Source organism: Magnolia sinica, chromosome 13 (assembly GCF_029962835.1).
Source record: "Magnolia sinica isolate HGM2019 chromosome 13, MsV1, whole genome shotgun sequence".
Lineage (NCBI taxonomy): Eukaryota > Viridiplantae > Streptophyta > Magnoliopsida > Magnoliales > Magnoliaceae > Magnolia > Magnolia sinica.
This window is the reverse complement of record NC_080585.1, coordinates 6638649-6699596: the sequence shown is the minus strand read 5'-3', so window position 1 is coordinate 6699596 and position 60948 is coordinate 6638649. Positions and strand designations below refer to the sequence as shown.

The 60948-nt window shown below is 39.1% G+C and overlaps 1 protein-coding gene across 2 annotated transcripts; it reads right to left on the bottom strand.

Moving 5' to 3' along the window:
• Positions 1 to 5958: 5958 nt before the first annotated feature.
• On the bottom strand, positions 5959 to 22399 carry LOC131222592 (protein AUXIN RESPONSE 4). 2 transcript variants are annotated; one of them, XM_058217728.1, is made up of 4 exons: positions 21012 to 22399; positions 15850 to 15990; positions 7882 to 8169; positions 5959 to 6201 (listed from the first exon to the last, which is right to left on the bottom strand). In XM_058217728.1, exons 1-3 carry the CDS (start codon positions 22176 to 22178, stop codon positions 7924 to 7926), a joined length of 1554 nt encoding a protein of 517 aa, XP_058073711.1. In that variant the 5' UTR covers positions 22179 to 22399; the 3' UTR covers positions 5959 to 6201; positions 7882 to 7923. The 2 variants fall into 2 exon arrangements, with proteins under 2 accessions (XP_058073711.1, XP_058073712.1); XM_058217729.1 differs by lacking the exon at positions 15850 to 15990 and having other exon boundaries at positions 21012 to 22349.
• Positions 22400 to 60948: the final 38549 nt, after the last annotated feature.

Here is a 60948-nt window from a genome sequence, read left to right as displayed (position 1 = left end):
GGAAATGACCGTGAAGTGAAGGGAATTGACCGTGAAATGCATGGAAATGACCGTGAATCAACACGGAATCGTCGGGAATGACCGTGAAATGCATGGAAATGACCGTGAAGTGAAGCGAATTGACCGTGAAGTGAAGGGAATTGACCGTGAAATGCATGGAAATGACCATGAAGTGAAGCGAATTGACCGTGAAATGCGTGGAAATGACCGTGAAGTGAAGGGAGTTGGCCAGTGAAATGTATGAAAATGACCGTGAATCAACACAGAATCGCCGGGAATGACCGTGAAATGCATGGAAATGACCGTGAAGTGAAGTGAATTGACCGTGAAGTGAAGGGAATTGACCGTGAATTGCATGGTATTGACTGTGAAGTGAAGGGAATTGACCGTGAAATGAATGGAATTAATTGTGGAGTGAAGCGAATTGACCGTGAAAGTGAAGGGAATTGACCGTGAAATAAAATGAATGAAATTGACCATGAACTGATTTAAATTGGCTACGAAGTAAATGAAATGAATTTTCGACCATTGACCTGATGGAATCTTGGAAAATAAGTAGGTTGGTTAGCTAAAGTAGCATGTCCTACCCCCAAATCCTATATGGTACGTCAAGTAACTCACTCTGGTTTAAGAGATATGTTTATTAAATGAATAAAGAACGAAATGAATAAAAAGAGAGATTTTTTTTTTATATGCTTATATATGCATATTTATATAAATATGTATTACAGAAAAATGTAGGAGAGAAAAGGTTTTCCTTGTAATAAAAATAAAAAATAAAAATTTAAAAAGTACAAAGGTGGAACAGCGAGTTGGGGTCGATCGGAACTCGTAGTCTATCCTTTTGTGATTGGCAGATTATGGCTACGGTTATGGCTACGGCTATAGCTACGGTTATAATCCGTAGCCAAAGGTTCCCAGCATAAAAAACTTGAGAAGGCAGGGGCATTTTTGACCTGAGAAATGGGGCCCTACATCTGGGGCTTAATCTTGGGGCTAAAAAGTGAGTGGGCTACAAAAGGTTGATGGGCCATATATGGGTCGTACAGTTGGAAATTTCTCGTTATATAAATGGTGTGGTACACCAGCCAATCCCCTTCTGACAGGGATCGAACCCTGGTAATGCACACACGTGGCACCGTCTCAGCGGAAGCGGATTGGCTGGTGTACCACACATCAGCTATATAGCTGGCGTAGGTACGTGTCGTGCGAAGACCTCAAGCTCCGAATTGTACGAACCGTTCAAAGGCGCCCAAAGTTATATGGGCCCACAGGCATGTATTTATTATATCTACTCCGTTTATTTATTTTTAAATATTATTTTAGAGCATTATTCAAAAAAAAAATAATCATATACAAAGATCATCTAAACCATACCATAAATAGCAGCGGAGATAATGATTTTCATTGTTAAACAATTCGTAGGGCCCACCCTAATGTTTATTTTCCATTCATAAGGTCATGAGGACCTAATTAAAAGGAAAAACAAATTTCATTGATCCAAAACTTCTATGACCCCAAAAAGGGTTTCAATGGTAGGCCCCTACTGCTTTTTGCATTATGGTCTACTTGATAGTTAGATCTATCTTAATTTTCTTCTCAAGCCTAAAGACAAGCTCGCCGAATGGATGGATGGTTTGGAAATAACACATACCTTGTGATCATACCCACAAAACTTGCTGACGTCAATACAACAGCTACATAACTGGTGTGAGGTACACCAGCCAATCTGCTTCCCGTCTCAATCGGCCGGCAACTAACGAGCCGGGACGTGATTGTGATGTGATGTGCTTCAGTTAGGTGTGTACATTGAGTTGAACTGAGTCGAGCTGGCCTCGGCTCGAACACTGGCTAACCTCAGCTCGAACTCGGCTCGGCTCGGTCCTCGAGCCTAACTGGCCAGCTCGGCTCGGTTCGGTCAGCAGCTTAAGTTAAGTTCGAGCCGAGTTTCCATTGAGGCATTTCCACAAGCACCTGAACTGCAACTTCAAAATACCATTGTTTTACAAACAAATGCAATGTTTTTATAGGTATTTTATCAAACGCTTTTCAAGTAACATTTAAATAAATAAATAAATAAATAAATAAGAGAAAAAAGGTATTTGTTTAATGTACATACCTTACTTGCACCAGCCAAACCTTCCTTGCTACCAGCCACATTTGTTGAGTCATTTTATCAAACAGTTGGTGAGCAACATCAATGGCAAAGTAACCGAGTCACCAAACTAGTTCAATCAGAGTTCGAATGAGGTACACTAGCCAATTTGCTTCCAAAAAACAAACAGAGCATCAAACCAATAAACAAGAAGACTTGTTCAGTAGAAATAAAACGCGTGCCATTAGCCCTTGGTCTGGTGTCCAAAAACAAGACTGAAACAATACCATGGTTTAGGAAAAGCAAATTAAAGCTGTTTATATATCAAAGATGTGTAACTCTTTATTTCCAACCAAAGACATCAGAAGCTGCGGTTAAGCTGGAGATCGAGTTGGATTCAATCCAAGTCGAGTCGAGTTGGGCCTGCTCGAACTCGGCTTGAACTCATTTTCGAGCTCAAAAAATTAGCTTGACTCGGCTCGAACTTAGCTTCAAATTGAGTCGAATCAAGCTTTTTCGAGTTGAGTCGAGCAAGCTAACCGAGCTAGCTCGGATCGTGTACACCCCTAGCTTTAGTGCTTGGGTTCTTTCATCGGGGAAGTTTAGGGGTCGTTTGGTACCGTGGATTGGAGGGGATTGGAGGGGGTTTCAATCCCCTGGTTGTTTGGCAGCATAAAGTAACTGGGGGTTTCAAATCCAGGGGGTTTCCAATCCCCTCTTTGATGGGGTTTGCAATCCACGTTGAGAGCTTGGATTACACCTAAAATCATTTCAATAATTGCAGGTATAACATATGTGTCACTATACACTATCATTCTATTGGGCACATGGCCCACTAATGATGATCAACACCATCCAAACATTGTCCATGTAAATCAGCGCCATCTAAACATTGTCCAGCACCGTCCAAACATTGTCCATGTAAATCAACGATTAAAATTATTGGTTAGTCACTCAGATATGATCTTGTGCTTGTGGCCCATCTGAGACTTGGAATTTCATCGTTTTCGGGCAAAGCATATATTTCAGCGGGCTTATCACAACCATTGTATCAAAAATTACATATCTCACTAATTAGAGATATTAAAGTTAATTTAGTAATTAAATTCAAATCCCTGTAAATATACTATAGATGGCTACTTTTGGATTAAAGTTGATTCACACTCTAGGGTGCCAAACACACTGGGAGGATTGCAAATACAGGGGGTTTCTAATCCTGGGGTTCCAAATCCAGGGGTTGCACCCAGACAGGCCCTTATTCTCTCATATCTCGAGTTGGATGATACTCTGGCAGAGTACGACGATTGATACGCAGGCGCTCTTGAATTATACACTTGAAAACATTAACTCAAATAAAACCAGATTGGTTGATCAATCCTAACCTCTGTGAACTGATTCACAGACACTTATTTGTTGAAGTAAGAGCGTCGTATATTTTGCATTTTTTTAACCGTCCAATAAGCGTCTCACAGTATTTGTGAACTAGGACCCGTAATCTAGACAGCTTAATTTGAACGGCTTGTATGCCATTATGGAATTCTTAAGGGACTCGGATTCGGTGGGCCCTCCATGATATATGTGTATTATCCAGGCTGTCCATCCATTTTGTCCTCTCATGTTAGGGCATGAGCCAAAAATCCCGACAGATCCAAATCTCAAGTAGACCATACCATTCGAAACAATGGTGATTAAACACCAACCATTAATAACTTTCACACCCTAAGAACTAACAGTGATTTAACACCTACTATTAAAAACTTTTTGGAGGCCTAATCACCAGGTTGGACGCAATAAACATTAGAAAGTTTTTAATGGCCGGCTCTCTCCATAGATCCATTGTGTCATGTTTATACTATCCTAAACATCAAGTTAGTCCCACTATGATGATGGAGGCCCCAAAAATCAGGTCTATATAACCATTAGGTGGGTGACTCCATGGAAAATAAATCCAAAAACTTTCAAATTTATGTGGTGGGCCATATGATGGTTACATTGGTCTTATTTATGGGACATCCAACTTTTTTAGTGGGTGACCTTTATGGACGGATTGGATTCCATGCGCAAATCACAGTGGCTCCAACAAACAGTGTTGATGGACTTTTTCTACAAATGTTGATGGAGATCCAGCGACCGGCCTTTATATTCTGTTAGCTTGTTTTGGATTGGCGTCCAAGTCATGTCAGGTCAGCTAGCCCAGCCCATTCTAACCCATATGGTCAGGTTGGGTTGGGTAGGGTTCAACCAAGACGAACCCATTTAGTGCATGCATTTTAAAGCTCAATGCCAACTATTACCCGTTTGCTTAGCCCGAAACCGACCCAGAAGTGGATCAGGCCAGTTGACCCATCGCCTACCCCAGTTCCCAATTCGATTTACCAGGCCAATTATATTTTCTGATGGAGGGTCGAGGTGCTGTTGGGAGGGTCACAAATGGCTAAGCGGGACCTGTCTCAAGCTCAGCCTGCTTTCAAATAAATAAGCTCAGCCCACTTGGTATCGAGCCCTAGTAGGGGTGGCTAACAGTGAAGTGTCAACTGACAGTGGGGTGTTCTAACAAGCTAACAAATAAATAAATAAATAAAGCTCGGCCTGCTTTCTGGAGGGCTTGGGTTGAACCTCAACGCCTGTGTGAGATAGATGTATGATTGTACGGATTGCGTGTAGCTAGGCATTTTTAACACTGTTAAATCCGCCCTTTGATAGATCTGATCACCTAAAGCGAGGGCACCACAACCTGTGGTACGGCACTGGCTTTCCCCACTATTGCAGGACACACCGATACCACGAAAAATGCGAGCCCCACCATGGAAGTATGCAGCATACATAACTAATGGGCCCCCTTTTTTGGCCCACGGCTCAAGATTCGATGACTGAACGATCCTGATGAACTTATCAACAGACTTTTTGCCGTCAACTGAGACTGTTTCTTATATAATTTTTAAGCATCCCCCTCTGCCGATTATTGTTTGAACGACTAGGATCACCTTATCAACCAACTCTTGAAGTTTAAATCAATGATCAATATGATCAGACGGTCCCTGTGGCACCACCATGATATATGACGCAACGGCCACTGCATTGTACACTATAAAGAGACCCGAAAGCACATTAGACTAACATAATTCTTCTATCTATATCCTTATTACTGTTACCAACCAAACTTCACTAATGTATTTCCATCATTTCTCAAAACCAAGACGTTGAGGTGTTTGGATGCCGCCCATTTTACGTTTTCCATTAACTCTCCAACGGTCGTGCATTTGTTCAGAAACCTTAACAAATGCAGCTTACTAGCATGGCATTGATAGACTGCCTCTGTTGCGCATGATCACACATGAATCATGCCACATGTTTGAAAATCCAAGCCAAAGCCGTACCACATGTTCTAAAACACCTACCAAACTCTCCATCACAAAAACAAACCTCAATGAAATTTCAATCTCGTTGGATCCCAAAGTGGTTTTGGCTCCCAAGAAATGTTCAAACTACCAAGTAACATCAAAAGATCCCCTTAAAAGGAAAGGCTGTAAACAAATTTGAGGTTTGCTGAATCCACAGGCACCCCTAGACAGGTCACACTCACCAATGCGGCACATGAATGGCACATCTGATCTGTAAATCAGGTGGGCACCACAGAGTAGACGCCTGGCTGTAAAATCAGGTTTGTCAACTCATCAGGTGGGTCACACAACAGAAACAATGGGCAGCTTAAAAAAAGATTGCTGGCCGCTCTGATTGGAAGTACAAGATCTGCCTGATGAGAAGACAGCCAAAACATTTTCATGTTGGGGTAGACCTAATACACAGCTCAAGAGTCCCAGGCACATGTGGTTGCATGCAGAAGTACATGGACCCAGCAAACATATCTAATGTAGCGAATCTTTTGGAATGGAGGCATGTGCGACAATAAAACACAAATTAGAACAATCGAGCCTGAAAGATGGCTCTAATATGGAATTAGTCAGATGCAGTTAAAGCCATTCTCTTAATACAAGCTGCTAACAGAGATTGTTGTACAAGGAAAGACAGAAGCCTCACCAAGCAATTTTTTACACCAAATGGCATATGATCATGGAGTCGTATCCGTGGCCCACTCGCAAAAGAGGCTGCACATGAATGGTAAAAGGAAGCAATAAGCTCAAGTGAGTATATTTAGTTATTTACCACAAAAAATAAATGATGGGGGATACCCCCATAGCATCCTTGGCTTTCCAGTTTGTACAAGCTGGTCCCAGGGTCAGGTGATCCAGACCATTGATCTGATGGGGGCCAACATGGATGGTCCATGCCCCAAAAGAGGAGCTATAGGATCCTTCACCCATAGTATATCAACTTTTCAATTCTGATAGGTAGCGGCCCTGGTTCCGCAATCCAAATAGTTTATCCGATGATATGACAGGGGATGGGCCATGCCACAAAAATCTCCTTGACACGACAATTGCAACCCTAGAATTTGAGGATTAGAAATAATGGTCAAGAAGAGAAATATAACAGCAGTACACATTCAAGAAAGAAAAGTCCCAAGATTGGTGGCTACGATCATCCACATGTTGGGAGCTTTTGGAAGTCCATGCATAGTGGCACACAACAGGCCAATGGTCTGGATTACTTAACAGCATAGCTCACTTGTCAGAACTGAAATTTTGAGTATGCTGTGTGAAGTCTGCTTAGCACCCTGTATTCCTCACCTCCAAAGTGCTCCAGATTGGATGATCAAAGCCATTCAATCTTTGTCACCGCGCCTATATATCTCTAATGTCAATTTGACAGGCCAGCTAACAGAGTTAGGATTTGCCCTATCAAGGAGAATTTTGGGGCATGCACAAACTGACCTGATGGCACAAACACATCCTCTGTTTGAGGATCATACAAATCCTCTTACCCAATGTTGTCAAAATTGTTATCGTATCGCAAATCATAATAGGGGTTGAATCATATTGAATAGTAAATCATAACATTTTTTTACAATTTTCTTAAAAATATGAAAAATATAAATAAATCAGATAAAAAAAAATTAAAAAACTTAGCATTCATCCTTTTGACATCAATATGCACCAAGTAATAATACCATGTTATGATAATGTTAAAGGATTCTTTTCTTTCCTTCTTTTTTTTTTCTTTATTCTTTATTTTTTATTTTTTATTTTTTATTTTTTTTCCGTATTTCAAGAATTTTTCCTTTAAAAAAAATGAAAGGATCCTTTAATAATTTATGTTCTTGTTACCTTTCTTGAATGTAAGTGGCATTAGAAAAACGGCATTTGATTTTGTAGACCGACGAAAAAAGATAATTTGATTTCTAACCTTCATTCCACAATACATGTAAGTCAATATGATCATAACCATCCATAAAAACATTTCAGATAAGTCTTACACTAATTTGGTGCTTCGACCAGTTAAGAAGTAAGAAATCATTAATAATATAAAAAAAAGGCTTCATGATTTAACATAGAAGAGAAGATATATCATTTAATCTCTTATAAAGAATAAAATAAAATAATTTACCTTTTCCAAATGATTCTTTTTCTTCTTCTTAGTTAAAGGTTTTTCCTAAATGATTTTTAAAACCTCCACCAATTCAAAAACATAAAATGAAGCCAAAGTGAAGCTTAAAATAGAAGAAAACAAATGCAATTTGAATTGTAAATCGTAGGATTCATATAAAAGGGGATTCAAATCGTTTTGCTTAAGATTCGACTCAAATCATAAATCGTAAATCATAGGATTTTGACAACATTGCTCTTACCATAATGACACACGAAAAACGAAATCCTGTTACAACATACCCTCACTTGTAAAGGAAGCAACCGAGTCACATAGAAATGAAATCAAGTCCCCCAGCCATGACCAAGGCCATATGCATCCATGTAGCCAGCTGCGTGAACATGTTCATGACCGCCATGGGGGTCATGGCCCCCATGACCATGATGATGATGATGATGTCCGGCATTTGCTTCATTGAACATTTTCTGAATATGCTCCGGCATAGGCTCCTCCTCAATCTGTCTGACAGATTTTGGCAATGACGATACAAACTGTGCAATCTTCTCAGCTACTTCATCTGCTGCATCTTCCTGATACCATCAGCCAAAATGGAATTGCTGAATCGTGAGCATTGATATAAAAACCTTATTGTATGTAATATTATAAAGACTAAAAAGTCAAAAGCGTGTTTTCTCAAAGAGACTTTTGTTTTGTTTTATTTTTTACTGAACATTATTACCAGACGAGTATCCACAGGTTTGATTATGATAAAATATAGTTTCAGCCTCAAAAGTTAAATCCTTAAAATTGCCACACAACTAGATGCATGTGAGAATTTTAATATTATCACATGCATCTAGTTGTGTTGGCAATTTTAAGGATATATCAATGAAGGCGGTCTGAATGCATGAAACTAGGGTTGAAAAGCTGGGCTGGCACATGCACTGACCGGGTACAGCCCACATTGGGCCAGGTTAGAGCTAAGCTCCAAGACCAGTGGGTCAAACCCAGGAGTGACTTTTAGACACAATAACAAATTGGCTGGACCTGAGCTAGCATCTGAGACCCGAGTCACCTGACACATAAGACTCACCCTGCTGGTCATTTACATTGGTAGCCAGAGTATCTGGCTGTTGGGCTCATCCCAGTCAGCTTGATTCATTAGCTCACAGGCTGGGATGGGCTTGGACTTGGGCCCTTCGCTCATTGGCTGAACCTGGGCATGCTTTGGCCCAGTGGAACCCAGTTGCAACCCCACAAGAAACAGTTATTTCAACATGACTTGCTGCAATAATGGAAATGACAAAATTGCCCATGATTGGAACTGACCGTAGATCCCTGATTTTCAAAAACTAATTGAGATTTCCCAGAATTCCAATCAAAATCCAATGTGAACCGTCTATACACTTCTTTGTCAGAAAGCAACAGTTAAACATAATTAGCCAAAACCTTCTACACATCCTAATCAAGGACTTGATCCATCATCATCATATGACCATGATGATATTGCCAGTTAAGAACCAACCAACAAACTATTTCATGTTATGCGTTTATAAGAAAAATAAATTTCAAAAATAAAATGTTTATTTTTAGAAAGTAAACAATATATATATATATATATATATATATATAATGGAAACTTTCTTCTTGATTGGATTAGTGGCATAAGGAGGGGTACTTGCCACAGGAACCTAGATCCAAATCTCCACAAGGATGGTGCATGCGCGTGGCATGGGCTGTACGGCTGCTTGGGAACTTTTTGGCATTTTATTAGGTGCACTTTGCAAGTTCGCATTGCCACAAGAACCTAAAGAGCCTAATCTTTCTGGCACGTGGTTTGGACCCAATCTGAGCCATGGTGCACTTAGTAGGGGTACACATTGAACCGGTAAAACCGTGGAACCGGACCGGAACCATTGGATTGGTCCAGTTTGGTCCAATTCTAGACAGCACCGGTTCCGGTTCCGGTTCCAAAATTGCAAGAACCGTTGGATACTGTTTGGTTCTGGTTTAGGGGCATGTAGAACCGAACCGAACCGTGGAACTGATCCGTTGAACTGTGGCCCAGAACCGTGGAACTGAACCTTGGATCCGAACCGTTGATCCCAACTTAATGATTAAAACAAAAAAAAAAAAAAAACCCTATCTCTTTATCATTCTCTCACCGTCTCCCTCTCTCTTGCCGTCTCTCACCCTGCAACTGCGTGTGGCTCTCTCTCACTCGCCGTCACTTCACTCGCCCCTGCCTAATCTCTTCACTCGCCATCTCTCTCTCTCTCTCTCTCTCTCTCTCTCTCTCACTGTCTCCTTCTCTCTCGCCGTCTGTGTGGTGCGGTGCGTGCAGTCGCCCAGGCCCCTGCCTTCTCTCTCTCTCTCGTCGTTCGGTTGCCGGCTGCCCAGGCCCCTATGTGCGATTGCTTGGCCTTTGAACAGGTTGCCATCCATCTTCTCCCTCTGTGTTTGTTGTTGTTAGCCTGTTAACACTTTATTTGCATTCCAAGAAAGAATGCCTAATGCTGGAAATCTCTACTCAAGTTGAAGTGCACTCCTGGAAAGAGGAGCAGATTGCAATTGGGCTGGATTTTAAAAAACCCAGAACCATGGAACCGAACCGGTTTTCACGGTTCAGTTCTGGTTCGGTTCTAGTGTGCTAACGGTCTAGTTCCGGTTCCGAAAATCCCAGAACCGTTAGGAACGGTTCGGTTCCGGTTTCACCCTAGAGCCGGACCGAACCGACCTGTGTGCACCCCTAGCACTTAGGGAGTGAACCAAAGTCTAGCCAGAGATTTAATCCATGGGTGTCTAAGGTTCTAGCAATGGTGTTAGTCAAGTGTGCTTGAAACATGGCTATACCATACATGTGGTGGTAGTTAGGCTGGTTAGTATTTGGGGGGCAGTTACATCTGTTGCCATGTAGCAATAATTTTTGTTGTTGTTGTTTAACTATCTGTCCAAAAGAGAGAACTAACTGCCACAAGCAAAAGTCATGTCCATTCATGGAACAATGACTGTTTGCAATAAATGGGTGTGTGCTTATTCTAAAGAGGCACAAGAGTGTCTCTTGAAGAAGGACACCATGTCCCTTTAAGTCCTATATATCCTAGACATCATAGTCCAGATATTCCCAAATCAAGCCATCCATAGCCCTATGCATTCATCTTTGCCTTCTCTCGAATGTTTCAAATAACTATGCTATGTAGTGTGTAGCTTACGCTACGTAGCATAGCTTAACCTTAACACTATATAGCTCATGAAAATACCTTAAGTCACATATAGCCTACAATACATGATAAATTTGCATATGCTACACACTACATGGACTACGCTACACACTATAGCTCACATTACTTGTTACTCACTACAACATTAAAATCAACTAATGTTTTCAATGATTTGTTATATTTTTCTATTTTCAAATAAAATTAGATGATCTTTTCAATGCTTTTAGTAAAATAAAGTAATAGTCTTATATAAATTTCGTTGCTCTTTTTTTTTTTTTTTTTTTTTTGAAAGATAACTTGCATTTAAGAGGAAAAAGAAAAAGAAAAGACAAAAGAGAAGGTCCTGCTGAGATAGCAGAAACAATCACGCCTTTAGAAAGGCAAGATCTACATTAAACTCATCCATATGGGAGGCCCATTTAGCAATCAAACATTTAACGAAGGAAGCCACTAAATGGGAAGGCTTCAATTCATTCCGGAAGCAGCAGTTGTTTCTTTCAGTCCAGACGGTCCACCAAGTCGCCAAAATAGCCATGCGCCAGACCCGAGTTTTTGGCTTGTCGAATCTAACATCGTGCCATGCCTTTAGAAGCATGTCCACATCTCTAGGAAAGCACCAGTTAATCTTGAAGCAGGAAAGAATCACAAACCATATAGAGTGAGCAAACGGACAATGGATCAGCAAATGATTTGTAGTTTCTTCGGAGGACATACAACACAAGCAGACGTTAGGAAGGATCATTCCTTTTTTTCTAAGATTATCCGCAGTTAGAATTCTACTATTTCCAGCTAGCCACCCGAACATGTGTAATTTAGAAGGAACAACATACTTCCAGATGAAGTGAGGAGACTGAGAAGTTGGGTCACTGTTGGAGATGGAGGATTGGATTAAAAAACGATCTGATCGAGAAGATGGACAATTTGTCTGCCTTCCAAATGATGTTATCCTTGCGGTCCTGCATAGGGAGAGCATGCTGAATGACGTTCATGAGCTCAACATACTCAGTAACCTCCCAATCCTCCAGGTTTCTTCTGCATTGAATATTCCAGGCCGCCTTGCCTCCTTGAGTGGAGTAGTTTTCAATTATAAGGCTATCTTGATTTGCTGCCAACCGAAAAATGGAGGGAAATCTGTTTTTCAGCGGTATGTCGCCAATCCAACTGTCCAACCAGAATCGAATGCAATCTCCCTTGCCAATTTCAAAGCCAATCCTTTGGATCATCTCATCTTTTATATGGCAAATATCCTTCCATATAGCAGACGCCCTATAAAGAGATGATTCTCTCGTCCACCACCCCCCATTAGAGCTTCCGTATTTAACTTTGATGATTTTGTTCCACAGGCAGTCCTTTTCAGAGCCAAGTCTCCAAATCCATTTCCCTAAGAGAGCCCGGTTCATCAACTTTAGGTCTTTTATACCAGCTCCACCATCTTTAATCTGTTTGCAAACCTGCTTCCACCTTATTAGGCTGAATTTACTCTTATCTTCGTTGCCCCTCCAGAGAAAATTACGTCTTAAGGAATCAATCTCCTTAAGAACGAAAGCAGGGCATCGAAAGAGGGACATAAAGTAAGTAAGAAGATTAGAAAGGGCTGCTTTGATCAACGTGAGACGGCCCCCAATAGAAAGATATTGTCCTTTCCACCCAGCCAGATGATGATGAAATCTCTGAATAACTTTGTCCCACTGATGATTTTTAGGCGATCCAAGGCCAAGGGGGAGACCTAGCAATGAAGTCGGGAAGGAGCCCTAGGAGCACCCCATTAATTCAGCTAGGTCGCTGACCTCCTGAGCATCCAAGTTAATCCCATATATTTTGGATTTAGACATATTTACCTTTAAACCCGCGACTGCTTCAAAACATATGATAGCCGTTCTCAAATTGGCAACCGCTTCAGTGCTTGCTTTAAACCCAAGGCATCAATTTCGTTGCTCTTTGTTTACCTTTAAGTTTAATCATTGCCCTTTCCCATTAATTTAGGTTGCTCAAATTTTTGTTAAATTTCATTGTTAATCAGTTTAGTTTGGTGTAGAATATCATGAAATTGGTGCAACCAAGCGCAGCCTTGATTAAAAAAAAAAAAAAAAAAAAAAAAACCTATATACACCCAAGGTTTCGTGGGAGCATCGAAATAGAACCATTTTTCAAAACATTATTTTTCTACACATCCGTGCATTGTTGCCATTTTTCTTGGATGAAATGCCCTAAACACTTATTTCAATTTTACATGCACCTGTACCTTCTCTTATTATTACTTTATAACAATTGACAAACTCGTATTCCTATGCACATTTTTTAAATTTCTATTCGCTTTTTTCAATTTCTTGTGCATGTCAGAACATCAATTCTTCTTTCCTCAAAAAATTCTGCTTAGATGAGACTTTTGCCAAGAAAGAAATAGATAAAAGGAAAGAAAAGAAAGATATAGCAAAAAAATAAAAATAAAAATCAACTTTTAGAAAATGGGTTTTTTCTGCAAAGATTATGCTAAAATGAATCTACTTGGGAATAAATTGATATAACGAGAGGAGAGATATCAAAAACTCCACTTTTAAAAGATGGGTTCTTCTTTCTTCAAAAGATTAGGCTTAGATTCATTGAAAAGATAAATCGATGAACTTTCAAATGATTTTGGAATCATCCCATTTGGACACCATTGGACCATCCAAAAGTTGGACCAAAGTCTATAAAGTGTGATGTCGTGTTCGATATCATTTTCAGTATCGCGCAATCACATAAAAAGGGTCACAACTCCCTCAATATGGGTCCGATTGAGGTGATCTTGTGCTCATTGGAGAGTTAATTCGATGAATTTTTCATGTGGCTTTGGAATCATCCCATTTGAACACCATTTGACCATATAAAAGTGGGCCCAAATTCCATAGTGTGTGAGGTCTCATTCACTCTCGTTAGCTCTAGTTTTCAACTACACACGATCACATGAAAACGGTCACAACTCCCGTTACAAGATGTGATCAGGGTGATCTTGTGCTCGTTGGAAAGATAATTCGTTGAACTTTTAAATGGATTTAGAATAATCTCATATGGACACCATTTAACCATTCAAAAGTGGGCCCAAAGTCCATCAAGGTGTTTGGTCGTGTTCATTCTCGTTTTCAACTGCGTGCAATCCCATAAAAACGGTCATAACTCCCTCATTAGAGGTTCGATCGAGGTGATCTTGTGCCTGTTGAAAAGATAATTCGATAAACTCCCAAGTGGCTTTGAAATCATCTCACTTAAATCTCATTTAACTGTTTAAAAGTGCGCCTAAAGTCCATGATGTGTAAGGTCGCGTTCGCGCTCGTTTCCAGCATCACGCGATCCCACTAAAACGCTAATAAGTCCCTGGTTACAAGCCTGATCGGGATGATCTTGTGCTAGTTTGAAAGATAATTTGACGAAATTTCAAATGACTTTTGAATTATCTTATTTGGACACCATTTGACTATTCAAAGGTATGTCCAAAATCATTGATGTGTTAGGTTGCATTCGGCCTCGTTTCCTGCATCGCTTAATCCCACTAAAATGATTATAACCCCTTCATTACAAGTCGGATTGGGGTGATCATGTGCTCGTTGGAAAGATAATTCCACAAACTTTCAAATGGCTTTGAAATCATCTCAGTTGGATGTCATTTAACCTTTCAAAAGTGTGTCAAAATCCAGCTCTTGGCAAAAGATCAATCTAAGCCTTATCCTTTAAAGAAAGAAGAAGAACCTATCTTCTAAAAGTGGAGTTTTTTTATATCTCTCATTTCCTTATGTCAGTTTATTCCCAAGGAAATCCATCTAAGCATAATCTTTGCAGAAAGAAGAAGAACCCATTTTCTAGAAGTTGAGTTTTCGCTATCACTTTTCTTTCTTTTTATTTGTTTCTTGGCAAAAAACCCATTTAAACAATTTTTTTTTTTGAAAAAAGAAGAAAAATATCCTATTTTCTAATATGTATAAGAATTAAAAAAGTGAATACAAATTTGAAAAATGTGCATAAATAGAAAAGTTTGTCAAAGAGTAATGACAAGAGAAGGTACAAGTGTATAGAAAATTGAAAAATGTAGCATTTTTGTCTAGGAAAAATGGCGTCAGTGCACGAACGTCTAGAAGTAGCATGTAGATTACGCCTCACATTTCAAAGGGGTGAATGTTATGCTACATGCCATTCCCTATTTAAAACGCTGCTAATTGCAATTGTTCTTTTGAGACCTTTTTAAAGGAAAAAAAAAAAAGCATATCGGTGTCTACACTTGGTGATCTGTGTGGGTTCACTGTCCTAAAGACAATTTGCGATCTCTCTTCTTTTGCACTTGCTAGAATATCCAAAAAAGGGTAGCAAATCTGTCTCGAGACATTGACCATTCAAGTCAAGACTTGAATTCGCAAGATCTGATATTTTCGTCTTCAATTTCGCCTTTCCTCCATTGTGTAATACAATTTATATCCAGTAGTCAAGACATTTTTTTTTTTTTTTTAAATTCAGTCACAATGGAGGCAATACTTTCCATTTAGGTGATGAACCAATACCTTGTACAATTGTATCGTTTTAACGGTCAATTCTTCTTAAGCTGGCAATGGAAGATGTTGATCCTTCCTACGAAAGTTGTCTTACATCCTAGATGATGATCTGCCTTCTATGCATGAGCCGAAAAACGACAATTCTAAAGAAGCTAAGGCTAAGCGGAAGAAAAGAAACGAGGAGAATTTCCTATGCAAAGGTCATATCCTTGACGCCCTCTCTAATGTAATCTATAACGCATATCATAAACTATCCTCTGCCAAAGAACTGTGGAGAAAGTTAGATATTAAAAAAAATATAAAACCAAGGAGGCCAGTACTAAGAAATTTTTTATTGATAACTATGTCCACTTCAAGTTAAAAAATGATCTACCAAATCTCCCCAAGTAAGTGAACTATAAAATTTGGTGGACGAATTAAAGATTGGTGGTATATATCTTCTTAAAAGATTCATAGTCAATTAAGTAATTGCAAAACTACCCTCATCATGGTTTGATTATAAAAAAAATTGAAACATAATGAGAATACGTACACTCTTGAAGGGCTTTAATGACATCTTCATATAAAAGAAGAGTCTAGAAATCGAGACAATAGAGAAGATGCTTCGGAAAACCATTCCAAGGCAAATGTCGTGGAAGAAGACAAGCCAAATCCCAAAACTCCAAATCCGTTCCTCCAAAGAAAGATGCAGAGTTCAAGAAAAATGGCAAAAAAAAGAAGAAGGAAAGTGTCGCTTTTGTAATGAACCAAGACACTACATAAAGGAATACCGACACAAAAAGAAGTAAATGAAGGTTCAGATGAACATGACAGAAGACCAACTTGTAACAATGGTTACTGAAGCCAACACAGAAAAATCTAATGGTGGATGGACACTTGTGCAACCATTCACATACCGAAGGATCAAAACATCTTCAAAACCTATGAAAGCATTGCCATAGTTAAGAGGCGAAGATGGGTAATAACATTCAAGTGAAGGTTGTTTGAAAAAGATTAGTGAATTTTCAGTTTACATCAAGCAAAAGATTAACACTAACAAACGTATTTTAGGTACCTAACATGTCAAAAAATCTAATGTCGAGTGATCTTCTCAATAAAAGAGGATTCATAATAGTGTGTTTGATAAGTTAGTTATCACCAAAAATGGTCTCTTTGCAAGCTAAAAACATTCTTGTAACGACATTATTAAACTAAATATCAATAATAATAGTGATGTTTTCATCTACACTGTGGATTCAGTATCTTTAATGAAAAGAATGATGAACTTAGGACTTATACCTAAGCATGAAATTGAACTAGAAGGAAAATGTTGTCTGTGTGCTCATTCTAAAATAACTAGAAAACCTTTTGCAAATAGCATTAAAAAACCACAACCCTCAAAAGTTAATCAATTACGATATTTGTTATTTGAATGATATCTTAACTCCTAGTGAAAAATAAAATAAAATGTATTTTATCACATTTATTGATGATTTCACTAGATTTTCCCATATGTACTTGATTAAATCTAAAAGTGAAGCTTTTGAAATGTTTAAGCTTTATAAGACTGAAGTAAGAAATTAGCTGAATCTAAGGATTAAAGTAAGGATTAAAGCCCTTAAAAGTGATAGAAAAGGTAAATAGTCCTCTAATAAATTCAATGACTTCCATGAATTGAATGGTATAATCCATGAATTTATGGCCTTTATACACCTCAAGAAAATGGCCTAGTGAAGTGCAAAAATAAAACTTAATTAAGATGATTAACTGTAAAATATTAAATTCTGAATTACCACTAAATTTGTGGGGGGAAGTACTATCAACCGCAAATAGTATTCGAAATGCCATCTCAAATGGGGGAAAAAAAATCGAATATCTCCAAACATGAATTGTGGAAAAAAAAAAAAAACTCAATCTTCATTACTTCGAACTTCGAAGTATGAGAAAATATAGCATAAGTTAGGATAGTTGATTCTAAGAGACTGTTAGGTCCTAGAGGAATCAAGTGTGCCTTTATGGGTTATGGGTTCATAGCTCCGTATATAGACTTCTGATTCTAGAAAAATCCACCTCTACTTACAAAAACATGATAATAGAATCTAAATATGCTATATTTTTCAAAAATATAGCAAACAAAAAGTATATGAATGATCATACAAAAGGTCAGATTGGTGGAAGTGAAGCGGAACCAATGAATGAAAATCTAGGTATCGTTCTTGATGAATCCAAAATTCATCTAAAAGGAAATGAACTAAGAAGGACGAAAAGGGCAAAAAAGAAGCATATTTTGGCCCCAGATTTCATTGTATTTCTCATAGAAGGGGATAGAAATGAATTTTTTTTTTAAAATGGGATCTCTCTACCACTAAATATTGAATGTGATCCTTTAACACTTAGTGAAACTCTCTCATCTCATCTCCTGACGCACGGTTTTGGAGGGAAGCCATTGACGATAAAATGGATCCTATTGTCTCCAATTACACTTGGTGTCTAGTTGATCTTCCATAGGGTTCAAAAATTATAAGATATAAGTGGATTTTCAAAAGGAAACTCAATCCTGATGGAATCATATACAAGTTTAAAGCTTAGCTAGTGGCCAAAGCTTTAGATAAAAGGTAGGTATTGATATTTTTTTTTTTCGATATATGTGCTCCTATTGCTCATATGTCTACCATTAGGACACTTGTTGCTCTTGCTGCAATTCATTGTCTAGTCATCCATCAAATAGATGTCAAAATGGTGATCTAGACGAAGAAGTCTATATGGAGCAACCTAATAGGTTTGTTCAATCTGGGCAGAAGAAAAAGGTGTGCAAAGTGGTCAAATCTTTTTATGGACTCAAGCAAGCTTCCAAGTAATGGCATAAGAAGTTTGAATAAGTAATGCAATCTAATGATTTGAGAATATACCAAGCAGATGAGTCGATATATACCAAAGGTTAAATCATCATTTGTTTGTATGTAGACGATATGCTAATATTTGGACCAAATGTAGTGTGAAATAAACTAAAATGTTTCCAAGTACCCACTTTGATATCAAGAATATGAGTAAAGCCAATGTAATATTATGAATTAAGATTCATAATCATAATGATGGAATAGCTTTGAACAATCTCATTGTCTAAAGAAAGTGTTAAAGAAGTTTGATCACTATTAAGAGATCAAATAAGGATAACCACTAAAGGAATGTGACTAAGATCCATAAAGACGTGACTTTTACTCTCATGGTAACCCTACTTAAGTTTTGAAATATAAGCTAATTTCAAAAGGACAAACAAGTTGAGTAAGTAACTGAAACGTACACTAGAAAATTTTGTTTCATTCTTAAAAGTCTAGCGTTTGCTTTCTACATTCTATAGAAGGTTAGGTAGTAACTCTTAATACGTCTATAAGCAACATTTGTTGGGATGAAGCAAAATCATCTTTGATAAATCTACCTATATGAGTAAAGTGAGGCTGCTTATGAAGAGATTGTAATTGTCTCTAAAATACTCATGAAATCAGGATATACACAAGGTCATAAATGTGCGAACTTTTTGATCTCCATGTTATATATAATTTAAATGTATGTTATAAATCTACCTATATGAGTAAAGTGAGGCCGCTTATAAAGAGATTGTAATTGTCTCTAAAATACTCATGAAATCAGGATATACACAAGGTCATAAATGTGCGAACTTTTTGATCTCCATGTTATATATAATTTAAATGTATGTTATGTGTCCAATTAGTCATATAAGGGCATGTGTGGACGGGCCCATCCCATGGGATTGGATTGTATTAAGGTGGATGGCAAGCAATGATGGCTGCGTCAGTGGATTGCTGGCAATCCCATGGGATTGCTATATCCAGGGAATTTACCACCGAGTATGTTTGGCCCGCCTGGCCAATCCCAGGATTACACCCGGCCAATCCCTTCCAATCTGTCCAACCAAACATGTCGCAGGCAAAATAGATGGGATTAGGAGGGATTGGGTGGTTTTCAAGGTAATGATGGTGATGTAAGTGGATTGTTGGCAATCTCGTGGGATTGCTATATCCAGGCAGAAGTTCAACGTGCCTGTTTGGCATGCCCGGCCAAATCCCGGGATTGCTCCTTCCAATCCACCCTAATACAACCCAATCCCATCTAATCTGCCTGGCCAAACAGGCCCTAAGGTATTTATTTCAAGACTAATGGGTCACTAAGTATCTAACAAGACTTTGATAAATATGCACTAAAATAAATGTTTAAATCCATAAGATACCTTTAGTTATGAATCTATTTATAGAGATATGCCATACGTTCTTACCATTGGTTTTATTTTTGAAATTATGGACTCTGACCATCATTTGTGTCCTCCATCATTAAGCCCAAAAATTAGGCTAACCCACTACACCAAAGGAAAAGGTTTGGAGAGGGACATCCACCCTTTTTTTAGAGGGCCCACCATGGTGATTATGTGAAACCCGCTCCAACCATTATTTGCCTTGCAAAAATATACGCCTAAGGCCCAAAAATTAGGCCCATCCGTGATTTATATCCCTGTATCATGTAATGTGTCCCACCATTACCGATATATATTAAATGCTAGGGAACTAATCCTGTTTTGAGTGTTCAGCAAAACAAGATTCATAAAGCTGACCTTGAAAAACTATGACAAGGTTGTAATGATATGATGATGATGATGATGATGGTGATGATTTCTCCCAACAGTTACTTTACTACTATTAACTCATATATCATATATCAATAACTGCGGAAAACAAGCTAAAAAGGAAATGCTAAGATTCTGTTTGGCAGATGCCTAAATGAATTCATCTCATTTTGGTAAACAATATTTATGTATTTAAGTTATCGTTCAAAAAAACATACATTTATGTATTTAAGTTCATCTCATTTTAGTTAACAGTAATTATTATTATATATTTTTTTTGAAGGATGTAATTATGTATTTGAGTTCATCCCATTTTAGTTAACAGTAATTATGTATTTCATAGTCATTATCAACTAAAATGAGAAGAAAACATTTTTAGGCATCTGCCAAACAGGGCCTGAAGCAACTAGCACAAGTGTTTGAAGAGATAAATCACACCAAATGTGCCCACAGGGCAAATGAGTGTCCCAGCCATTTACCAGGTGGAGCTCAAACTAAACTGCCTTGACCAGAAACGCAGGCCAGTCCACTCATAATATGGGACAATATGTGTATGTACCATATAGGTCATTGGCGTTTTTTTTCTTTCTAACCGTCTATTTTCCTCATATCAGTGTGACACACATGATGCGTGTATTGGCCTGGATCTCTAACATGCATGCCAGGTTGCCCATGATTCACCTCTTCTATCTCTCCTCCTGTGAATTCTTGGAACATTTATCAAAGAATAATAATGTATAAAACAAGCAAAAGCAATGCAGCATTGTGAGAACTCTCTCTATTGGAGTGGATTGATCATCATATAGAATTTTACTTTTCGTAGTAACATAAGTACTATGTTTCAGATCTCTAGCTGGGAATTGGACTATGTTTCAGATCTCCAGCTGGGAATTGGCTAACAAAATCATGATTGTCAACAAAAGAAATTCGAAAGCTGTAGCTTTCAACTCCTCAGATTATTCAAACATATCGAACACAACATTTTCAATCCTTACATTGTAGAAAATAGAACACCAAATTGTTCGAATTGAATATAAATCAAACCAAAATTTCATTTTTCAAGCAGATTCAATACTCACCTGAGGCCACCTCCCACCAGAATGGGTGACGAACTTCGCCCCAGGGACCATGCCAGCAACTCTGCGCCCCTCTTCAATCCACCCTTCAGACCAGCTGTCAGACCAAAGCACTTGCATCGGCACATCCCTCATTGTCTCCAATCCAGCCCATTCTCCCAAATCAAAGCTATGGTTCAAACCCTTCCCAAACCCAACAACCGCCTTCCTCCCGTCCTTTCCCTTCAAAAGAATCCGATGAGCCTCCGCAGCTGACCTCTCCACTGATCTCGAGCAGCACCATCTAAGTAACGCGGTGTACGCCAGCGGGAATCCCAGAACAATCTCTCTAACGACTGGCATTTCCAAAACCCACATCGGCAAGGCCAGGGACCCCACAGCCGAATCGACAACCATCACGCTACTGACTGCACCCGGATTCTCCGATGCCCAGATTGCGCCTGCTCCCAACGCCGAATCATGCAGCACCAGATGAACCGGCGCGAGGCCCATCGAGCTGATCACCTGCCCAATAACCCGTCCCACTTCATCGGACCGCAGTCCCAACGGCTTAAAACTCTTCCTCGTTGAAACCCGAACCTCCTTCTCCTCGTACGGGATCCGCCCGGTCTCAATCAGCCGATCAAAACCCCAAAACAGTCCCTTCTCTGTGATATCGTTATAGATATCCAAAACCCTATCTAAAATCCCACCTTCTCTCTCCTCCTCTTCCAAGACCGCCTTATCAGAGAATCCCGATCCGGGGAGATCAATCGCGACGGCACGGAAGCCAGCGGACCCCAGCGACCGTACGACGTGGCGGAATGAGTACGAATTGGATCCGAACCCATGGACGATGAGCACAGCTTCGGCGCGCCGGGGCCCGTATTCGACGGCGAAGATCTGGAAGGGGAGGGTGTTAGGGTTTAGCTGGACTTTGATGGTTTTGCCCTTGGAGTGATGAAGGCGGAGGTCGTCGGGCAGGGACAGGAACCAGGATTTCTCGTTTTGGGGGGAAAGAGAGGAGAGAGAGGAGAAGAGTAAGGCGAGGAGAGAGACGGAGAAGGTGAAGTAGGCCCAGAAGGAAAATGCGATTTGAGAGAATTTGGTTTTGTCCTGTTTGGGGTTTGGATTTTCCGATTTGTTTTGATTTTGTTCTTCTTTCTCTTCTTCTTCTGTTATAGTGGCCATTTTATCGAGGTTTTGGAGAGGTTTTTTCGGAGGAGAAGTTCGTCGCTTGGTTTTGATTCCGAAGCTCGACTTCGTTTTGCCTATCGCGATGTAGAATATCAGGGTTCGTCGTCGCCAACTGGGGCCTACGTGCTAAGTGATCCGTTGATCGGAACCATCCACATTGTGGAAATTATCTACAAACAACTAGAAAAATTACTTTGAACGAATAATTATGGAAATTCATTTGAATTTCTAATTTTCAATGGGTCAAATTCAACTCTAAAAATCAGAGTTTAGAATCATCAACGAAGAAGGATTACAATTTAATATATTATCTATTGTAGTGGAGACAATATGGACGGTTCAAGTTATTGTACTGTCTCAGAATGTGGGCCCCACTTGGTGGAGACACATCATGATTCTGAATCGCGAAAGAGGCAAAACAAGCTCGCAAAGCACGAGGAATGATGACTGAGCAGAATAGGGATAGAAAGCGATTCGCGGGACGAAATTCCGAAAAGGAGACTCGCGGTATATGTACAGACGTGGCGCACGGATGAGGGGTCTATTGCATTAATCAGGTAAGGGAAAGGCCGTGAATATACTCTTGAGCTAAAATCTCGACTGTTTATTCGTCAGGTGGGCCATATAAGGATGAGAAAAGGACGGTTAGATAAATGTTAATACGACTGCTATATCTGATGTAGAAGTGTGGAGCAACTGCTTAGTAGAGTAGACCATCTTGATTTTAGGCCAGGGTATTTTCACTGTCCCCAATACGGGGGTGCGATCGCTCATTCCTGTCTCTCTGTGAGAATCGCTTTTGCATTGCTCTAGCAGTAATACTGTGACGACGAAACCAGATTTTTTATCAACCAGGGCATGTACGAAGTGGGCCTCACCTGATAAATGGTCCCGATTGCCAACATGTGTTTCAGGAGAGAACTTGGACCGCGAATCCAATCTTCAATCTTCCCTCGCGCAAATCGTCCTAGTATTTCAACTTGGAATGGGCGTTATGAAATCTCTTTTCGGTGTGGCCCCTTTTAGGGAGCAACAAGCGTGGCCTTACTGCATAAAAGCTAGGGAGTGCTGCTTTTCGTTAACAGTGCCCACTCGCGCGTGAAAATCGAAGATCCGAGCTAGATGCTGTGAGTCAAAAGGTTGATGTCACCTCATCTAGTGGGCCGCACATGTACACTAAATATGGAAGGTTAGTAGATTTCTCGTAATCATCCAAATGGGCCACCAGATAATCAGATGGACCTGATTTCTTAGGCAAATGTATCTACCGTATGCAGGCAGCGGCTTTGATCTTGCGATGGCGCGCCATACCTAGGTACGCGGATTGTCCGGGACCTACGAGGGGGCTACTTGATGTTTGTAAGAAATCCACCCCGTCCATCCGTTTATCCAGCTGGTATTAGGTCATGGGGGAAAAAATACGAAGATCCAAAACTCAGGTGAGCCATACGACAGGAGAAAGTGGGGAGGGAAATGTTTAGCGTTGAAACTTTTCAGAGGTTCACCTTGATGGTTACGTGCCATCCAAACCGTTAAATAGGTCATTTCCACTGGGATGAAATATTAGCCTGATTCAAAAATTCCATGGCTCTACAAACATTTCAACGGTAGGCGTTTAATCCCCATTGTATCATGTCGTGTGGCCCACTTTAGTTTTGGATCTGCCTAACATGACCTAGCAAAACGGATGGACAGGATGGATTCCTCATAAACATCACGGAGGACCCACCTAACTTTCACAGGCACTGGTGGTAGGCAATCCGCGCTCGGTGGGCTGTAAATGGGATTGGATCGGGTCAAGCAAAGTTAAAATTTTTAAAAAGCCAATCCATCGGGCCCGGCCCAAATAGTTTAAGATCGGAGCCGGAGCCAACGTCAGGCCCAGCTCCGTTGACAGCTTTATATGCGAGTGCGAGTGTCTCGCTAAACACGGTAAGGCTCTGAAATAGGAACGTTTGATTGGGCCACCTGCCACCGTTGTTAGAGATGAGCCACGTGTGACATCACACGGCCCAAATCAAATGGGGCAACATCAGGGCTTACGGTGTTGTGTGGGGCCATCCAACCCGTGCTGGTTGGCGAGTGCCCTGAAAAAATAAAATTGCCCTTAACCCATTACATTACACGCTACCAAACGACCCATGAGAATCGTATGGCCACTATATGGACATTTATCCGTTGAACTTTCACAGTTTGGGCACTCTTTTTTATGACCGTCCATTTTACAGCCATTGATTGAAGGCTAGGAGTGTCCAAATGGTGCCAGCTTTGGGATCCATCCCATTCACAGTAAGGCCCAGATTGTACGCTTCTGCCTCATATGTGTAGATTTATCGATGCCTGCAATCCACACTAGGTAGGGTTGCACGGAGCCAGGCTGAAGGCCGGACTGTCAGAACCGTCAATCTGGCGGAAACGGATTGGCTACTCCCCTGCCACCAGCCGATGGCTGATGGTCGGAGCTCTGTGGGCCCTAACATGATATATGTGTTTTATCCATGCTGCGCACCTATTTTTCTAGATCATTTTATCGTACGAGACCAAAAATGAGGTATATCCCAATATCAAGTGGACCACATTACAGGAAACAGTGTTGAATGAACGTCAACCATTAAAAACTTTTTGGGGGCATAAAAGTTTTGGATCAATCTGATCTTTGTTTTTTCCCTTCATCTAGGTCTGTATGACCTAACCAACAGATTGGATGTCAAATAAACAGTACAGTGGCTGTAGGAGGATTTTAACGGTGGATATCCAATCACTATTGTTTTCCTGTAGTGTGGGCAGTGCTATAAAAAGTTCTAACACTTGTAACATAATACACAGATACCAATGAAGACTGTGCACTGAAACGAGCTGACAAAACAGGACTACGTGGACATACAACACAGGAAACGGATTGGCTACTCCCCCTGACACCAGCCAATGGCTGGTGGTCAGTGCTCTGTGGGCCCCACCATGATGTATGTGTTTCATCCAAGCTGTCCATCTATTTTTCTAGATCATTTCATGGTATGAGACTAAAAATGAAGTAAATCCCATTCACAAGTGGACCATATTACAGGAAACAGTGTTGAATGAACGCCTACCATTAAAAACTTTTTAGGGGCCATAAAAGTTTTGGATCAATCTGATCTTTGTTTTTCCCCTTCATCTGGGTCTGTATGACCTAATCAACAGATTGGATGTCAAATAAAAAGTATAGTGGGCCTTACGATGATTTTAATGGTGGATATCGAATCATCATTGTTTTCCTGTGGTATGGTTCACCTGAGATTTATATCCCTCTCATTTTTCGGATTAAGCACTAAAATGATCTGTAAAAATGAATGAACGTCATGGATGAAACACATACATCATGGTGGGGCCCACAGAGCACCGACCATCAGCTACCGGGCCAGTGGTAGGGGAGTAGCCAATCCGTTTCCTAATCTGGTAGGCCCTCGTTATGATAGCCTAATCTGTCCCTGATTGAGCTGGGGAAGCGGATTGGCTGGTGTACCACACACCAGGGACCTCAGTGGTGTACTGACGTCACCAAGTTCTGTGGGCCCACCATGAGTCATGTGTTATATTTAAACCGTTCGTCCGTTTGGCGAGATCGTTTGCATCTGGAGCTGCGATGAGGGGTCTATGCATATATGCATATATTGGACGGGGGTTGTTGGATCAGGCTCTGGATGGGTTGCGAAGTCTGTGGGGGCCTCTCTGGTCATGCTGCTAGTCGTGTCGAGTGCTGATTCGAGCGTTTTTTGAGCTGAGCGTTGTATCTTGATACTTTCTCGAGCTACTGCTTTGAGTGTGTTCTAATCATTCATCTGATTTTCAATATTCGCCCAATCAGATCGTTTGGTCTTCAATCTTCCGTCCATTATCTGCAGTTGATCCATTTGTCCCACTTCAACCATAGTGGTACAATGTGAAGGCTGGAGGTGTTTGAGCTTAATAGGAGTTACGTCTTCTGGTCGTAGTTTTGCTTTTGCTTTGCAACTGTTGCAGCTTCTACTGGGTTTTGATTAGGTATGGAAATGTGGCAGCCTTGTGGTTCCAGATTTGGTAATAGGCCTTGATTTCAAGTTCACATCCAAGGGATGTATATCTCCCTAATGTATCATTTAATTTAAACTTGAGATTTTTCTTTTCTTACATTGAGGATACATTATTAGATTTTACTTTTTATTAATTTGAGACATGTAGAGAGAAAGATAGAGAGTGCTTTGAGAGAGAGAGAGAGAGAGAGAAGAAATCTGCTCCATCTCCTTCTACCTTCCATTCAACTATCTCCACATGTGGTCTACTTTGTGGACGGTTAACATATACCTTGGCAGCTATTAGAAGATTTGACATAGGATGACCTTAACTCTTCGTACCGAGACAAATTAGGGAGAAACCTCTTAGGGTGGAGAATCTACATCAACTTCAGAGGATTCTACACCATTCGATCTTATTCACAATATGATATAAACCATTAATGAAATCTAATATGACCATCAACTAAAGATCATGAATAAAGAGTTTTATTGATCAAATGTGAAAAAAAATGTTTTATTCACTGTAATCTCTATTATAAGAAAAATGGACCAACCAACTATCTGTGGACAGGTCAACACTTCAAACAACAGTAGGAGCGACCCGATGAGTCGACCCTCATCCCGTCAGCACAAGGTCGGGATATTTGGTAACTGATCACAATCTGAAAGAAGCAAGCTACTCACCTTAGGACGACAAGATCCGTCCTCTGAATGATGTGACCCGGACTAACTTATATGGACCTGATCGGAACACCTCAGGTTAGCTAAATCCACCTTCCATGGAATCCGACCTGACCTCTATCTAATCTGCCCACGGTCTTAGCTAAAGATTCAGGAAACCGACTCCAACACAGCTCTACCCAAGATTCTAGTCAGAAATCCGAAAAGATCCTCCCGTCAAGTAAGGAGTCTAAATCCTATTATAATCAATCACTGCCAAAACAGGGAGAGGCCCTCTACACCACCGCTCTCTCCATCTATAAATAAGAAATTCCCCAATGGTGAAAGGTACGTACAATCTTTAGCCCTAAACCTTCAATACTCAACTAGACCCTGTTTCATACCTAACTTAGGCATAGAGAGTCTCCTGAGCTAATGTCTTCTTTGTCTGTGATGGGGATTTTCTCCTCATCGTTGGGTTTGATGAAATCGAACCAGTTTCGATATCATTGATAATTGTCGGATTTTTCACCATTGGTCGCTGGACAGTTTTTGTCCTGTTTCGATATCATTGATGGACTTTCGATGATATCAAAGGCTGTCATAAAGAGACCTTCGTTGACATCGATAATTGTATGAATTTTTCACCCCTGGTCGCTGGACAATTTTAGTTCCGTTTCGATATCATTGAAGGACCTTGGATGATATCGAAGGCTGTCATCGAGAGACCCTTCGATATCATCGAAGAGTTACGCAGATGCGATTGCGGAAGCACAGATTCTACGGAAATTGTTTCCTATTTTAATTGTACCTCTTTCTATTCTTATATAAAGGGGTCTATGCGAGATTGGGGTGTATTGTAGGGTATTCTAATGTTTCCTAAAGATACTCTAAGAGGGCTTAGGGCTATCAAAGGTAAGAGAGAAAGAGAGAGAAAGAGAGAGAGGAAGCTTATGGAAGGGAGATTCTGCTCGTAGAGGTGATTTACTTCACAATCTACGTCTTAGCGCTTCTACGTCCTCGTGATCGGTGAGATCTCTCCGTTTTTCTTTTGTTCCCTTATTGTTCATCCACTCCTGCGTGAGTGAAAAAGGTTTAATCCAAGAGGTGTGTGCTTGTGATCAGTTGTAACGTTCTGCTTTATAGTGGATTGTTGATTTAGACGAGGTCCCGCCATTTTTACCTCTTTTAGGGTTTTCCACGTAAAATTTTCTGGTGTCGTGTGGTTTATGCTTTGATTTATTTCATTACTTTATTATTCCATAATTCTGGTTTGTTTCGGGAGGCTAGATCCTAAGGTTTTGTGCAAGACCCCCAACAAAGTGGTATCAAAGCTAAGTTCATTGAACGGGTAGAATCGGTTTGGAATTATGGAAGGTGGCTCATCAAGGATGATCAGCCTCAATGGTTTTAACTGAACCATATGGAAGGCTAAGATGGAGGACTTGCTTTATTGCAAGGACTTAGATTCTCCAATTTTAGGCATATCAGCAAAATCCAAGGATATGTCTGATGATGATTGGAAGAAGATGGACCGGATGCAATGAGGTTTATTAGACAATGGCTGGATGATTCTGTGTTCCACCATGTGTCTACGGAGACCTCAGCTGCTAGCCTATGACTGAAATTGGAAGGGCTATATGAGAGGAAGACAGCCGATAATAAAATCTTCCTGATAAGACGACTTATGAATCTCAAGTTCAAGGATGGTGGTTCTGTGGCTGAGTACATGAATGAGGTCAGCAATATAGTGAACCAGCTTTCCGCTATGAAGATGGTCCTTGATGATGAATTGCAGGTTTTGCTATTGCTTAGTTTATTGCCTGACAGTTGGGAGACATTGGTGGTGTCTCTAAGTAACTCCGTGCTAGATGGAAAGATATTTATGAAATAGGTAACCAGTTGTCTCTTCAATTAGGAGATAAGGAGGAAGTCTCAGGGGTCTACTCAGCAAGAGACCCTTTTTGACATAGGAACGGGGGAGAGGAAATAACAGGAAGGGCGGCACGACCAGAGATAAATCAAGAGGCAAGTTGAGTATTAGGAAAGATGTTGATTGCTGAAATTGTGGCAAGAAGGGCCACTACAAGCACGAATGTAGTGGTAAGAAGAACGACAAGAAATGAAAAGGAAAGGAGAAGACAGATGAATCAGATTCCACTGCGATCGCTTCATATGGTGACGTTGTAGTTATTCTTTCAGTAGATCACGATGTATGTCTTACGGCTACGAGTCAGGACACCGACTGGGTGATTGACTTGGGAACTTCTTTTCATGCGACTCTACATGGGGACTTCTTCACAAGCTACAAGTCAGGTGACTGTGGGACCATGAAGATGAAAAATTCTGGCGTATCGAAGATCGTAGGGGTCGGTGATATTTGTGTGAAGACTGATGTGGGCTGCACATTAGTTCTAAGGGATGTGAGGCATATCTCAGACCTTCGCCTCAACTTGATGTCGACGGGAAAGCTGGATGATGATGACTATGAAAGTCGGTTTGCTGGTGGGCGCTGGAAGCTCATCAAGTGTTCGTTGATCGCAGCCAAAGGAAAGAAGTGTTGCACCCTTTACAAGGCAAGTGTCAGTGTATGTAAGGGTAGGTTAAACGTAGCGGAAGATTCAGTTATTAACATGTGGCACAGGCGTCTAGGTCACACGAGTGAAAAAGGGCTTCAGGTGCTAGCGAGGAAGCGACTCCTTCCAGATGTGACAGATACACCTCTCAATACCTGTCTTGATTGTTTATTAGGGAAACAACATAGAGTTTCATTCGTTAAAACTGCTTCTAATAAAGTGCATGCATTAGATTTGGTTTATGTTGATGTTTGTGGTCCTATGAGGACAAAAACCTTGGGTGGGGCATTGTATTTTGTCACTTTTATAGATGATGCATTTAGGAGGGTTTGGGTTTATGCTTTGAAATTCAAGGACAAGGTCTTTGGTGTATTTAAATTGTTTCATGTTATGGTCGAGAGAGAGAGACAGGTTGATCATTGAAGTGCATCCGCACTGACAATGGTGGTGAATACATTGGCAACTTTCATGAGTACTGCAAGTTCCTGAGTATACGACATGAACAGACGGTTCCCAAGACCCCCCCAACATAATGGTGTAGCTGAGCGAAGGAATCGCACCATTATTGAGAGAATCAGATGCATGTTATCCTATGCGAAGTTGGCCAAGACATTCTGGGGAGAAGCAATGCACACAGCGATGTATTTGATAAATAGGTCTCCATCAACCTCATTGAATGGAGAAGTACCTGAGAAGGTGTGGACTGAACAGGATCCATCGTACAGTCATTTCAGAGTGTTTGGATGCAGGGTATCCGTTCACATACTAAAGGACGAGAGGTTGTGTGTTCTTGGGGTACGGTGATGAAAAATTTGGTTACAAATTGTGGGATCCGACCGAGAGGAAGCTCGTCAGGAGCAGAGATGTGATTTTTTTTTTAAAGATCAGTGTATAGAAGACATTGGTAAGCTAGAGAAGAACCAGCCTAATTCAGGTGAGCTAGAGGACATAGATCCAGTTATTCTTCCCGTGGTGCCTGATGACGGGGGAGTACAGCAAGATGCAGAGAATAAGGGAGTTCGTATAGAAGATGGACCGGGAGAGCAGCCCCCACTTGATCCACCTGCTAAGCCACAGGTGATGAGGTCATCTAAGGACAGACAACCGTCCAAGAGGTACTCGCCGCATGAGTATATTATGCTGACTGATGGGGGAGAGCCAGAAGATTATTTCGAAGCCCTAGCCGATGAGCATAAGGAGGAGTGATTGAAAGCTATGTAAGAGGAGATGAAATCCTTGCATAAGAACCACACCTATGATATGGTGAAACTGCCTAAGGGCAAGAAAGCACTGAAAAACAAGTGGGTGTTCAGAAAGAAGGTTGAGCAGAAGAATTCACAGACGAGGTTCAATGCTAGACTTGTGGTGAAAGGGTTTGGTCAGAGGAAAGGTATAGACTTCGAGGAGATATTCTCATCAGTGGTGAAGATGACATCCATACGGGTGTTGCTTGGGTTGGCGACGAGCATGAATCTGGAGATAGAGTAATTAGATGTTAAAACTGCCTTTCTCCATGGTGACCTGGAAGAAGAAATCTACATGCACCAACCAGAGGGGTTCGAAGTCAAGGGCAATAAGTATATGGTGTGTAGGCTGAGGAAGAGCTTGTATGGGCTAAAACAAGCTCCACGGCAATGGTACAAGAAGTTCGACTCGTTTATGTTGAAGCATGGATATGACAGAGCGGAGTCGGACCACTATGTGTTCATGTGCAAGTTCTCAGATGGTGATTTTTTAATTCTGCTGTTATATGTTGATGACATTCTCATCATGGGAAAAGATATCAAGAAGATCGATATGCTGAAACATGAGTTGGGCAAGTCGTTTGCGATGAAAGACTTGGGCCTGACTAAACAGATCCTAGGAATGGAGATAACCCGTGACAGAAGCAGTAGGAAGCTTTGGCTGTCACAAGAGCGGTATATTGAGAAAGTTCTAGAGCGGTTCAATATAAATGCAGCAAAGCCAGTCAGTACTCCACTGGATGGTCACTTCAGATTGAGCGACAGACAGTGTCCCAAGATGAAGGCAGAAGTGGAAGAAATTCAAAAATACCCTACGCGTCAGCAGTAGGAAGTTTGATGTATACTATGATGTGTACACGCCAAGACATAACATATGCGGTTGGTGTTGTCAGCTATTATCTTGTCAATCCTAGCAAAGAACATTGGGTAGTAGTGAAATGGATATTCCGGTATCTAAGAGGCTCATACAGGTTGAGCCTATGCTATGGTGCCGGAAAACTTGTATTAGAGAGTTATAGAGATGTAGATATAGCAGGCGACATAGACTCCAGGAAGTCTACATCGGGGTTCATATTCATGTTTATAGGGGAAGCGATTTCTTGACAGAGCAAGCTACAGAAGGTCGTAGTATTATTGACAACAGAGGCCGAGTACATCGCAATCACAAAGGCATGCAAAGAGATGCTTTGGATGAAGAAGTTCCTACAGGAACTTAGCCTGAAGTAGGAGCAACACGCGGTCTGTTGCGATAGTCAAAGTGTTATACACTTGAGCAAGAATCCAAGTCAGCACTCCAAGTCGAAACAAATAGAGATTTGGTATTACTGGATCATAGATACTTTGGATCAGAATGTGTTACAACTTGAGAAGGTCTACACGGACGATAATGGCTCAGACATGATGACCAAGGTTTTGCTCAAGGGCAAGTTTGAGGTTTGTAGAAATCCGGCTGGCTTGAAGAAGATGAATTCCTCCTGAGTCGAAAAGGGAGAGATTTGATGGAAATTTTCTCCTCATTGTTGGGTTCGATGAAATGGAACCAGTTTTGATATCATCGATAATTGTCGAATTTTTCACCGCTGGTCACTGGACAGTTTTTGTCCTGTTTCGATATCATCGAAGAACTTTCAATAATATCGAAGGTTGTCATCGAGAGACATTCGATGATATCGATAATTGTAGGAATTTTTCACCCCTGTTCACTAGATAGTTTTGGTCCTGTTTCGATATCATCGAAGGACCTTAGATGATATCGAAGGCTGTCATCGAGAGACTCTTCGATATCATCGAAGAGTTACGTAGATGCGATTACGGAAATGCAGATTCTGCAGAAATTGTTTCCTATTTTGATTGTACCTGTTTCTATTCTTATATAAAGGGGTGTATGCGGGATTGGAGCGTATTTTAGGGTATTCTAAGGTTTCCTAAAGATACTCTAAGAGGGTTTAAGGCTATTAAAGGTGTGTGAGAGAGAGAGAGAGAGAGAAAGAGAGAGGAAGCTTATGGAAGAGAGATTCTGCTCGTAGAAGTAATCTACTTCGCGGTCCACGTCTCAGCGCTTATACGTCCTCATGATCGGTGAGATCTCTCCGTTTTTCTTCTGTTCTCTTATTGTTCATCCACTCCTGCGTGAGTGAAGAAGGTTTGATCTAAGCGGTGTGTGCTTGTGATCAATTGTAACGTTCTGTTTTATAGTGGATTGTTAATTTGAACGAGGTCCCGTGGTTTTTACCTCTTTGAGGGTTTTCCACGTAAAATCCCCTAGTGTCGTGTGGTTTATGCTTTGATTTATTTCATTGCTTTATTATTCCATAATTCTGGTTTGTTTCGAGAGGCTAGATCCTAAGGTTTTGTGCAAGGCCTCCAACAGTCTGTTCTTTGTGCAGGTCCATCGGTCCAAAGATGGCTAACCGGATTTCTACATCAACAATCTACATGAAAACCATTATCACTAGGTGGACTCTACAAGTATAGATGTCTAGATGGAAGGGAATGAGCATGAGAAGAATATCCTTCTCTCTCTTTGCTTTTTCTCTCTCTCTAAAGTGCAACACCTAATGGATAACGACGTATGAGGCTCTCTCTCACCTTCTTTGGGATATGATCAATTTATAATGAGTTAGAATTTTAGACAGAGAAACCAAATATATATATAGTTCTCCACTAACCTACATACTTTAGTTTGCCTTCATCTAAACACCTACATAACTGTTATAATGTCTTTATCTATGAACTCTTTAAAACTAAACAAATGAACAAGCATCCAAACAATTCCTACATAATGGGCCCTGCTGGTACAAAATAAAAGCCATTAAATGACCCCAAGAAGACATTATAAATTACTATGCTTGTAAGCGATGTTTATCCAACTTGGCTATTAATAAAAGTAGTGACAATGACTAGCCTTTTAAAAATGGATGCTTGCAATTCACTCTCAAGACCTTCCCTTGCCTACATGGATTTAAAAACTCCACATGGATATAGTAAAGTATCTACTTTTTTTCTTCTTTCTTGGCTCCTACGATGACATAGAATCTTACATCAAATCTTATAAGTCAAGTGGGAGATGTTGGACAGATTATTTAAATCAGATGCATGAATATTGACACAGAGGCACACCTAACGCATATTGACTTATCTTGGAGTTTTCCGTTGCTTTATTTCTCAATTGACGTCCATTAGTATAAGTTTCTATTTTTTAACCGGTCTAAGCTTGATTGCGATATGACCATTAGGGGTGGGCCCCAACCATGGCCCCTTTTTATTAATGACCTTGGTGTATGTTTTGTCAAGGGAGGTTTGGTTGAAGGGTAAGATGATTGAAGAAAGATTTTAAGCTAATCTAAGAAGTTAATGATAGTGGCGTGACATAGATGAATGTATAGAAAGCAACAGTCTCTAGAAGTGATGCTGATGTGTTGGGCCCAGGCGCATCTCTAGACAGCCACATCAGATATCCGATCTGCTGTATCAGGTGGGCTAAATGAGTAGATGATGATGATCATCTAAGCCCTATCTCAGCTAATTTGAGTCAGCTATAGGAGCCTTGTTCCATCATTCCACTCTATCACATGCCATATACTCGTGTAACCAGCTATAATTCCTCAGGTTGGTATACTTTCGGAGAAGCCGGATGTGTACTAGAACAGCAACAATAATAATAGTGGTAAAATGTTTTATATGCTGTCCATTTTCATCAATGGCTGGCTTACCCAATTGTACTTCAGTCCCTTTTTTGGTCAGATCATCTATTAGGCAAGACCACCTGAAATATGCCTAAATTTCATTGAGCCCAAGCCCGACCCCTTACTGAAATATATATATATATATATATATGACACTATACTCATCCTCTATTATTTTGTCTCAGGTTTTGGGTTCCATTGGATCAGGTCACCTAGCCCAGCCCATTGGCAGTCTGTAGGGATGGATAGAGTAGGTTAGACCCAGCCCTTCTTATGGGCCTGTTTGGACGTGATGTCGACTGTGGGAGGGAATCAACAGTTGTCATTTCGCCAAAAACCATTGGCAAAACAAATATTTATGGCTTAAATTGTCGGGTGCAGTCCTGCTGTTCGAAACGAGGGTTTCATCTGCGAACCTTGGTTTTGTCAGCAAGTCCAAGTGGACCCTATTTGGGTTACATTTCTAGGCTCGACCCGGACTTGGTGCCCATTTAGCTAGCCTGATGGCTCCAAATAGCGGGCTAACCCCATCCATGGGCTAACCCGACCCCTTGCCATCATGCTAACCTCTATTTTAATAGTGCCACACCTATCTACTTATTATGTTTGCTTTTCTCATGTTGCAAATGAAGCTTGATTTTCTTTAAAGTGGGGCCCACCTCGTTCGGTATTCAAACATTTGTAGACCTTCAAATTTTTGTTTTTATTTTCTTGAAGAGGTCAAGATGGTCAGACCTCACCTTGACAAATGATAACATGGTTTTATACTAATTTGAAATCCGGCCAGGCCAGACATGCCGCAGGTTGCCGTCCAGATTTAAATGGTGAGTTAAATGGGGCCCACATTTACCAGGCATTAAACACCCACAATCCATGAATGGCCGAGTCTGGCCCATGGGTCCTAAAGTAATATAATTTAAAAGATAGAATATAGTTTTATTAGCATGCCTCCATTTCAAGTCAATGACATTGCAATCTAGACCATCTACGGGCCATTTTGCATCTATCCTGGTGCCTATTAAATCAACGGTCAGGATACCATGGACAAAAACGTAGGTCCTACTTGCTTGGACTCAAGATCTGAAGTAATAATATTACAAGGTCCAGTTTTCTAAGGTTAGGCCTGGGGACGCCGATTAGATACTGACAGGTTGAGCAGCGTAGAGAGACTTGCTACTGAAGTGACGTCACAAAGTTGTGTGGGACCCACCATGATGTTTGTATTGTATCCACACCATTCATTCATTTGAAGAGATCATTTTAGGTCATGAGACAAAGAATGAGTCAGATTCAAATATGGAGTGGACCCCACCACAAAAAACAGTGGGAAGAGTGAGAAACCTTCCTAAGGTTCACCATGAGGTTTATTTGAGATCCAACGTGCTCATAAGTTAAGACAGACATGAAAGAACGGAAAACACAAATTTCAGATTGATCGAAAACTTTTGTGGCCCTTAAAAAATTTTAATGGTGGGTGTCACTGACAGGCTTGTGCTGTAAAATGATATCTCCAAATGGATGGACGGTGTGGATACAACACATACATCATGGTGGGTCCCACGGAACTTGGTGACATGATTTTAGTAGTGAGTCTCGCTACTGAGCCTGGCAGTAGCTAATCTGCATCCAACCTTTTAAGCCTGATAGGGTTAGACCCAGGGTTTAGGGGGTGTACACGGGTTGGTTTGGTCCGGTTCTGCAGTGAAACCGGAACTGAACCGTTCCTGACGGTTCTACGATTTTCGGAACTAGAACCAGACCGTTAGCACCCTAGAACCGAATTAGAACCTAGATTTACGATTCTGGGCTTTTTAAAATCCAACCCAAATTGGTATGAGATGCATTTAAAATCCAACAAAAGTCATTTTTTAAGGGATGTATTGGTACTCAATTCACGGTTTCAGTTCGAAGCTACATTCAAATTCAATTGCCTTTTGTATCACACCCAAATAGTAATTACCAATTCGCTTCCACTTTAGGGAACTATTGGCTAAAGACATGCAACTCTTTCTACAATAAAATACAACATGTAGACCTTAAATATTGCTGATTCACCTAGCTTTCCAAAGCTCAACGGATAGCTTACAAGATGGATTCATACAGGTTGGACCCTGTTTGCAATCTGTTTTCGAGAGGGATATGAAAGAAAATAAATTGTTAAATAAGCTCCCTGTTAGGGTGTTTTTCACTTTGATCAAAGGCATTTTGGAGAAACAAACAGATTACTTTTTGGTATGAAATCTTTGGATCCAAGGTTGGATCCACGGTTCGGGTCCATGGTTCGGTTTGGTTCTACATGCCCAAAACCGGAACCAAAGCATATCAAACGTTTCTTAGAATTTTGGAACCGGAACCGGAACCAGTGCTGTCTAGAACCGGACCAAACTGGACCGATCCAACGGTTCCAGTTCAGTTCCACGGTTCTACCGGTTCGATGTGCACCCCTACCAGGGTTCAAGGGGCCAACCAAGACTTGATCGAGTTATTTAAGGTCCCTGTCTGCCATAAATTCAAATTATTTAAGGTCCCATTTGGTATCTAGGATTTTTAAAAAAATTCAATTTCCAAAGGAAGTTCATAAAAGTGGTGTTTGGCAACTCAAGTTGCAATAACTACTGATTCTATCATTCTCAAAAAGTGTTATTTCACGTTTCCCTTGAAAGGGTAGTATTTCAAGGTATTATTTAGAATACAGGATTAAATGGTACTGAAATTGCATTAGGTGGAATTAATATTATTATATGTCTGAAATAACATTGTATTTTGACCATCCAATCACACATTTGAGATGATCAAATAATTCCTTTGAGAAAAACATTGTATTAATTAGAACCTATGTTTAATGGAACATGGATAATCAATGAATCAGATTTCACAACTAATGCAGGTTACTTGTATGCATATGTAACTTGATTGTCATGTGTGAAGGGTGCTTATGGATGGACAGTGCGGATAAAACACATGCATGGCCCACAGATATAATGGATTTTGAAATTTACCAGAAATTCAGTTGTATTTCTTGTTGCAATTGGATGATATATTACATGGATTAATCTAATCCTTCCACACTTTTTCAAATGTCAGATGAAATTAACATCCGACCAAATGCAATTCCATACTACCTAATCCATGTTCCAAACAGGCAGCTACTCCTTCCTCTAATAAGCTTTCACCCTAACGAGTCATATGGACAACATCCATATAATTAGTTTGGTAGGCCCAATTATCAAGGGTTAATGGCTAAGAATTACAAAGATCATAAGATCCTAATTGTTTGGACCAAGCTGGGATTCACATGGCAAGTGATTTAAATCAATGATCGATAGTTTCCAATTGAATTAACATAGATCATTCATTTCTATAGTAATTGATTGAACGGTTAGGATCACCAACCAAAGTGATTCTTTAAGAGGGGGTGGCAATCAAAAGGCATAAACTACATGTGAATGGTCTAAATCAATGATAAGACTGTTTCTAGTATAATCAAGATGGATTTTCCATTTTCCTATTCAATGAATGGATGGAAAGTTCTTTTTTCTTTTTCTTTTTTATTTTGGAGAGTGTTGAGCAAGCTAAAGTGGGACCACAATCATTGCATTGTTTCAACTCTAATCAATATGAATCATCCATTGGTTCATACGACCAAAGTGATATGGTTGACAGAGATGGGCAATTATGGTTTACTTGAGAGGGATGGGCAATCAAAGGAGGGACTCAAGCAATGGATGATGTAGATCGATTATTAAACCTTGTTTAGTATAATTAACATCAATTCTACATTTTTCCTCTAATGAATGGATGGTAAGATCCATGTCCAAGTAATTTTCCACAAGGGATATAGGCAATAAAAGGTGAGAGGCTGAGAGCCATGTGATGAATGACCTGGAACACTGATTAGACCATTTCCACTACAATCACTGTATCATCCATTTCTAGAGCCATCAATTGGATGGTTAGGATCCAACCAAAGTGGTTTTTTTAAAAAGGGATTTGTAATAAAGGTGGGAGCCACAAAATGGACTTTTTCTAATATAATCAATATGAACCATCCATTTTCCTAAAAAATGCATGGATGATCTGGTCATCCAATCAAAAGTGGTTCTTTTAGAGGATGAGCTATTAGAGGCAGGCATACATGATGGACAGTTCAGATAAACGATAAAAGCTCTCCTTGTATCACCACTGCCTTTTTTATGGACCCATAAAATAATAAAAATAAAAAATAAAATAAAATAATCACACATTTCTATGTATGGATGTGTGAATGGTAGGCTGGGTTTATTTTATTAAGCATATGTATAAATAAACATGCAATGTATACAAAAAGAGATGTGACGTTTAAAAGGAAATTACATTGCACACCTTTAAGATTTGTCTATCCTATTTCCTCTTTTCTTTTCTTTTCTTTTTTACTGATGTCGCCATCATCGCCAAGGTGGGTTGCACTAGTTTTGTAGAGAATCGCAAGGATGCCATCGATCACTTGGAAAAGGAGATGGCTATAAAATGAAAAGGCTAACTTATGATGAGTAGGATCATCCAATCTTCATGATTCTTAACATTATTGTACAAGGAATGTTTGCTAAGCACAATAAACGGTCCAAATTGATTGAGTGGAGTGTCCAAGTCGCCCAATATAACTAGGAACAACATTAATTGGACAATTTCTTTTTAGATTATCAGATTTTAAGATCCAAATCTTAACCTATATTCAACAAATTTGGGACCGTCGAATCATTATGCTTTTTGGGTTGTGTCTTGTGCACGACGTGACCATTGTATGAAATTGTTTTCTCACGCTAGCAATGTCCCCCAGAGCTAAGAAAAATAAGGATGACCAGTGAACATTTTGGGCGTCCATTCATTTGTAAAAGGCAAGCCAAGGTGCAAAAATCATGCCAATGGAATGATCTTAACCGTATGATCAATACCATAAGAAATGGACAATCAAGATTGAATGAAAAAATGAAATAGGTCCAATCAATATCTGGAAACATCTAATCAATAGGCCACACCAAGGTTTGCTTATGAGTCCAAAACGGCGCTCTAGTTTGATTGTGCCAATCATCCTATCCATGGCTCATGGTTGTTACTATAGTTGTACACGAGTCAAACCAAATCGAGCATGGTACAGCTCAGCCGGTAGCTAACTCCAACTCGAACTCAGCTCAGCTCGGTCTTCGAGCTTGTTTGGCCAGCTCAGTTCAATCAACAACTCGGCTGTCGAGTTCGAGCTTGTGCAATATTTTCTCAAATATATAAAATGCATCTTCAATTTCTCACATAATGCAAAACATTAATAATTCTTTACAGGTATTTTATCAAACACTCGGTGATCAAAATCAAAATCAAGATCTGAGGATAATTTTATAATGTAAATTTTATTTTATTTTATTTATTTAATTAGTTTTGTATCCATTCCTTCCTATCAGCTGATCCCACAGATAATATATGTACCCTAAAACAATACTCCGTTGAGTCATTTCATCAAACACTCGGTGAATAATATCAATATCAAAATAACCAAGTCACTGAGCTGATTCGATCCAAGTCGATTTGAATTGAGGTTCGATCCGAGTCAAGTCAACCTCGGCACAAAAAAATTTCAAGCTCCAAAAACTAGCTTTACTCAGTCAAAATTCAATACCAACCCGAGGCAAGTCATGCTTTTCCAAGTCGATTCGAGTGAGCTAACCGACCTAACTCGACTCGTATACAGCTCTAGTTGTTACAAAATGGTCCACTTTCGAAGGATTAAGGTCATCCAATGGGTGCCATTTTTTACACATGAACCAGGACAAATGAATGGACAGTCAAAGTTGATGATTGGTTGGATTTAAAAGCTTCGGGTAGGTTGCAACTACCACATGAAGGCGGGCCGCTAGCATTTTTTTAATCAAATATATAAAAGAAAAAGAAAAACCTCGTCCCATAATATAATCATTAGAATCAATAAAGTACCTAAATTCCAAGTAATCTTTGACTAAAATAATAGTTTTGTTAATACAAGAGCTTTGTCCACGGGCATGTAGAAATGAGCCCAGCTAGATGCCACTCATATGCCAAAGTGGCACACATGCCAAGATCCAAGCTGTCCATTAGATATATGGAAAAAAAAAAAAAAACGATATCACACATAAATCATGTTGGCCCCACAAAGTTTAGTGCTGCAAGAATCAGTTGGGTGCTATGACTCGGAAAAACTGCGAAAAAAGGACGGTCCAAAACCGTCTCAAATGATCAAAAAGGACGGTCATGGACCGTCGCAAGGGCCGTCAATTTTTGACGTGTCCTATTACTTAAAGGACGGTCGAAAACTGTCATTTTTATTGATGAAAAAAGGACGGTCATGGACCGTCCTAAAAAAGGATGGTCCTGAACCGTCCTTAAAAAGGACAGTCTTGGACAGTCTCTTATGAGCCTTTAAAGGACGGCCATCGACCGTCCTTTAAAAGAACGGTCATAGACCGTCCTTAAAAAAGACTGTCGCAGACCGTCTCTAATGAGCCTTTAAAGGACTGTCATACTCCATCTCTTGTAGGCCTTCGGCCAACCACAAACCTCCTTTAAAAGGACGGCCACGGACCGTCCTTTAAAAGGACGGTCATGGACCGTCCTTAAAAAGGACTGTCATCGACCGTCCCTTATAAGAGGGTCAATGTACACCTGTTATATCATCATATTCTTCCTGATAAACACCTGTTATATAATATATTTCATCATATTCACATTCACATTCATCTAATATATTTCATCATATTCACATTCACATTCATCTAAACCTAAACTACGTAAATCTAACATAAACTGCATTCATCCAAACATAAACTACATCCATCTAAACCCAAACTACGTAAATCCAACATAAACTACATTCATCCAAACATAAACTACATCCATCCAAACACAAGCAATCTTATCCACATTACATTCATCCACACATAAATACATATAAGTTTAACATCATAAATAAAAAAAAGGAAAAAAATTAGCAACAATTTTCTTTTTGTCTTTCACCTGAAAAAAAAAATATTAAACCAACAAAACATTATAATTCAGAATCAGGAAGAATTGCATAGACTTCTTCCAAAAAAGTGGGCACTTTCTAAAAATAAAACTGATCATTAAAATAGGTTTAGGTTTAGATTTTAGGTTTTAGGTGTTAGGTTTTAGGTTTAGGTTTAGGTTTTAGGTTATAGGTTATAAGTTTAGGTTATAAGTTTAGGTTATAGGTTATAGGTTATAAGTTATGGTTTAGGTCATAGGTTTTGGTTTAGGTTTAGGTTAAGGTTTAGGTTTTAGTTATAGGTTATAGTATATAGGTTATAGCTTTAGGGAATTGAGAATAGGTTAAGGTTAAGGTTTAGGTTTAGGAAATCGGGTCTGAGTTCGGAATCGGGTTTAGGTTTGGGTTATCAAGTTTAGGTTTAAGTTTAGGTTAGGGAGTTGAGATTACGATTAGGTGTAGGTTTAGGTTCAAGGATTTGAAAATACATTTCGATTTTAGGTTTAGGTTTTAGGCTTATGTTTAGGTTATAGGTTTAGGTTATAAGTGCAAGTAATAGGTTTAGGTTTATGTTAGGTTATAGGTTAACGTTTAGGTTTAGAAAATCGGGTTCAGGTTCGGGATCGAGTTTAGGTTTGGATTAGAGAGCTGAGATTAAGATTAGGTGTAGCTTTAGGTTAAGGTTTAGGTTTAGGTTTAGGTTTAGCTTATAAGCAATAGGTTTTAGGTTTAGGTTTAAGTTATAGGTTACAGGTTTAGGTATAGCTTTAGGCTTAGGTTTAAGTTACAAGATAAAGGTTTAGGGAATTAAGAATAGGTTAAGGTTTAGTTTTAGGAAATCGGGTTCGGGTTCGAGATCGGGTTTAGGTTTGGGTTTTCAAGTTTAGGTTTAGGTTTAGGTTAGGGAGTTGAGATTAGGATTAGGTGTAGGTTTAGGTTTAGGGATTCGAGAATACATTTAGGTTTTAGGTTTAGGTTAAGGTTTAGGTTAAGGTTTAGGTTTAGGTTATAAGCTATAGGTTTAGGAAATTGAGAATAGGTTAAGGTTTAGGTTTAGGAAATCGGGTTCGGGTTCGGGATCGGGTTTAGGTTTTGGTTTTCAAGTTTAGGTTTAGGTTTAGGTTAGGGAGTTGAGATTAGGATTAGGTGTAGGTTTAGGTTTAGGGATTTGAGAATACATTAAGGTTTAGGTTTAGGAAATCGGGTTTGGGTTTGGGATCGGGTTTAGGTTTGAGTTTTCAAGTTTAGGTTTAGGTTTAGGTTAGGGAGTTGAGATTAGGATTAGGTGTAGGTTTAGGTTTAGGGATTTGATAATACATTTAGGTTATAGGTTTATGTTTAGGTTATAGGTTATAGGTTTAGGTTAAGGTATAGGTTTAGGTTTCGGTTTAGGTTATAAGCAATGGGTTTAGGAAATTGAGAATAGGTTAAGGTTTAGGGTGAGGAAATCGGGTTCGGGTTTGGGATCGGGTTTAGGTTTGAGTTTTCAAGTTTAGGTTTAGGTTTAGGTTAGGGAGTTGAGATTAGGATTAGGTGTAGGTTTAGGTTTAGGGATTTGAGAATACATTTAGGTTTTAGATTTATATTTAGGTTAGGTGTAGGTTTAGGTTTAAGGATTTGAGAATACATTTAGGTTTTGGGTTTAGGTTTAGGTTATAGGTTACGAGTTTAGGTTTAGGTTTAGGTTTATGTTATAGGCTATAGGTTATTGGTTTAAGTTTAGGTTTAGGTTTAGGTTTAGGTTATAAGCTATAGGTTTAGGAAATTGAGAATAGGTTAAGGTTTAGGTTTAGAAAATCGGGTTCGGGTTCGGGGTCGGGTTTAAGTTTGAATTTTCAAGTTTAGGTTTAGGTTTAGGTTAGGGAGTTGAGATTAGGATTAGGTGTAGGTTTAGGTTTAGGGATTTGAGAATACATTTAGGTTTTAGGTTATGTTTAGGTTAAGGTATAAGTTTAGGTTTCGGTTTAGGTTATAAGCAATTGGTTTGGGAAATTGAGAATAGGTTAAGGTTTAGGTTTAGGAAATCGGGTTCGGGTTCGGGATCGGGTTTAAGTTTTGGTTTTCAAGTTTAGGTTTAGGTTTCGGTTAGGGAGTTGAGATTATGATTAGGTGTAGGTTTAGGTTTAGAGATTTGAGAATACATTTAAGTTTTAGGTTATATGTTATAGGTTTAGGTTAAGGCTATAGGTTATAGGTTTAGGTTAATGTTTAGGTTTAGGTTTAGGGATTTGAAAATACATTTAGGTTTTAGGCTTAGGTCTAGGTTATAGGTTATAGGTTTCGGTTATAGGTTTAGGTTTAGTTTTAGGTTTTGGTTTAGGTTTAGGTTTAGGTTATAAGCTATAGGTTTAGGGAATTGAGAATATGTTAATGTTTAGGTTTGGGAAATCGGGTTCGGGTTCAGGATCGGGTTTTGGTTTGGGTTTTCAAGTTTAGGTTTTGGTTTAGGTTAGGGAGTTGAGATTAGGATTATGTTTAGGTTTAGGTTCAGGGATTTGATAATACATTTAGGTTTTAGGTTTATGTTTAGGTTTAGGTTTTAGGTTTAGGTTTAGGCTATAGGTTATAGGTTTAGGTTAAGGCTATAGGCTATAGGTTTAGGTTAAGGTTTAGGTTTAAGGATTTGAGAATACATTTAAGTTTTAGGTTTAGGTCTAGGTTATAGGTTATAGGTTTAGGTTTAGGTTTAGGTTTATGCTATAGGTTATAGGTTTAGGTTAAGGTTTAGATTAAGGTTTAAGTTTAGGTTATAAGCTATAGGTTTAGGGAATTGAGAATAGGTTAAGGTTTAGGTTTAGGAAATCGAGTTCGGGTTCGGGATCAGGTTTAGGTTTAGGTGAGGGAGTTGAGATTAGGATTAGGTGTAGGTATAGGTTTAGTGATTTGAGAATACATTTAAGTTTTAGGTTTTTGTTTAGGTTATAGGTTACAGGTTTAGGTTAAGGTTGTAGGTTTAGGTTTAGGTTAAGGTTTAGATTTAGGTTTAAGGATTTGAGAATACATTTAGGTTTTAGGTTTAGGTTTAGATTATGGGTTACAGGTTTAGGTTTAGGTTTTGGTTTAGGTTTTTGTGTAGGTTTAGGTTATGTTTAGGTTTAGGTTATAAGCTATAGGTTTAGGGATTTGAGAATAGGTTACGGTTTAGGTTTAGGAAATCGGGTTCGGGTTCGGGTTCGGGATCGGGTTTAGGTTTGAGTTTTCAAGTTTAGGTTTAGGTTTAGGTTAGGGAGTCGAGATTAGGATTAGGTGTATGTTTAGGTTTAGGGATTTGAGAATACATTTAGGTTTTAGATTTATATTTACGTTATAAGTTATAGGTTTAGGTTAAGGTATAAGTTTAGCTTTCGGTTTAGGTTACAAGCAATTGATTTAGGGAATTGAGAATAGGTTAAGGTTTAGGTTTAGGAAATCGGGTTCGGGTTCGGGATCGGGTTTAGGTTTTGGTTTTCAAGTTTAGGTTTAGGTTTAGGTGAGGGAGTTGAGATTAGGATTAGGTGTAGGTTTAGGTTTAGGGATTTGAGAATACATTTAGGTTTTAGGTTTAGGTTAAGGCTATAGGTTACAGGTTTAGGTTAAGGCTATAGGTTATAGGTTTAGGTTAAGGTTTAGGTTAAGGTTCAGATTTAGGTTTTAGGTTTTAGGTTTATGTTTAGGCTTATAGGTTATAGGTTTAGATTTAGGTTTAGGTTAAGGTATAGGTTTTGGTTTCGGTTTGGGTTATAAGAAATAGGTTTAGGGAAATGAGAATATGTTCAGGTGTGGGTGTAGGAAATCGGGTTTGGGTTTAGGATCGGGTTTAGGTTTAGATTAGGGAGTTGAGATTAAGATTAGGTGTAGGTTTAGGTTTAGAAATTTGAGAAAACATTTAGGTTTTAGGTTTAGGTTTAGGTTAAGGTTATACGTTATAGGTTATAAGTTTAGGTTTTAGGTTATATGTTATATGTTTCGGTTTAGGTTATAAGCAATAAGTTTAGGGAATTGAGAATAGGTTAAGGTTTAGGTTTATAAAATCGGGTTCGGGTTCGGGATCGGGTTTAGGTTTTGGTTTGGATTTTGAAGTTCAGATTTAGGTTTAGGTTAGGGAGTTGAGATTAGGATTAGATGTAGATTTAGGTTTAGGGATTTGAGAATACATTAAGGTTTAGGTTTAGGAAATCAGGTTCTGGTTCGGGATCAGTTTTAGGTTTGAGTTTTCAAGTTTAAGTTTAGGTTTAGGTTAGGGAGTTGAGATTAGGATTAGTTGTAAGTTTAGGTTTAGGGATTTGAGAATGCATTTAGGTTTTAGGTTTATGTTTAGATTATAGGTTATAGGTTATGGCTTAGGTTTAGGTTAAGATATAGGTTTAGGTTTCGGTTTAGGGTATTGAGAATAGGTTAAGATTTAAGTTTAGGAAATCGGGTTCAGGTTTGGGATCGGGTTTAGGTTTTGGTTTTCAAGTTAGAGAGTTTAGATTAGGATTAGGTGTAGGTTTAAGTTTAGGGATTTGAGAATACATTTAAGTTTTAGGTTTAGGTTTAGGTTAAGGTTGAAGTTTAGGTTATAGGTTAAGGTTTTAGGTCATAGGTTTTGGTTTAGGTTAAGGGTATGGTCCTGCAAAGCAAATATAGATATAAACACGGTCATCCGACACAAATGCCAAGCCCTTCCAATGCTGTCCATAAAAATGGACAGCTTCATCATGGTCATAACAGCGGTTCCCACCTTCCAGGGACCATCGCTCAACATCCGGATAGCTCCGACGCACATCCGGTCTGCTCCATCAATTTTGAGTTAATACATAAACATGGCCTGTCCAAATGGTCAGGCCACTCCAATGTTGTCCATAGGAAATGGATAGCTTCATCATGTTCAAGGGACCCCGCTTAACATCCGGATAGCTCCGACGCACATCTGGGTCTGCTCCATCAATTTCGATCTAATACATTTAAAAACAACATAATTGTATCTAAAAGCATTTGGATACCTGGGGAAGGCCTCTCATATTCGTATTGTTGGTTACTTATCCCTTTGTCTATAAGCCACAATCGACCAACACTTTCTATTGCTACCTGTACTCTGAAACCAACACAAATATAACTGAGAAACAATATAAGGAATAAAAAAAAAATGAATTTACTTGTACACATCATTAAATGTTTCCCTATAAGGATGTGATATTATATCTTTGATAGCCACAACCTGTATGACACATCATTAAATGTTTCCCTATAATGCAACCTATATATAGATCCATGCAACCGATACATGGATCTATATATATCCGCAAATTCTCACCACGGTCCAGAACTTGCACAAAGAGATATTAGAATGGGTTTATATTCTTCTGCACATCAGAAGATTTAAATAATTTGGGGGCTTCAAAAGACAGGGCTGCATGGAGGACACTAATCTTGGCATTTGGGTGGCCCAAGGAAAAAGATTTTCCTAACTGCACATTGAAATATTACAGGCAACCATCTGCACATTGAATGTTATACATACACTAACTGCACATTGAAATATTACCATCTCTAAAGAGTTACATTCCAATAGAGAAGCACAAGGATAGAAGCAGAATTGCCAAATCAGGTAACCATACTTGACTTGACCAATTCCAACCAAAGGGTCAGCCCAAGCCCAATCCAGCTTAAAGAGGACCTAACTACAATTTTATATTCATGAAGAAGTAGCACACATTAGCAGTTAAAATTAGCTCACACTCCAAATCACTATTCATTGTGTTTCAGACCGCCAAACAATGATTGTTGATTTGTCGGGAAGTTGTCCGATGCGGTCCCACTTTGCAATGTGGTGAAAACAAGCTGGTTGGTTCTAGAATGTGATGAGACATGTTCAGAGTCAGTTCAAAGAACACGAGATACAGAAATTCATGGGACACATCCAAAGTGAAAAGGCAACATATTAGCCTAAAGTAAGAATCTGAAAATCTGCACAGTATGACTAAAGCTGCTACATGCGTGCAGAATACTCCCCAGACTGAAATATATCTATCTGAATTATGCACAAACAATAGAACTAGAAAAATTGCATGTAAGTAGCAAACTGTTTTTGAAAAATCTCCCCAGGAACACATGGAATCCCACCAACGCTAAAGAATCACAAATCAGAATTTTCCAGTTACAGGAATCAAAGGAACGAGAGTTTTAATTCACTAAATATATCTCTATAATTCTAACGCGCAAGTGTTTACATGAGCCTCTGCAACCTTTAGCCTTAATCCTTCTTTTTAAAAAATGATAATAATAATAATAATAAAAGAGAAGAAGAAGAAGACTCAAATAGAAAGCTCAAAGAACAAGCAATCAACTAAATAGAACCAACTAGGACTTGAAATAAAAACTGCTAATAAAACTAGAGTAAGATTCTCTGCATAAAGAAGTTGCTTCTGACTATCGTCATCAGTAGGACCATATGGGACCCACGTTTTGGTCAAACAGACCAACTGCTTGGCCGTGTGGCTTGTGAGACGCACGCTGTATGGACAACACATGTAGCTGTACAGATCACTTGTGGAGCTAACGAATTTGACCAGACTGATTTATCAGACCAATCGTGGGATGCAACATTTGATTAGTACCAAATACTCCAGTGATCAAGAGCCAGGATGCAGTAGTGAACCCATAAACTATACCATAAGCACACATATTTTCAGCTTAAAATCTTACCAAGTAAAATGTTAGTTTTCTTGCTTGAATCACTTATCAATTAAACATTCCATAAAAAATGTTTGCATTTTTCACTATGTTGTAACTTGTGGAGTGATTGTAACCTGCAAGAAGCCTCTGGACCAATCTTCTACCTATAAAACCTGTTGCCCCTGTTATTGATATAGCCATCTGATTTTTCTGCAATGAACAACATAGCATGAATTAAATCTCCAACTAATCAAGCTACCCTAATGCAGCAAAAGTGAAAGGAATCTGCAATCAACTTTTTTATACACACGCACTCACACCCCACACCCACTCACGCACTCAACTGAACATCTCCCAAATTAAAGTTTCAAATTGTTCCACTTATGCCAATTCTCGATCTCTAATGACTCAAGATCCCAAATAAAGTTCAATAAAGAGGAGATAGCCGAGCTGTGCTCACCTTCCTTTGCATTCATAATGTGGAAGTAGCCCTCAAACCGATGTTCCATTCTTTTGGACCTTAATTGCAAAATTTGAAATGTTATTGAAGACAATTGCAATATGGCCCTTTTCACATTTTTGAAGTAGTTATTGCAATTCAATTCATTAGTGCATTCAAATGTAACCTCAGCTATATCTTGCCTTGCATTAAAAAGAAAAGAAAATCATTATCGATGGTTCTCACTTTATCTTGTAGCTAGAAAGAAAAAATTCCAAGTTGTCACTAAATACATCGGAGTGCTGGTGTAATGCTTGAAGATGGTTATGAGTGTTTTGGAGGTCAACCTTGTTCCGACTGTATTTGAGTGAGCTGGGGAAGCAGGTTAAAGGCGATTCTTCCACCGTCATGTTTAAAGCATCTTATCTTTTTGTCAGTTATTTGATTCTTCCACTGTCAAGTTGAAGCATCTTATCTTTTTGTCAGTTATTCTATATGAAAGTTTTCACAGTGCACTTGTGTTTTCAGTTTGTTCAGGTGGGGTCCGTGCTTTAGTGATCCAAACAGAGGTATGATGTGCCTCACGAAGGATGGACCTTGCACCAGAAGTCCCTAAGATTGGAAGATCCCATCCACTGAGTCAATTGAGTCAAAAAACCTAATCCCTTCTAATCCCACTGCCCAAACACGCCCAATATCCCCAAATCCCCAAATTGAGAAAATTAGGGATTTAAATCCCAGATACAGCAATTAGGGATTTCGAATCCCAAATCCCAAATTGGGAAGTTCAGATCCCCATTCCCAATTCCAGATTCCGATTAGGGATTTCGGAACCCAGATCCCTAATCCAGTTGCAATTAGGATTTCAGATCCTTAATCCCCTATATTCGTTCATGGATTAGGGATTTAAATCACTCAATTAGGGATTTCGGAATCCATAATCCCTGAATCAGGTATTAGGGATTTGAATCCCCATATCAGGAATTAGGGATTTCCATCCCAAATTAGCTGTTAGGGATTTCGGATTCGAATCCCATATTGTGAAATCAGGGATTTTGAATTCAGATCCCCAAATCCAGATGCCAATTAGGGATCTTCAAACCCCAAATCCAAAGAGTAGGGGTTTCAAAATCAGTATATTCAGCTTGCCCTTACCTGCGATTGTGGGAGCCGACTGCCACCCTCTTCTCGATCTTCCCTCTCTTCCATTAATCGGCGTCCTACTGGAGATTCCGGCCAATCAGCAAGTCGCGTATCACCGGAAAATATGGAGATGTTGTCCTTCATCTTCCATCTTCCAGCGTCCGCACGGGTAGGGCGTACGTGGGTAGGGCGTTCGGCAACCGACCGCAAGAGAAGGAGAGGGAGGGACAGATTGGGGAACAGAGAGAGAGAGAGAGGAGAGAGCTGGAGCAAGATCGGGAGAGAGAGAGAGAGAGAGAGAGAGAAATGGAGGGATTTTTGGGCGCGGCTCTGTTTTGAGCGCGGGCCAATTTTGGGAAATGGTGGTTAGTGCTCTGTGGGACCCACCATGATGTATGTGTTGCATCCATGCCGTCCATCTATTTTTACAAATGATTTTATGGCATGAGACGAAAAATGGGGTATATCCCAATCTCAAGTGGACCACATTACAAGAAACAGTGTTGAATGAGTGTCGACCATTAAAAATATTTTGGGAGCCATAAAAGTTTTGGATCAAGCTGATTTTTGTTTTTTCCCTTCATCTGGGCCTCTATGACCTAATCAACATGTTGGATGTCAAATAAACAGTACAGTGGGCCTTATGAGGATTTTAATGGTGGATATCCAATCACTATTGTTTTCAAATGGTGTGGTCCACCTGAGATTTATATCCCTCTCATTTTTAGGATCAAGCCATAAAATGATCTGTAAAAATGGATGAAACAGAATGGATGAAACACATACATCATGGTGGGTCCCAACAAATGATTATGAATATTTTAATGGACGGTAACCCCTCTCAACTTTTGTATGTGGTGTGACCTAAAAATGTCATAGATTGACTTGATTTTTAAGCCCCAGGCCTACCATGGAATGGTGCATCTAACTGATTAGGCAGATATTCGACACCTATCATGGTAGACCCTACAGAATTTACTCTGGCGAGGGTAACGAGTAACTCACCTAAACTTAACGGAGAAGGGTTTCCTTAAAACATTTATAATTATACCATAAGATGATCTTTCAACACTGTTTCCACACTGTTTAGGTGAAATGTGGCCACTCTTTTCTATGGTGGGTCCACTTGAGCTTTGGATCTGCCTCGTCAGTTAGATGCACCATTCCATGATGGGCCACGAGCTTAAAAATAAAGTCAATCCATGACTTGGGTGGGCCACACCACATACTATAGTTGAGAGGGTTATCCTCCCATTAAAACATTCATAATCATTTATTGGGCCCACCTAGATGTGGTTCATAGATCTAGCCCATTCATTATGTGTGTCCCACTTGGATGAGGAGTCAGACCAAGTTTCATACACATCCAAAACTCATGTGGGCCCCACCAAATGCTTTTAGTCAGCCATTGGATGGTGTAGGGGGAGTAGCAATCTGTTCCCCTTATTTGTGGTGTGATCCACTTAAATTTTGAATATGATTCATTTTTTAGATAATTCTGTAAAATGATCTTGAAAAATGGATGAACGATGTGTGTTGATCCCAAATTTTGGGTAAATCCAAAACTCAAGTGGACCATGTCACACAAAACAGTGTGGAATAATGATTTCCACCGTTGATACCTTCCTTGGGCCCACAGTAATGTTTGCCATCCAACATGTTCATAATATCAAAAAGATATGAATGAAGGGAAAACACAAACATCACTTGATCCAAAACTTCTATCAAATGCACGGTGTTGATGTTCGACACACATCATGATGGGCCCTACAAAACTTACTAACATTAATTCTTAGTCTCAGGGTGTCAATAAGTTGGGTCACAATTTTGACTAGAATATTTAACCCATTTTACATGTCTGGTCCATTCACTCTATTTTACTGATCATTACCCTCAAATTGACTAGTTACTCGCCCTCATCATGTTACATATGAGAAAGATATTGGGCAAACAAGATTGATCAACAATTTGAGTGAATTTTGATTTAAACATCCGAAGTTATTTACTCTTCAATCTGGACTGATCAGACTGTCCAAAAATGGTTAAAGGTTGTTCATAATATCAAAAATATATGAATGAATAGAAAACACAAACTTCAGCTTGATCCAAAACTTCTATGGCCTCTAAGAAATTTTAAATGGTAGAGGTTCAATCACACTATTTCCTGTGGTGTGGTCCACTTGAGTTTTGGATATGCTTCCTTTTGTTCTTTAGACCTCAAATTATCTGTTAACGTGGATGTATGGAGTGGATAAAATAAATAATTAACGGTGAACCCCACAGAGTTTACTCTGGTAAAGGTAATGAGTAACTCACTTAAATGTAGTGGAGAAAGGTTTCCTTAAAACATTTATAATCATATATTAGGGCTGCCTAAATGTGATTTGCATATCCAACCCACTCATTATGTGTGTTCCCACTTGGATGAGGGATCAGACCAAGTTTCAACCACATCCATGTTTGTATTAACTTATAAACAGATTGGATCTCAAATAAACATCACAGCGGGCCCCTAAGAAGGTTTCAATAGTGGGTGTCACTGTCCCACTCTTTTCTATGATGGGTCCACTTGAACTTTGGATCTGCCCTGTCAATTAGATGCACCATTCCATGGTAGGCCACAAGCTTAAAAATAAAGTCAATCCATGACTTGGGTGGGCCACACCACATACTATAGTTGAGAGGGTTACCCTCCCATTAAAACATTCATAATCATTTATTGGGCCCACCTAGATGTGGTTCATAGATCCAGCCCATTAATTCATTATGTGTGTCCCACTTGGATGAGGAGTCAGACCAAGTTTCATACACATCTAAAACTCATGTGGGCCCCACCAAATGCTTTTATATGTTTTAGGGATGTCTTCACATAGTTTTAGATGCTATGGCCCACTAAGTACTCTCGTATATGACTAATTTTTGGACTTAAAAGGGGACACATCAAATGCATGGTGTTGATGTTCTATACACATCATGGTGGGGCCTACACAGATTAACCTCTTGGGAAGTTCCCATGAGGTGACCTTATAGTACCATTTCACTATTTAGGTAACTCCTTCATGGGTGTTACTCTAACCGTATAGGGCCCACCTTGATATATTTTATGTATATCAACACTGTCCATATATTTTTCCATCATATTTTAGGATGTGATTTCAAATCACAAAAACTCAATAATCTCAGGTGGGCCATACCAATCAAAACAATGATGAATAACCATTAAAAATCTTTTGAAGGCCACAAAAGTTTTGGATCAATTTGATCTTTGTAGTTTACCTTCATCTAGATCTCCTTTACAATATCAACAAGTTGGATTGCAAATAAATATTACTAAAACCTTACGATGGGCTCTTTATAATTTTTAATGGCGAGGTACTATATTATCATTATTTCCAATGGTGTGGTCTACTTAAGATTTAAATCTACACAATTTTTTATACCTGGCCCAAAAATGAGTTGGAGAAACGTATGGGTGGTAAGGATATACAACAAATCATCAAAATCTCACTTTTGTTATCTAACTTTTCAATTTTTATTGTCAAAATACAAAATCTAGTTTTCTTTTTTAAAAAATATATATTTTTATAATTTGTCAATTTTTTTCACAATTTTGTTTAATTTCTTAAATTTCCTTTTTCAAAATATCATTTTTTTCATCTCACTTTTGTTATATAACTTTTCAATTTTTGTTGTCAAAATACAAAATTTACTTTTCTTTTTTAAAAAATATATATTTTTTTACATTTTATCAATTTTTTCCCAATTTTGTTTAATTTTTTAAATTTTCTTTTTCAAAATATCATATTTTTATCGATTTTTTTTTTCAAAATTATCAACATTATTCAAAGTTCTTAATTTTTTTTTTTCAAAATCTAGATTTTTATAAAATTACAGTTTTTTTTTCAAATTTTAAATTTTTCTTAAACATTTTTAATTATTTTTCCAAGCTTCTCAACTTTTTTTTTTTCGAAATTCATAATTTTTTTGAGTTTTTTCATTTTTGACCTTGAGCATCTAATAGAGACAGTCTTTGACAGTCTCTAATAGAGACGGTCTTTGACAGTCTCTAATGGAGACGGTCTTTGACAGGGCAATAAGACGGTTTAGGACCGTCTCTAATAGAGACGGTCCTTGAAAGTCTCTAATAGAGATGGTTTAGGGCTGTCTCTAATAAAGACGGTCCTTAACCGTCTCCAATAAAGACAGTCTTTGACAGTCTCTAATAGAAACGGTGTTTGACAGGTCTGTAAGACGGCTAAGGACCGTCTCTAATAGAGACGGTCTTTGACAGTCTCAGATTACAAGTAAAAGACGGCCAATGACCGTCTCTAATAGAGACGGCCAATGACAGTCTCGGATGACCGTATATAAGACGGTCAAGGACCGTCTCTAATGCGGACGGCCAATGACCGTCTCAGATGACCCATATAAGACGGTCAACGACCGTCTTAAATGATTTGTGGACGTTCAAATTTTTAAGACAATATTAAGGACGGTCGAGGGCCGTCTAAAATTTTAGAGACAGTCTACGGCCGTCTCTAAAGCGTCCTTAAACCAAGCAATTTTAGAGACAGTCCAGAACCGTCTCTAAATCCATCATTTTTTTTTCATTTTTCGGGTGCTATGACTCGGATTAGGTAGTGACCTTTCAGCATCAGGGTACTCATTGAAGTTTTGTGGACCTCACCCTGATGTATGATGTACCTATTTTATCCATTGTACCTCTCATTTTAGGGTATGATCCCAAACGGGGTAGACTCAAAGCTCAAGTGAACCATGGTATAGGAAACAGCTGGGATTGAATTCATGCTCTTGAAAAAATTTTGTAGGCCAAGTTTTGGATTAAGCTGATTTTTATATTTTCCATTCATCTAGGTTTTTGTGACTTTATGAACAGATTGGATGGCAAATAAACATTGTGATGGGTTTTAAGAAGGTTTCAATGGTATGTGTCATTATCTCATATCTTCTTATTATGCTATTTACTATTTGTATTTGACTTTCTTTCATCATGCCCTAAAATAAAATCATAAAACGAAAGGACAATGAAGATAAAATACATATATTATGGTAGGCCTATAACTTTCTTTTACCGGTACAGCTCGGTACCGGAGGGGTCACTACCGAATCAGAGTCCGGGCCCTAAAGTCAATCCACATCCATGATAGATGGCTTGGATCTCGAACGCATTTTGCCACGTAGGCACATGGGTTGGAATATAAATAGGCTCGCTTGTCTATTTTTGTGGGGCTTCCATAGTATAAATTATTCAATTTTCCTCGTGTCTAACCTGAGCACAAACGGACAAAATTTTGAATCTTCATTACTTTTTTTATATGATTAAACTAATACATTATTAAAAGAAACGAGAGTGCCTTTAAAGAAGAATAAAGGGAAATTTACATTGAAAGGTGAAGCCGTGTGCTAACATCCCTTTAAAGCCGTATGCTAGACTCCTACCATAACTCATCTCTTCAGCACATGGGACTCATGTTCACGCCATACACACCACCCGAATTGCAGGGCCATTATGAATGGATCATATCCCTAGAATCACGGGAACTAAGAAAATCTAACCATCTCTCATTAATAATTATTAAATGGAGAATTATAAGTAAAATAATAATTGGTCCAAATTCCAAGGGTAAAATAATTAAGATGGTTGAGATCTTGTTATGAGTGCACTTTTTTTTTACAGCAAACCGATTAGGTTTGGCCTTTACTGTAGGGCCCACCTTGATGTATATATTTATATCTAGACTGGTCATCTGTTTTACTATATCATTTTAAGACATGAGACTAAAAATGAAACATATACAAATCTTAGGTGGACCATACCATAAAAAACAATGATGATTGAATGCCCCACCATTAAAAACTCTCTAAGGCCCACTGTAATCTTTCCATAATGTTTATTTACCATCCGAAAGTTTGATGAGGTCACAAAAACTTGGATGGAAGGAGGGAAAATAGTTGAGACTTTCCTGAAAGAGAGAAAAGAGAAGCTGGTAACATACAAGTGGTATGTTTACTTGGATAAATTCCAGGCATAAGTTTTGTAAGTATTTTGATTTTTAAATTTTCATAAATATTTTTTTTTTTCAATTCTTATTTAAGGCATGTTTGGATGCCACTAAATAAATTACTCTTTCTACTTACAGCAGTAGATAATTAACTTATTTGAGATAAGTAATTAGTTTAGTTTATGATCACTTATAAGTAGTTTATATATATATAAAGTTAATAAATTACTTTAGTTTTAATAAGTAGAAATCAAGATAAGCTACTTAAAACTTAAGTAACTTACGAAACACCCCCTTAGGGCCCGTTTGGATACCTCCAAATAAGTTACTTTTTCTACTAATAATAGTAGATAAGTGGTTTATTTCAAATAAGTTTGGTTTATGATTAGTTATAAGTAATTGTTTTAAGAGTGTATAATCACTTTAATTAATTTTATGTTTTTAGTTTTTCTACTTTTCATAAGTTGCCGAAGAGAAGCATCAAGAGAGAGGGAAAAGAGAAGAAGCTGACAAGTATGATGTTTGCCAAGTATACTTATTTGCTAAATATAAACTAAGATAAGTTACTTGGCAAATAAGTAGCTTATCTTAAGCAACTTAAGATCCAAACGGGCCCTTAATGCCTTGCAAATTCTCAAACACGAATCCTCTTTTAAATCTAATCATCCAATTAGTGTACATTTATTTGTCAAAATAAGGCCGTTCGTGTAGATGCCAATTGCCTGCTACACCCTCTCTCGCAAGGTGCTCCTCCATGAGAAGCTAGATGGGGCTTACTGTGATGTTTGTGAGAAATCCAGCCATTCATTCATTTTTCCTGCTCGTGTTAAAAGATGAGCTCAAAAATAGACAGATCCAAAACTCAAAGATGCCACAAGGAAATGCATGTCATTGAAACCTCTTTGGGCCCACCTTGATGTTTATATGCCATCAAATCACTGATAAGGTCATTCATATTAAGATGAACTAAAAACAACAAACATATTAGCTTGATCCAAAACATATGTCGCCTTAATGAATGTTTCATCACCGTACATTCAATCCTGGTAGTTTCTTGTTGCACCAGCCACATATCGCCCACTTGCGTTCTGAATCTGCCTCATTTTTTTTTTCTTTTTTAACCTGTCCTAACATTTGGGAAAATGGTTGGACGAGATGAATTTCTCACAAACATCACAGTGGGCCCAACCTAGCTTCTGACAGCAAGAATTCCAATCCGCATCCCGAGTGTTTTTCATCTTTAACCATTCAATGCTTGTCCGCTGGTCCAATAATCAGATAACAAAATAAGCGTGATTTGTGCGTTCATGATACATGTAAACCACGCATGTAATTTTTAAATGCCTGTCTATCATTCATCACACCTTGACAGAGTATTCTGAGTTTTTGTCATAGGAAATTATATATTACGTGCACGCATCTATGATAGTATATGAGATAGGACTTACTAGTTTCCATAGGTGGGCCCATGGTTTGATAATCCAGATCATTCATTTGTTGTGTTCAACCATGGATGGATTTGGTCTCAATCATATCCTTGATTATACAAATTTCAACCTTTCGGTTTGGGCCTATAAATAGACGGTTGAGAAGAGTAATACTACACGGTCCACATTCAATTGAAAAGGGTGCCGAAATTGATTAGTGAGATCTTCCATTCGAGGACATCTTTGGATATTTACATCCATGGTGGAAGTGGATGGACCAACGGCCTGGATTACCCATCCGTGGCCCGTTGTCATAATTAAGAACCGGTTGGTATGATTCTATTCATCACTCGAGTTTTCTCTTTGTTTGTGTTTGATGCGTACTCGTTGTTATACTTTCTTCTGAACCATCGATTTGTAAGAATGGGTTGGACGGTTAGGATCTTCCAATCTTGGAGACTTTTGTGGCATCAGGACCCATGGTGAAATGTCCTAGCCCGAGTGGTAGACTCTAATGAGTTTCAACATGAGGTCTTGGGATCGAAACCCAGAGGTGGTGAAATCCCACTATGGCGTGCGTGGGTGTGTAGTGAGCTGGCCTCAGCTCGAACACTGGCTGACCTTAGCTCGAACTCGGCTCGGCTCGGTTCGATCAGCAGCTCCGGCCAGCTCAGGCCGAGTTTGAGCCAAGATCGAGCCGAATTCGTCATCGAGGCATTTTCACAAACACCTGAATTGCAACTTCAAAATCCCATTATTTTACAAACAGAGGGAATGGTTTTACAGGTATTTTATTCAAACACTTCTAAGTAACATACCCCCCCCCCCCCCAAAAAAAAAAAAAAGGTATTTGTTTCATGTACAAACCTTACTTGCCACCAACCAAACCTTCCTTACCACCAGCCAAATCTGCCTTGCCACCAACTACATTTCGTTGAGTCATTTTATCAAATAGTTGGTGAGAACATCAATGGCAAAGTAACCGAGTCACCGAACTGGTTCGATCGGAGTTCAAATCATCTCATTACCTAATCAACCAAACACACGCTCTCAATATCTCTGTATATATATAAATACACCACACAAGCTTTCACCGTTGAAAAAGAGAGATGGGTGCTTCTCTATTGACACCATCAGTTCCATTGGGAGCTCTGCTACTTGCATTGTGTCCGTTGATCTTCTTGCCTGAGCTTGCACGTGGTGAGTACACAAGCATCAAGCTGGATTCGATTCGAGTCGAGTCGAGCTGGGGCCTGCTTGAACTCGGCTCGAACTCATTTTCGAGCTAAAAAAATCAGCTCAACTCGGCTCAAACTCAGCTTCGAACCGAGTCGAATCGAGCTTTTTCGAGTCGAGTCGAGCGAGCTAACCAAGCTAGCTCGGCTTGTGTACACCCTTAGTTATATGTACAGATAACAACCTAAGGAAAGGCTCCAGGAGATCAGTAATGCTAAAAAGATTATAACAACATTAGAACATGAGAAGTATCCCTATAAACATTAGAGGAATGAGTCTCACACCAACCCAATCAGACTAAATCTATCTTTCAATTATTTGTTATTTACATTCCTTAGTGTAATTTTTAGTTTTATCTGCCACTTATATTCATTAGTATAATTGTAGCAATAATCAAGTAGTTGTTAACTTTATCTGTAATTCGAATATATGCTTATACGCTGAATTCAGTTCGAATAGCAATCAAAGTTTCTTATCCAAAAAGGCATTTTGTAGTTATCTCCATGATCGACTATAAGATTTTTTATTTTTTATTTTTGTTTTATTTGTACTGAAGAGAAAAAGTCATTTCGTATGGAAGATAGAGATGCGACCCATTTTTAGAGGATGAACCCCTACCTTCTGATAATTGTCTGATTATCTTAAGCAACATTGTGCAAGTGGTTGAATAGATGACTCATCTTACTCAATCTCAGTCATATATGATCAATTTCCAACGTATCAACCTATCTTGGTGCTTTGGGTCATAATTGTTTAGTTTGAATTGAGTTACACGTTCAATTCTGGCATGCTTGCAATAATCACGTGATCAAGATTTTATTTTTATTTTTTTACACGCACCTGACACACACATCTACACACGTTGTAGTGGGATTTTACCACTTATGGGTTTCAAACCCAAGACCACGTGATCGAGATTAAAATAACAATAACAATGGGAACAGTTGAATGACTTGTACTTATCAAATTTCCAAATGAATCATTATGAAGGAGATTTGACCAAAATGGCCTCGTGGTATCACCAAAGGCACCAAAAAACAACCTTTTCAAATATATTCTTTCTATGGTCTTGAGTGCCTTTTTAAATTTATAAAAGAATGAAACTGCCCTATGCATGGAGGGTCGCGCTATTGAAGCAGGAGATAAGCAAATTGCCCATACCGTGTAAACTCTACAAGGCCCACTATGGTGTTTGTGAGAAATCCACACCATCCACATGTTTTACCAAATTATTTAATGCAATGAGCCCAAAATTGAGGCAAATCGAAAGCTCAAGTGGGACACACAATAGAAAACAATTGATATTGTACTCCCACGGTTGAAACATTTGTGGAGCTACAGAAGCTTTAGTTGATTCTAATATCTTTGTTCTTTCAGTTTATCCCAGTGGAAATGACCTCATGAACATTTGAGTCACTTTATGAACGGTTTAGATTGCATATAAATATCATGGTGGAGCTTAGAAAGGTTTGAACGATAATCAATCCATTTTCACTATTTCCCGTCGTATCACCCACTTGACTTTTCGGATCTACCTGATTTTTTTGTCTCATGTCTTAACATGATCTAACAAAACAAAACGGATGGGCAAAGTGGATTTCTCACAAACATCATGGTGGGCCTAACATAGCTTTTGATGGCAGGTAGGGTTGTACACAAACCGGGCTAGCCCGGTTAACTCACTCGACTCGGCCCGACCCGGAACTGAGTTCGGTCTGGGACGAGCCATTTTCTTCAGTTCGAAACTAAGTTCGGGCCGAGTTTGTTGTAGTTGACAATCCGATCAAGTGACATCTTACACATTTCATTCCATGTTAGCATTATGTTGCTGGTTCTATTTTATATTTGAATGTTGTTGATTTATTTATCTCTCTCTCTCTCTCTCTCATATATATATATATATATATATATATATATATATATATATATATATATATATATATATATATATATATATATATATATAAAAATCCTTACCCTAACTATTTGAGACAAAGAAGTGAGAACGCCGCCCGATACATGAACTTGCTGTAAGGTCCGAAACTCTCTCTCTCTCTCTCTCTCTCGACTTCTGGGATAGTTCACCGCTCATCTTTGAAGTGATAGTGGTTCATCCATCTCACAAGTGTCATAGATTTATAGCAATCCAGGCCATCCAAATTGTGGGTCCCTTTGTAGATGGAGCAGGTCCGAAACTGGCCCGAACTCGCCCGATTGCTAACCGGGCCGAGTTCGGGCTGGACATGTTGGCCCTGTGACCGGGCCGGGCCGGGTTGAGCCCAGTTTGACTCGGTTTGGCCCGATGTACACCCCCAATGGCAGGAACTTCCTGCAAAAGGCATTTGTTGGAAATCTATGTCCATGTGGTGGGACGTGATGCGGATTGTGTACCACCTCAACAGGACTGGTCAGGTACTCTGTGGAGCCACTATGATATATATTTTATCCACATCATCCATCCATTTTGAAAGATCGTTTTAGGCCATGACCCCAAAAATAAGGCATATCAAATGATTTAGTGGGCCACACCATAGAAAGTAGTGAGATTAAAAATCTATCATTGAAAACTTTGTAGGGGCCACAATTTTTTGATCAAATTGATATTTATGTTTTTCCTTTATATATGTCTATGAGGACTTAAGAATAGGTTAGATGGC

Excerpts from the sequence above, each read along its gene's own strand:
- LOC131222592 (XM_058217728.1), bottom strand. The coding sequence starts at position 22,178 with ATGGCCACTATAACAGAAGAAGAAGAGAAAGAAGAACAAAATCAAAAC. Across the intron at positions 15,991-21,011 it reads CTGGTGGGAGGTGGCCTCAG|GAACGGATTTGGAGTTTTGG; the intron begins GTGAGTATTGAA and ends CTTTCTTTGGAG. Across the intron at positions 8,170-15,849 it reads CATTAAAGCCCTTCAAGAGT|GAAGATGCAGCAGATGAAGT; the intron begins GTACGTATTCTC and ends TGATGGTATCAG.